The sequence below is a fragment of the Sinohyriopsis cumingii genome, chromosome 1 (assembly GCF_028554795.1).
Source record: "Sinohyriopsis cumingii isolate HCF-2022 chromosome 1, ASM2855479v2, whole genome shotgun sequence".
Taxonomy (NCBI): Eukaryota; Metazoa; Mollusca; class Bivalvia; order Unionida; family Unionidae; genus Sinohyriopsis; species Sinohyriopsis cumingii.
The window spans coordinates 121,897,945-121,970,033 of NC_142961.1; the positions used below are offsets into that span (position 1 = coordinate 121,897,945).

Genomic DNA, 72,089 nt, shown 5'->3' on the forward strand with positions numbered 1-72,089 from the left:
GTGAGAAGCAACAAGCTTTGTAAAATTCAACAAATACATATAATTTATTTCCCAAATGCAATGTAAAAATGAAAACAAAAAAGGTTTTACGGTACATAATTGCGAATTAAATTCCAAATAATCTTAGAATTGCAAACACAAATCCTAATGATGAAAGTTCTGAAGAAAAAAAAACTTTAGTGGACATCCAAATTAAATCCAGCGCTGAAAGCGTTGATATGCCTGTGGTGGCCCGTGTAGTAGTTGTTTACCAAAAGTATTTTGTTGGATCACAATAACACAATTAAAGAATTAAATCCTTATTTAAACTTTCACCCCAAATTCAAGTCTATATTTGCAAGCATGTTATTTTTATGGGTGAGGTTAGATAGGTATGTTGGACTAGAGTCCGTCAGTGAAACGTAGCACAGAGAACAAATTTTGTGTTTGATGCTGGATCGCATGGATAGACAGTGTCGGGTACAGAGCAGCGGGAAGGTGTGCTCTGATCGTGGTACTCTAAGCATGATCCGAGCAGCTGTGTTTTGAACTTTTTGAAGTTTCTGGAGTAGATATTGAGATGAACCAGACCGAATTGAGTTTAGTCCAGTCTTGAAAGCACTAATGAACACACAAGTGTTTTAGTGGCATCAGCTGAAAGATATTTGCAAATGGAGCTGATGCGCAGCCTTGCATATGTTCCTGACATATTGGTGCAATGTGAGAGTACTGTCCAGAGTAACAAATAGGTTCGTACTGACTGTGTGAATATAATGTTCGTTTTGCTGATATTTATTGTTTCAGGTAAAGGATGTGAATGAGAAAGTTTTTGTGTTGTGATCAGAATGGCATCAGTTGTATCATTCATTCATATATATATATATATATATATATATATATATATATATATATATATATATATATATATAGGAGAAATGTTGAAATTATATCATGTTATGTTAAATTCTTTAACGTCTATATGGTTGTTTCAATTAAAGCGTTATTCTTAAGTTATTCTTAAGGTATTGGCATATATCTGAGTATGGCATGTGGTACCCTTTGTTGAGAAAACACTCGTTGTAACTTTACATACGAATAAATCTAAAACGTTAATTAAGTTAATTTGTCAATTAATTAAATAACTTTTTCCGATACAAGTTTATGTCTATCATTAAAATTTCTATTCCTATGTGAGCGGCGTAACATTTTACCTTTCTTTGGTTAATTCCCTTTTTTGTGGACCTCATCGACTAGAGGCAAAGTTCAGTCGCCAAACTGCAGTATAATTTATGCTACTCACAAAAAGATGACCATTGTAAGTATATCTTTACTTAAATAACAGCGACTATGAAAGGACCCACTATACTTCTTACAAATTGACCAAATTTATTTATAATCATCTCACGTATGTTTTGTTTTAAACTTACATTGGTTTGCATGTGTACAAGGACATATACTTATGAACCATGCAATGGTCTTAAGTACACTCTGTATGTAGGAACAGCCATTTTTAAACTTCTGCGTGCAGAGAAATAATATCAGCGTTTGTTAATTTATTTAGTCTTAAAATACACATCGCCTATCACTTTGCTCTGTGGCTAGATTGCTTTAGTAGACATTGTAAGTTTTAGACTGGTTATTGGTCGGTAACATTTCTGAACATGGAACCAAAGGGTCTTATAGTTCACATACGCCATCTGGATGAGTAATGTATGGTGATGTCCGGTAGAGACGAGTCTTATAAGGTGGCTCAGTGGTTAGCGTGATGAACGTGACATAATGGGTTCGACTACTTCCACAGGACCAGCTTGTGTCGGCTATCCTGGCATGTCCTTTTGCAAGTCACGTTTATTCAACTGACTCGATACTAACTGATCTACTTATATTGAGGATCCGTAAAACACCAGACTTAACCAAGAAATAAATTATTGATACGCATAAAGGATCGTACTCGAGTAAAAGAAAATCTCTTCACGGTTATGTTTTTGCAGCGAACTGGCAATTTTAGAGATGAATATATTCTGTATAGGGGTTTTCAGGAACTTTGTCCTTTTTCGATTTTTCAATGGGTGTCTGTAATTTTGACCATTTCGGTGTCTATTGCTATTTGTCAATCGACACTCAGTCAAATATCATAAACAGTTTTGTTTCCTACCCATCGAAGGGCTCAGAAGATCTAAGGTCTATAGCGGGAAACCAGTTGCCGCTTTAATGGAATCCAGCAAGTACTCTTGAAAACTGTAAATATTGTGTATTTAGTATATTTTGCATTGAGTGTAAGAGTTTGTCTCTACTGCAAACTGACACACGTTTTCGTAATTGAAAGAATCTCAGTCAGCGGTGAATCTGGAAATACACGGGTATATGTTCATTAGAAATTAAAAGCATGTCTTGGGGCATTATTTCATCCATATTATTCTCCTGAAACATTAGTCTGTAGCAGTGTCACCATAGAAGCTGAAGCATGGATGTTTTTATTCTACCTGCCACTAACAGTTGAGATAAAAAAGCTTTTATTTTTATGTTTGTCAGGTTGTGAATAATGTATCTATATATATATATATATATATATATATATATATATATATATATATATATATATATATATATATATATATATATATATATGTATTTGCTTTGGTAATTATTTCATGGGTTAAACGAAGCTTTGATTTGCGTTTTCGCTGATATCCTCACCTAGACATTGTATGATATTCGACGATAACGAGATATGAATGGAACTAAAGGTAAAAGCGCTTTACTATCGTTGGAACTGAACTGTGTCACGCGTCTGACTTCAATGTTCTTCACGGTTAGAATTCGTGGCGACCCTTGTTATGGTCATATGAGGTCATTGCTTCGGCCAGAATCTGACTGAAGGATACTGTACACAAAAGCAAGATGGTAAACACATCTTAATACATGTATAAGATGTGGCTTGAAGACAGACATATTTGTTTTTATTCAGCAGTTTTTCAAAGTAGACCACTTCCAGCTTGACTAAGTTTCCATTGAAATGCACGTCTTTGGCCTGCGTGCTAAGATATATATTTTACTGAGTTTAAAAGTACATTTTTGGTCTAGTGTTTTACGTAAAGAAACAATTGTGTAGGTTATTTAGTGGAAAGCATGTTGGAATAATGTGCCTTACTCAAGGACACATAAAAATGGCTGGCCCAAGCGGATGAAATGGCAGCCTTTCGGTTGCGAGTCAGACAGGCTTACTATCCGGCTCCAGTCTGCATTAGTGGCCTCGTACGAGATGCAGAAATGTTTATCAGATCCATTATACATCTCCCTAAACAGCAGTGGGTTAGAGTAGATGAATGACGGTTTCGTGTTCATGTTGTATAGGTGAACATTTTAAAGAAGATTATGACAAACCTGAAATTAAAAAAGAAACAAAAATTACTTTTAAGTTGAGTGGTCATGGAACAAACTTTAATTTTAAGCTCAAACATTTCACAGCAAGATTTTTTAATGAAAAGAGTCAAAGAACTTAATACTTCTTAAATTTCACGTTCCTTATTGTTTTACCATTTTGTCGTTTTTTCCTAGTTGTCTTGCAAAACATTTAAAAAAATTAATTATCTCTGAGACAAATCTCGAATTTACTTTGACTAGTAATATAAATCAAGCTTATGATATTTGCTTTAACTGTAAAAGTAAATCTCGTTAATTTAAATTTTTTTATATAAATCATATCTATCTCAACATTAACGTCCTTGGTACTATATTGAGTTCAGCGATGAGAATACATCATTCCATACTAATGATAAGATATTACCACGATTTGCCATGCAACCCAACTTACTAAGTCATCAATCACACTGTGTCATCATTGCAAAACTTCCTTAAATTAAAAGGCAATTTTAATATATTTTGTTTCATCTTTAAGTAAGGTATATATATATATATATATATATATATATATATATATATATATATATATATATATATATATATATGTATATGTATATATATATATATATATATATATATATATATATATATATATATATATATATATATATATATATATATATATATGTGTGTGTGTGTGTGTGTGGTGTGTGTGTGTGTGTGTGTACATATGTATGTTTGTGCGTGCGTGCGCGTGTGTGTGTGTGTGTGTGTGTGTGGAGAGAGAGAGTGCGCTGCTTCGTCTACGAAATTACACCAAACGCTTTTGACTGCCCAAAGAAATGTAAGATAACCCCCGTTGTAGTGGCGAATGCGAATCTAGTAGGAGCAAAACCAACTGTGATGGGCTGGCACAAAAGCTTTTACAATTCGGCTCCTGGAATCAACCCCAATATCTCCGGGGTACAAAGCGAGTGCATTACATAAGTCAATACGGTTCAACAGTATATTACAGATAAGTAGATTCACCTGTCTATATGAGCAAAGCCATTCGGTCAATAACAAGGCTATATTTAATGTTAGCAAGCACAATGCCAAAAAACCTTGAACTTGTTTCAATGTATTTGTTTGAGTTTAAATATTCGCACTGCCTTTAAATAGGTGTATCCATGCGGAAAGCACACACTGTACAATGTAAAACCACCACAAATAAATCCATGTTCCTTATTAGTCGAGTCGCATCGTGTAGTGGTTGAAAGAAAAGTACATTCTGATCTTCCCAGTTATATTCTTCCTAGAATATTTTGCACTGTCTGCTTTAATACTGAGCAACTTTACACAAAAGAAAGAAAGAAGGAAAGATCTATTGTTGATCATGTAATGAGAAGTGGTTATCTGGATAAACCAATGAGTGAAAAAGGAATCAATTTATCTCTGCTTAGATATATTGCCAGGACTACACAGAGTATTGACATTTGATTCAAACCCAGTCCGAATAAAAGGTACTCTCTCTCTCTCTCTCTCTCTCATGCTCGTGAGCTTATAGCGTCGATCGCATATATAATTAACCTTCATCCGATATTACGATAAAGGTTGCTTAAACATTTGGACTCTCTTTCAATCACACACACACACACACACACACCCACACATATATAAACATACATACATACATACATACATACCAGCAGACACATGTATATTTGTATGTTTGCATGTAGGTGGGTAGGTAGGTAGATAGGAATATATGCATTTACGTGCAGAGCATGGGGGGTGGGGATTTGTCCAAACTACACCTCTAATGACACAGGTTGAGCTCATGTACATTTACATTATCTGCCGTTCACATAGCCAGAACAGTCCTACTGAGACTGAAAAAAGGTTATATGGGCGTAATTATTATATCGTTTTTTTAAAAATTAGGTTCGGGTGAAGGATCTCATGGAAATAGACATCATTCGAAGGTAATGACACGTATATATATACGTAGTAAAGAGAATGTGTTTGATACTGAAATTGAGATATTGGCGACAAATATCACTGGTCAACAGTGAAATCATTACTGACTTGAAAAGGCCCTAATCTGTAGTATTTTGGTGTGCCGAACACGAATATAACCGTGAAAAATTTGTATTGGCTCTCGTTTTGAAGATATTCATATACCTCATTTTCTATGTTTCACTGTGTAAATTTCTCCAGTAGGACTGCAGCAACATCCGGAATAATGATGTAACATTGCATAATACCATCATGCTCACATCATCCACAGTTGATTGCATCATTTTCTGATGCAATGCAATACTAATGCCATGCGGCTGCTGAAGTAAGTTGACGTCAGCAGTGTACTATACATGTGTAGGCCTATTATACTAATGCCAGGCGGCTGCTGAAGCTGACGTAAGCAGTGTACTATATAAAGCCCAATCAGATAGGTTCAGCATTTAAAATATTTTAGACGTTGTGCGAGACAGTTCAAGCTACTGTTACATAAAACTTATTATTTTATCCATTTACGTACAATAAAGAACAGTAATGCCTCGAAAGTGTGTTAATACCGCGGACAATTTTTGCTATATTTGTGGGGAAGTGACATTTGCCAACCAGAAGAAAAGTATCAATTCTCAAGTGAAGAAGGCATATCATCTTTACTTCGGATGCAAGGTTGGTGACCAAGACAAGCCTTGGGCTCCGCATATATGCTGTGCTACATGTACAACACAGCTTTCACAGTGGTTGAATTGCAAAAGGTCATCAATGCCGTTTGCAGTCCCAATGGTGTGGAGAGAGCCAAGCAACCACCTAAATGACTGTTACTTCTGCTTGGTTCCTCCTCTTTCCGGCGGAATAACGAAGCGAAAGAAGTCGAGAATAGTCTACCCAAACATTCCGTCTGCATTGAGACCAGTTCCACATGGTGAGGGACTTCCTATTCCAGAACCTCCAGCAGAATATTCTCTTGATTCATCTGACGAAGACAAAGGTGAGTCGACCTGTTCTTCTCCTGGTCCATCAGCATGCAGTGATCCAGATTTTCACTGTGGTGCATCATCAACCCCACACAGAATAACACAGGAAGAACTAAATGACCTGATTCGTGATTTGGACTTATCAAAGAACAAGGCAGAATTGCTAGGATCAAGACTCCAACAATGGAATCTTCTAGAAGAAGATGTCACAATTACTGCATATCGAAAGCGCCACCAGCAATTGGAGCCTTTCTTCAGAAAGGAAAGTAATCTGATATTCTGTTCCGATATTGAGGGCCTCATGAATGCTTTAAAAATCACTCATGACCCACAAGAATGGAGACTATTTGTGGACTCTTCGAAACTGAGTCTCAAGGCTGTGCTTTTGCACAATGGAAACATTCTTCCATCTATTCCAGTAGCGTATGCTGTCCACATGAAAGAGACATACGATAACTTAAGGCAGCTACTGAATTCCATTGAGTATAACAAGTACAGCTGGCACCTCTGTGGTGATTTGAAGGTAGTTGCCCTTTTAATGGGACTGCAGCAAGGATATACAAAATACATGTGTTTCTTATGCGAGTGGGATAGCCGAGCAAGGGAAATGCACTACATGAGGAAGGAATGGACTCACAGGCAGAATGTAGCCATTGGAGAGAAGAATATCCAACACCCAGCTCTGGTTGAGGCTCAGAAAATCTTGCTACCACCCCTTCACATCAAACTAGGTTTGATGAAGAACTTCGTGAAAGCCATTGACCGGACTTTGCCAGCATTCCGATACCTGCATGAAAAATTCCCTCGACTCAGCGAAGCAAAGATTAAAGAGGGAGTTTTTGTGGGTCCTCAGATTCGAGAGCTTTTCAAAGATGACCGGTTCAACAACTTGCTGGAAGGTGACGCGAAACAAGCATGGAATGCTTTTCGCCTAGTTTCTACAAACTTCCTCGGAAATGTTAGGGCAGAAAACTATAAGGAACTAGTAGAAGACATGTTGATGAAGTATAAGAAACTTGGCTGCAATATGTCTCTAAAGATTCACTTCCTTCATTCCCATTTAGATTTCTTTCCTAGCAACTGTGGTATTGTTAGTGATGAACACGGCGAACGTTTTCATCAAGATATCGCAACAATGGAACAAAGATACCAGGGAAAATGGTCCACTACAATGCTGGCTGACTACTGCTGGACACTCCTCAGAGATGCTCCCGAACAGCTGTACAAGAGACAGGTGAAGAAATCTAAGATGTAGTCAATGACTTGATTTTTTATAGGTAGGCTATTACAGTTGACCTTTTACTATTGGAATGCATTTCGTTATGTAAACATTAATTTCTTGCAGATTACAAAAAAACTAGAGCCAATTTTGCAATTTGACTGTCATATTCGTGTTCAGCACATAAAAATTGATAAGAATTGACTAATTTTATTTCAGTAACATGACTTTTGTAAAAATTTGTTGTCCAGTGTATCATAACCTAATCTTTTGACGAACGGTGAAAGCTTTATCCAAACCCATATGTATGTGTAAGACCAAATATTATGAAATTCAAAATGATTTTGAATGTGAAATATGTCACATAGTTGAAACGAATATGTAAATCCATCAGAAAACCGTTCATATGTTCGAACTATAGAGTCTGTATGAAAAATACAAGGATGTATTAACATTTTGTATGTTCGAACAGTATCATTTAAATGAGAAAACGCAGGCATGTATTACGTTTTATATATCCACTTTATTACCTCACGTGTCACAAGATCGTCACACTGGAGTGAAGTTGCATATCGCATCGTGTACACACACACACACACACACACACACATATATATATATATATATATATATATATATATATATATATATATATATACATATATACATATATATACATACACACACACATATATATATATATATACATACACACACACACACACATATATATATATATATATACAGACACACACACACATATATGTGTGTGTGTATGTGTGTGTGTAGCTTGCTAGTAGCGATTAACAAACCACGCAGTTTGTATAAATTATATATATATATATATATATATATATATATATATATATATATATATATATATATATATATATACATATGCAGGTTGAGTGATGGACTAATGATAACAAAATCGATGAAGCTTGCTTTTTAATGTAGAGATGCATCGATGCATACCAGTTAGGCTTTCAGGGGATAACTTTACAGCTAAAGATTAAGATAAACAACAACAACAACAACAACACAGTTAAGGACATAATGTACCAACATTATATTCTAGGAAAGATTTGCCAGAAATTGGTTACCCTATTTTTTCTTTCTATGAAACACTTTCTTTTTATATAGGCTTGAGGCAGCATGGGTCCAAAGAAGTATAAAAATAAAGGCAACAAAAGTGATGTTTCGTCTTCTAGACCAAGTCAGAAACTCGACCGTTCAGCTTTTGACCCGACCAAAAACACCCACATGTGGACGATGTGGCGGATCGCGGTCAACGAGAAGCTTTTGAAAGAGTCCAAATCCCGTGATGGTGATACCCAGCATTTCCCATCTCCTGCCTTGACTCAGCCGCCATTAGCGAAGTACATCCAGGTCAGCGATCCTGTTCAAGGACTGGCAAATTTAAAAATGCCCAACGACTACGAGAGGCTGCCATTCAATCAATTTATCTACTATGGCATTCCAAGGATTTCTATAAAGAATCAAGAATTCAAACAAGATTCAGAAATCAGGATCAGACACATACCAGAATTAGATAAAAGTCGTGAATAACTCTCAGTAGGCATTCCTTTTCATGAGGTTTTGTTTCTGACAGACCAATATTTCAATTTTATCACTATTTTTGTTCTTTTAAACTTAGGATGCTTATATTTTGAACCATGCTTCATTCAGTTCGCCCAGTCTTTTTAAGAATATTTGCTGATATAGGAATATAATGAATAATATAGCAATATTATAACAATATTATAACAACGCACACCGAGTTCTTTGGTACACTGCAGTAATTTCCGATTGTGTATTAGTAGCACATGGGAAGACATTCAGGCAGGATGCAAAATAATGGCAATAAACTTTTTGTTTAATAGTTATTCTGGCAACCTCAGAATGTTGATGGATTCTAAAAGGCAGAAAAAAACAAGGAAGTACGAAAAGATACATTTTGGTCAACTCTTTTAACGACAGAATGAGAAAAAGGGAGGATATTTTCGAGTCTCAGCTCGGCCAACGTGGGTATGTGAGAAAGCGCCACTAATTTCCCATGGGCAGGTGGTTCTTCGATGCATCTTCCCGGGTTTTTCCTCCATCATATAAACTGCCCGCCATGTGCTTAAAAATGACGTTCATCCCACACATCATTATATTTGATGGGATAATAAGTTAGCTGTATGCCTCTGTATTTAGACGTAATAATTTTGCTGATATATCAGGTTTTCACGAAGAAAAAATTTGTAAAATAAAACCAATCAAAATGGGAGCCCTAACACTCCCCGAGTTGATTTGCATCAGATTAACTATGTTAAACTAATTATCCAAGCAGACACATTTTGTTTCTTATTTAGCTGAATCCAACTGCACATGTTTTGAACCAAATTGAAAAACATTCGACAATTATTCTATTACATTTTTTTAGAACAATAGTCCAGATTAGTTAAACAGAACAACACTTATTAATAAGTTATCAAACGAAGGGCTTCAAATTAGATCTATACAGATCTTTGTGAAAAGATCAAAATATATTGGATTAGAAGAGTGACTTTCAATCAATCTAGTCAGCAAAAAAATCATATATTATTTTTTTCATACAAATGATATATACTTTTATATATTTTTACAATAAGCGCATTACACCAAGTTGACCTGCCCAATGATATAAAAATTGTTTTATGCAAATTTCTTTTAGGCTTGTCCAAAATTTAAATATAAGTATCGAAAAGAGAAAAGTTTTATTCGTGCCTTGGTTGTCTATGGTATAACATTTATTTTATCACTTTTTGTGATTTATTCGAGTATTATGGTTTAATACGTTCTGTAAAAAATATTTAAAAACCTAATAGTACAAATCGAAGAATATTTCGTACGTTCTTGTACTACTAATAGTGTGAAAATTCTAATAACGAATCAACAATAATGTTGCAATATATATATGACATCCTTCTAAAATCCAATTTAGTAGATTTGGAGAGCGCGATAAAAATATTGGGCTAAATATGATATTTTACAAAAACACGATTGTGTGAAGATGTATACCAAATCTTATGCAGAATTACTCTGGTTACAAAACTAATAATAATAAATACAATATAATGCTCTTTTTTGTAATTAAAATGCTCTTTTTGTAATAATGAAGATACAATACCAGTGCATATATTCTGCATTTGTAATATTATCAAATGAATTATGGAATAAAACTGGAAATGTATGCAGAACAAAACTTGGAATAGATCTAGACATAGTTGGAAAAAACGTTCTGTGTGTGAGATGTAAAAATATGTACGCCTGTAATTTTTTTAGTCTAAATGTATTGGGAAGAAACCCAGTATTCGTGAAATTAATTCTGAATTTATAATCTCGTACAATTCGTGCTTTTAAAATATGTACAATTTGAGACACATTTAGCATCTATCAGCTGGGTATTTATTTCTGTCAAACTTTTTGTCATGAATGTTATTTAAAAAGAGATCCTTGTTCTGTGCTCTTCATAAACACCGCTGAACGACACAAAATTATATACCTTTTCTTAATCAAAATAAAGAATTTTTTAAAAAAATCAACCAATCTTACCCATTTAATTCATTTAATTGTTTATTCATGATACGACAGCTCTTTGAAAACGTATAAGAATGTGTGTTCACTGACGTTCTACGCATAAATGGTCTCTGAACATCCACATTCCTACTTATACAGTAAAGTCCTGCTAATAGGCCAACTGTAGAAAAGCCGTATATTAAAAATGTCAACGAAACAAAGCAAAAACAAATTAAAAAAGAAAAAGAAATAAAAAGAAGAAAAGAACACAACAAAAACCTGCTATGACCATTACTAAGTCTGAAACATAACATAAATCTAGTATAACATAGTCCAAAACATGACATCAACCTATTATGACCCCTACAAAATCCAAAACATGACATCAATCTATTATGACCCCTACAAAATCCAAAACATAACATCAATCTATTATGAGCCCTACAAAGTCCAAAACATTACATCAATCTATTATGACCCCTACAAAGTCCAAAACATTACGCCAATCTATTATGACCCCTACAGAGTCCAAACCATTACACCAATCTATTATGACCCCTACAGAGTCCAAACCATTACACCAATCTATTATGACCCCTGCATAGTCCAAACCTTTACATCAATATATTATGACCCCTACATAGTCCAAAACATTACATCAATATATTATGACCCCTACAAAGTCCAAACATTTATTCCAATCTATTATGACCCTTCAAAGTCCAAAACATTCACATTGTTATTTGAACTGACCCATAAAACTAGTTTCAGACCTGAAGTTGCTCACCTGGTGTGAAGAGAACTGTGCGTGTGCTTCCGCACATTTATAGGGCTTGTTTCAAAATAGTTTTGAAATGTTTTGGACTAAATCATTTTGGGCAAAGTTGTAGAAACTAGCAGAAAATAAATATGTTGTTGCAGTGGCAGTATATCAAATATTTCTTCTGATTATGTAGTCTATGTACTCTATTAGAATGAATAGTTAATGCTGTGTTCATATAAAGTCATGTGGCCGAAATGCAAGGTATAATGACGAAAATAAAAATAAAAAAATGGGTACATAGTACACACACACACACACACACACACACAGTGGCTTGAGTAAAACTAGACAAATATGACAATGCATTATTCACCCAAAAACGTATATCAAATAGAAAGGTACATAGATAAGAAGAATGATTAGTAAAGGGCGGCATAGGCGCAATTAACATAAAGTGTTCTGCGCCGTTCGGAGTTCTGTCCGGAAGTAGTTTACCAAAGTTATATCCGGTATAGTTTATTTTGTATTACCGGTATTACTATATTTAAGATTATACAAGGATATAATAAAAATGAGCGACTGCCCAATTCAGAATGACAATGAGGAAACGTAATCTTTCTTGAAGAAGATTCCTTCCAAGGAAAAATGACGTTCTACTCTACGAAAAGAATTTCCATAAATTCAAACTAAGACTTTTTCTTCTTTTTAACTGGTTAATGTTGAAACCATTTCTGATTTTCTTGAGCGACAAGATTTTAAAATTAGCCACTTTGCGGCCATATTTTAAGATCGGCACCATTTTCATTTAGGACAAACTGTACAATATTTGAAGATATCAGAAAACTCCATGTTGATATGACTTTCCATTCAGGAGAATTAGTGACATGATGTACATATATATGTTCATTGTGGCAGCCATATCTGAGGTCATATACGACCAACTAGATATTCTAATTAGATTTCTGATAAAATGTCAACATAGGTGTGTATTTAGGAGGAGTAGAAATAATGCGATTTTCATTTTGTCTGCCATTGTGGACATATTATCCCTTACATCAGCACTATTTTCATTCTGGTGAAAACCTGATATTGATATGACTTTCCATCTAGGAAAAGCAGCGATAAGATTTTGAATATGACCATCGTGGCTGCTATATTTGATACAAGATCGGCACAATTTTTTGAAATTTAAGACCAACTTGATAACATAAAAAGTCTTCTGGTGAAAACCCGCACAGATATGACTTCCCGTTCAGGAGGGGCAGCAATAACATGATTTTCAAGATGACTGCCATGGTGGCATGGCAGTGTTATATGAAATCGCTCCCCCCCCCCCCTTTAATTATTATTTACGATTTCCAATGCATCATAAAAAACGTCTTCAGGTGAAACTTCGTGTTGATATAATCATCTATTAAGGGGGACTTATAAGAACAGGATTTTAAAGATTAGGAATAATTAAGCATCATAAAAATATATCTGGTAAATCTCGCATGTTGATATGTTGAAGAAAACTGCAGTGGCAAGTGGAGGATGACAAGTCATTGGATATATGAATTTTTCCCACTGTGTTACTCTGCCAGCCGGACCCTTGCCAATTCATCCTCTGGACTGAGTTTCCGCATTCTTAAAATTCCTTCTTTATTACTTGATTATTTGGTTGTAACTTGTCAGGGCAAAGAGTGGTATACGGAAACATATGTACAAAATATCAGCTGCTTACAGGAATGTTGATTGCATGGAATTTCGCAGCTTTCCTTCATTTAACCTTCAAGACTGAAACTGCTGGTTTTTTGGTATTAACCCAGTTCAAGTTGTAATGGAAATGTTTGTCAAAGAGAACAAAATTAAGTTTATGAAAGGAAGTGGTCAGCATATATGATAAAAATCGTTTAAATTAAAGAGTAAAAACTAGTTCTCTGTGCAAATATAATAAAACCGTGTATATGTTTGTCCTTATTGGTGATTATTTTTTTTATTATAGGAAATCAGTTCTGGGAAGATATTTCTCAAACCAAGTAATTTGCTAATTATTAGGCACATGCATTATTCATTTTGAACTGCATTCATGGTACAGGCGTCATTCATTTTGAACTGCATTCATGGTACAGGCGTCATTAATTTTGAGCTGTATTCATGGTACAGGCGTCATTTATTTTGAACTGTATTTATGGTACAGGCGTCATTCATTTTGAACTGCATTCATGGTGTTTTATTCTAGCAGACTTTATAGTAGGATGGATTGGTTTCGTAAAATGACTCCTTAATATATGAAATTCTTCGTATATTCTTACGTATAAATGTTTAATAATAACATATAGCAACAGTTCTGTGCATTAGGTGTTGGGTCCTGTTTTGTGGTATGTGGCATAAAATACAGATCTACGGCTTAGAATCACGTCCTGATAAATTATAACAATGTAAAGCTCGAAAAACCCTACATTTATGAAATGCGAATCTCGTGAATGTGTAGTCCTTGGTTTAATTATAGGAACATTATTGGTGGTATTAGCTTGTTTAGTGACTCCTCAAACGACAATGAACGTTATTTTAAGATACTTGTTATCGGGGAAAGTATGACCTAAAATCTCACGCAGTGGGTTCTATCATGTGTCGTACCCTCACACAGATTATATTCATACAGATCAGCTTACGTTTACAAAATATCACGATCTTTGATTTTTGTAAAGTTACAGGTAAGTTCACCGAGTGTAAAATACTCGTATAAAGGGTTTAGATTCCCTTGAAAAGAACCAGTACGTTCCCGATTATTACAATGTGTGACACAATTAAAAGATATGTCAACTCTTCAAAACCTACGAAACCAATACTCACTATTGAAAATTTATTGCAAGAAAGATGCCAGATTCCAAATTGTTGAAATGGTGAAATGTTTGTTAGAGATTTTCTCCTTGCCTAATACCGCAAACATTTGGAAGAGAATGTCCCATTCTCGGACAGAACGTTACACAGAACTGTTTCGATACAAATGATGAATAATGATTATAAAAATAAACTTATCGTTTACACTGTTTCTGAGTACTTTCATCAATAGATCTACCAGCCAAACAAATCCAAAGTTGACAGTAATGGATACTAGAAGTAAACAAAATCTTTGTTGGCTGATATTAGGTTTAGCTACGCATGGAGAAAACTAAGATTTCGTGTCAGTTATATGGCTAGCAAAATCTGTAGAACAATGACTAAAAGATCAATGCAGGCACGATTGCGCAGCTAACATCAATGCGTCATCAAAATGTCTTAATTACAGACTAGTTTGGATTTAGAAAAGACTTATAGCTTAATTAAGTTTAGAACTGCACAACCTATATCTTCTGCTGAAACCATAGATGTGAAAATTCATTGTTTGCTTGTTGTTATTACTTACCTTTTGGATATTGCTTGTAGTCATTACTTACCTTTTGGACATTGCTTGTAGTCATTGCTTGCCTTTTGGACATTGCTTGTAGTCATTGCTTGCCTTTTGGACATTGCTTGTAGTCATTGCTTGCCTTTTGGACATTGCTTTTTATTGACATGGATTTATTTTGTGTATCTACTTACCTAAATGGTATTATTTTCTGCACTTTGAAACTACAAGGCAAAACTACCGTTTATCATTTTCTTTCTTATCATTGCCATCAGTTATACCCGTGTTATTTTCTAAACCTTCTGAGCTGAATCAATATAAAGCTTGTGAAAGGTATATGTCATTAACAATTTCTATAATTCCTTCGTTAATATTTTTGATGCACTCGTTTGATGCTGTTATTAATTTTACTTTATTTCATCAGAAGTAATGTTACTGAGAAGCTCGTGCTTTCTTTCCCTTTGGCTTCACATATTTGTATGTGGATACATGTCTAGATTTACAGTAATCGTCAATTTAAGCGTACATTATTGTACGCGTGAATTTAAGAATAGCTGTGAAAACTAATGTCATTACAGTACGCGTGAATTTAAGAGTAGTTTCGAGCAACTAACGTCATTATAGTACGCGTGAATTTAATCGTAGTTGTGAACAACTAATTTCATTAGAGTACGCGTGAATTGAAGCGTAGCGGTGAACAACTAATGTCACTACAATATATGTGAATTTAAGTGTAGTTGACAGCAACTAATGTAAATACAGTAAGCATGAATTTAAGTGAAGCAACTGAAGTCATTATAGTACGCGTGAATACAAGTGTTGTTGAGGGCAACAAATGTTGATCCGTTAAAGTGAAATTATGTTGTTGTTGTTCTGGGTTTAACGCCATTTTTCAGCACAAGATATGCTATACATGGCGGCCAGTATGACTGGTGGAGGAAGAACCCTGGAAAACTCAGGGGGGAAGAACCACCGACCCACGAGAAGCTACTGGCAGCCTTTCCCACGTACCCACGCTAGCCGAGCCTTGGACTCGAACCCACGCAGACAGAGGTGAGATGGCAGTGATCGGTAACAGTGAGCGCTTTAGACTACTCGGCCACTCTGGGCCCCTGAAATTATGTAACGTCCGTCAGAACCTTTACTTATGCTATTGAAATGTCGATAACATAAAAATTACTGAATGTAATTCCTATGTTTTCATCTTGCCAATCTACCTATTAAGATTAAAAGTTTTTTTTTCTACAGATTTGAATTATCATACTTGCTCTCATTGTTAGGCACTCTATCCTAGGAAACTATATGTTTAGGACAACCAAAGAGATGACGTATCATACAAATCGTTCAGCGTTTCATTAAAACCAAACTGTCAATAAACCACGATCAGCATTGATGAAATCGTCTTCTGATTAAGTTTATGCATGGAGACATGCCATAAACTATAAAAATACAACTGTGAAAAATACATATTGGCTGCTTCAGTTTCAGACAGGTTTATGTCGTCAATAATGTTAAATTGAGATTCCGAAAGGGGACGTTTTTACCGTCTCGAAATATCTGTTTTCGTCCGTTTGAAAAAAGATATTTATTAACTTTGAGCCAGTATATGTAGTCCAAGTCTGTTTCAAATACAGTCAAGTGAAATGTGAATATCCTTTCTTTAATAAAACAAAATCCTATGCCACTAATATTCGAACACATTTCAAGTTTCTGCACCTAGGAAAAAATCTTGTATATTCACTACATTATGAGTGTCACTTTTGTTTCATTCCATCAGAAAATAATGTAACTTTGTACAAGGTTACAGAAGCCAGGATATAATGGTCTGCCCTTTGCCCCACAAACATCAGGTGACTGGCTTTGAATTTTCTTGGGGAGAATGCACGTGGATATTAAATGGTTGTGTTAGTGACCGTTACAGATGAATTCCTGCGAAAGAATGGACGCTCCGTGGGGTCATATGAGTTGGTTGAGCTTACGCTGGGTTAGGTAGTTTATCTTTTAAAATGAATATTAAATATTTGACAAATTAAGTGATTCTCCCCCGAAATGATGGAATTGTTTATAATAGCGAATTTTATATTTCTATCTAAGTTAAATTTAAATCGTCGTATGTCCTCTTTTCTCGTATAATTAATTTTACTTCTTAAATTTTGTATTAGATATTCCAGACTATTGAGGTTTTGGCAGAATGGCATTTCTTTTTCTTCTCATTCTATCCCATTGTCTGCTTAGCGTCATGATAAGGAGAGTCATACAACACGTTATCGTCTGGTCTTATCGCTACTCTTTTATCTCGAATGCAGAAGGTACAAGGAAAAGTAACATGACCAGCAACAAAAAAACCAACGTCTTAAGGACGTAGTATGGTAATACTGATGTCACCATTGCCTTCAATAAAGTATTCTGTAACACTTAGCAGTGAGAGCATGAATAAAATACAATAAAAAGTCCAAACCTTTTTTGTATTAACAGACTCTAAAGTAATGTACATCAAATATGGAGTTTATATACAGTGAAACCAAATTGAACATAAACTTTTTTCTGATTTACTGTTTGCATATAGAAGAAATTTGTATCAGTACTGAAAATCTGGAAAGTAGAGCCTAAAATAAAAGATTTGGAGACTGTACTGGTCATAACAGTACATGTAACATGTATGTTGGTAATAACAGTGAGAATAATGTAAATGACAAAAATCAGGATGATCCCCAACTGAACTGTTTAGAATATTGTAATAATGTATGTCTGTCTGTCTGTCTGTCTATATATGTGCTTACCTGGCTGTATTCAATTTAAATGATGAACACAACCATGGCAAATGCACCATAAAATGCTCGCCAGTCCCTGTTTATGACGTCAGTCCCCATTTATGACTTTTAGTATGCAAAGTTCCAGTACTTACACCATGCTCTGCTATCTTCTGTGCTCCCTCACATAAAGCAGAATGAGCTGATGTGTCAGTGACATGCTGTTCTACTATCCATCCAATATGGCTACATATTGTTTTATTTGAAACGTATAATTTTTACTATTGTACCGAAACACATATGGTTTCTCATTATACTGAATTGAAATGCGGTCAACAAATTGTTGGAAATTTTCTCTTCAGCAAATATGTCTTACATCTTTATAAACTGATAAAGTGGATACCTAATCTTGGTACTTTCACCTTATCATCTGTTCGTACCTAATTCTTTTGACTTATTTATATTTTCGATATTGTCGACCACCAGTAGCATTAAATAGAACGTTTTAATTCTTCGTTTAAGAAGGACCCGATAATACACAATATTAATCTGCATTTGTAACGAACCTACTGTATCAACCCAATTTACAATGTCATGAGCATACAACCAGAGCACCGGGCAGGATTTGTAGTTTCTAAGAAAAATTCTCCAGTAGGCCCGTATGAATTACAACAGGGATAGACAAACCCCAGCCAGCGGGCCGGATCCGGTTCGCGAACGTGTTCTGTCCTGCCCTCAGGGCAAATTAAAACAACCCAGAAATATGGCCAGTGGACAGTAATTATATTTAAAAAAATAGTGTTTGCGGCCCTCGAGTGGCCGTAGAAAATGCAATCTGGCCCTTGGCCGAAAAAGGTTGTGCACCCCTGAATTACAACAACAACAAAAATTATCTCCGGCGGTGGGCCACCTGACTGTTGTGGGTCCCCTGAATCTTGTTCTAGTTGTCCTATCCAATCCGCAACAGCGCAATAATGTCTGCTACTTCTTCTGTTATAAAGATACTATTTAACACTTTAGTCGGAAGTCTTATACTAGATCATTTATAAATAGATTTAATAGAGAAAGACTTCAATCGCAACCTTGTCTGGTGTCAGTATTACAGATGAAGAATTCTGTATAGTGTACCTTCATGTGACTGTAGATTCCTGTGAGTCGAAAACTGTAAACAGCATTTCACCGCTATCTTTGTTAGCTAAGCAAGTTAGTCATTTGACATCATTAATATTCAAAAGCTTTAGAAAAGTCAATTAAAAGACAATAAAACTACCGTGCCTTTTTACTTCGATATTTCTGAATCATTGCTTGAATCGAAAAAAAAAACCATTATGTATTGCTAAATAGCCTTTGCGGAATTCTACTTTTTTAATTTTATTATTAGTTTCACACCAGTGATTGATGCGTTAGCTTAAAACACTGGTAAAAAATTAGTTCAAGATATAAATGGAAGAAATACCCCTGTAAATGTTAGGGTTATCGCAAAAGCCTTTTTTATGCAATGAGAACATAATCTCCCCATTGTTTAGCGAAGTGCATGTGTCAGAAGCTTTGTTAAGCAATTTGACTATATAAGGAAATATGCTTGGAGTTTGTTTGTTTATTTGTTATTTTTTATTTATATTTTGGAGGGGGGGTAATCATTCCAGCATTTATTCCATCCGGTCCACTCAACTTTCCAGATTTTATGGTTTGGATACTTTTGAGAACTTCAGCTTTAGAGTTGGGACTTCAAATGTGGAGTTTGTTTCGGTCATACAGTCAAAACTGTGCTTACATTCTAAGTCATCACGGTACAGTAACAATCTAAAGTACCATCGATGACACGTGATCGTGTCGTTACTACATGCTTTGCGCGCCCGTGTTCGTTTAATCAGCTTCCAAAATGTCGAGACATCTAACCTTGAATCTGTTAATTCCTCTATCTTTCTACGTTTATAATTCTCTTTTTTTTTTCTTCATGCGAAATACATTATTGAATTCATTTCTACTTATTTTACTATTCTATCAATTTTTAATTGAACAAATAAACTTACATGCATAGAGTAAATATGTTTATTTGTTTTCGGGTTTTCTTCTCTTTTTTGTTGCATTTTTAAGAGATCATATCGTGTAAAGGTTGTTTTCTGTTACACTGTAATAACATATGCTATATAAATACAGTATACAGCTTCATCAATTCCACATGAGACGAAATTATTAAAACTAGCTCTTAATTCAGAAAATTCACATTAAAATTAATTTTTTAAAAAATTCTTCATTTTTCATTCCAGCTGTGCCTGTCAAAGATTCGACTGGTATACATGTTTCTTATGCCGACAGTTGGACTGAATATGACTAGTAAATTCTACTGATTCACTTAGAGAACCAATTTCGAAAATGTAAACAATTTTTAAGAGGCTGGTTCAAGCAATCATATAATCAACTACGCTGGCTCTATCATTTGCGATGCATGTGAAATTTCCCTCTTGATCTTGGTCCATTCTACCTTTTTGGATATCTATAGAGTATGTTTTACATATATCAATCAGTGAGATACCGAATGCATTACAAACAGAATCTTTCGATTTTGTTTTCAATTTCATGTGAATCATAGAAAACATTTTCTCTCAACATAAATCAGGAACAGTATTTTCTAAAATGAAAAAGTCATCACGACTACCAGTTTTAAATTGAGATACCGGTCAAAAAGAGAAAATCATCAGAATGGAAGTTACCATTTTCGACAGAACTCTTTCTTCAAATAAAATATCACAAATCTTTGTGGTGATAACTATACAAAACAAAGTATAAAGTCTTTATCTAAGTCTAATTTGTCTCACTGAAAGTGAAGAAAGACACAGTCCATTAGCTCTAAGTCAGTTCTTTTCAAAATGCTTTCTTCTACTACTTTGACTTCATATACAGTCACCCTTTCCTGATTATCTACCGAACATGTCACTCTCACGAGGAAATATTAAATTATTATGTAATGTTCGTTATCTTTAGACGGGTATTCGGAATATATAGCTGATAATACTAAAAATGTTCGCAGTGAATGCCGTAATACCGGTTTATATATATTTATATATATATATATATATAGAGAGAGAGAGAGAGAGAGAGAATATATAGAATAGGTTGTCAAGGCTGTAGATAAGGTTGTTGTATCTGGCCTTTTTCAAAGACGGGATGTGGACACGTCACAGGATAATGACATATTGGTAAATATTGGCTGATCGTTCAACCTACAATACATGTCAAATCACAACCCTTTTTGCTAGTGTCAAGTCAGCTACTATCCACTTTCTTTCATTCTGACCTGATTTACCTGAGAGACCCAGGCACATTAAGCCTATTGAAAAACATGTAGTGCTACTCCTGTACTCAGACCAAAATATACCAACGTGTGCTATCACTACCCAGCTACGCAATGCCAACTATAGCAACAGAAAAGCCATAGACGTGCAATGCTCGTAATGAGTGGGAAAGTACCCACATGCACAGAATGCATGATATGGTTAATGAATCAGATTCGATTCCAACATAACGCCCCGGAAAAGGGATACGTCGATAAATTGACAAACGTGATGTACCCAGGCCTGCACCTAGGGCAAGGCGAATGAGGCAGCCGCCTTGGGCCCCGCGCTAACTCGCAATGCAATTTTTGGTTTGGGGCCCCCGCGCTCATCGCTTGCTACCTTGGGCCCCGCACATACTAGGATCGGGCCTTAATGCACCGACCTGTAATTCAAAACATCAGGTATAACAAACAGTATGATTACAATGACGATAATTAATACATGTAACTCTATCAAAACTAGAAAATATTGTTGTTCGTGATATTCATTCTGATTGTCTTGCCATCCAAAGTATTAATTCTTACAGTACATGCCAAAACATTGAATGCGTCTTCCACTAACACGCAAATAAATACAAAATCCGTCCTCGATTCAACACCGACTGGGAAGACATATACTGTACACTCTTTGGCTTGAAAAGGAAATGTATGCTACTTGTCCACCCGATCCCTACATTGTTAAAGCCTTCAGGGCTAAATTTGTTAGCACTGTTAAAGCTCTCAGGCGTTAACAACGTATACTTTTATACTGTACAGTATACGTTATATGCCTTTAAGGCTTAACAATGTCAACTGCCACTGGAACTGTTCTTACGCATGTGCGTCATTTCCATCAAACATCCGGCGACATCGTATCGAACATCCACTGCAGGGCTCCAGCTGACATTCAGTAAATATTTTCCGCATGAGCGTTATTATTTCCTCGAACGTTTTTCTATAATTTCGTATTATTACACCCCAATTATTTATTTTTTACGATTGAGGGCATTGTGATAATCATTTTGAGATTTGGGTTTTTAAATTCAAACATAAACTAAATTTTAATTTGGTTCACATTTCCTTGAAATCTAATGAAAAAGGATTGACTGGCTTTGTGATTACCTTTCAAAGAGTGCGAAAGCATAACTCTTTGATTTAAATAAACTTAGTGTACGCGTTTATTTGCGGCTGTTGCAGATGTAAATATATAAAAATAGATATGGTTAAGGGGTAATTTCTTATAATAACAGCGAAGTTTAATCATGCATAAGCCACTTATTGTTTGTGTAAACTGCCTTGTCAGAGCAGAATATATATATAAAAAATAGCCAACTACTGTTGGAAATTAACACAGTAAATGGTAAGTAGGGAGAGTGTTGGTCGAGTGCCAAAGCTATCATTTGTAACACGAATTAATACAAACAGCTTAATCAAAATCTTCCAGGTAAACTTTATACTACAAAAAATCCCACTGGTTAGATTTATTTACTTCTTTCATGTGGAATTATTTTGATTTGGCTTTAATCTCTTATGGCCTGAAAAACAAAATAAAAATCACAAACGTGCCACTTCTTCTACCCCCCCCCCCCCCCCCCCCCCGATTTAATTGGCTATTAAAACGTCCTGAGCCTTCGGAACACGTTCGGGTCTTTCCGTCAATAATCGGTAAACAAAACCATTTCTGATGAAAAGCCACTAAGTATTCCGATTGATCCTCTAGTTAGCCGCCATTTGTTTATCTCTATAGTTTATATACATATATCTTTAAATACGTTGACTATTAAGCAACGGGTGGTGCGTAGTCAAACGACGGAAGTAATAGGACAGTTATACAAGTTTTCCATATTTAGAATCAAACAATGGTAAATTTATCAATGTTGTGTGATATGTTAGTCCGTTATTTTGTGTTCATGTATTTAATTTTCGTTTGTTGCTTATGTAGCTATAGGTACGGAAAGAAAATGTAGATCTTGTTTTATAAGGGTAGGTGGGTGACATCTTCCAACCCTGGACTAGCAGTTAGTTCTCCTTTTTTCTGACATTACTGGGTAACCACCAGTAAAGTCGGGAAAAAAGCTGATAACTATTTTTGGGTTTATCTCCTACTCTAGTCTAAAGTCTGACTACATCCCCGTTTGTTTGTACCCCCCTACCGATTTAAAAAACGAGAAAGTTTAATGTGATAAAAAGTGCACAGAACTAAGTCAATTGAATCATTGATTTATAATTTCTAACCTGACTGACCAGTATGGCAATAATGCTGGCATCCCCTGCACCATTTCATGTTTAACGGACTTTCCATACTAACACGGCGCCATAGTGTGACACTATAGGCTAGTTTATTTCGATCAGACAACATCATGACGTAGTTCATCCTGTTCGGCAACTGCTGAATAATTGCGTAAATTATATAACGCTGAGAGTTTGGAATTATATCTTTCTGCATATATGAACATAGAAATTAAACCGCTTGTTAAATCCACATGAAGAGCAAATTTGTAGTTGTCACTATTTTTCTTTGCTTGATTCGACATTGTAAATATCGGAAGCATGTATGTACATCTTTTGTTGTGTTGCACCCCTTTGCTGAAAATGGACTTGTCGAGAAACTGCAAATGGATCCGAGCATGTCCGTCTATTACACTGAAAACTTCGTTAAGCACGAAACGCGCATAAGATGACCGGTGTTAGGGCCACTCTAAGTCAGGTTAGAAAATATAAATCAATGAATGAACTGACTAAGCTCCTTGCACTTTTTATCACATTAAAGGTTTCCATTATTTAAATCGGTAGGGGGTACAAACAAACGGGTTTGTATTATCAGACTATAGTCCTACATGTAAGACATAGCACATGTTGATTTTGTTTAGGTGCTATGTCTTACTATCCAAATAAAGGCCTTGTATAGTGTGTTCCTATGTAATTGACATCAGAATGATTAGTCTAAAGTTTCAGGAAGTACTCACACATCTGGCAGCATATATTGACACTCTTCCACTAATTTATGTGTAATTAATATACTTACTGTGCTGTCTTTATCTTGGCAGAATGAAAATATGACACTAGCAAATGGTCGCCTTTTCATGTTCCGTTGACATACATTTGAATTTGTTGCAATGCTACGCTAGTCGAGGTATGCCGAAGTATGTTTAAGTAGGTTCATGTGGCTGATATGTTTCTTGAATGAAACGAAACATTGCTTTACAGTTGCAATAGGAATATTATATTTGTATTCGTTTTGTTAAAAACAATAATATTTCCACTTTATTTCGGCATTCCCGGCTTTAGTCGCTTTCCAGTCAACTGAAACGTAGGCCAACGAAACTTGAAAACATGTCCATTTCTTTTGTGAGAATTTGAATTTATTAGAGAAAATACATCAGAGTAAGTAAAGTCTGACTAAAACATTATTACCTTACTTTGTAGAAAAGCGGTGTCATTTTAGTTGCCAGTTGTGTGAGATATTCCTGAAAATTTAACTTTCGTTACGATGTTAGTCGACATCAAAACACACTACACAGCACTATTAGTTAGGTTGTAAGACCCTGACACCCAATATGTTAATATCAGCATCAGGTCTTACATGTAGGACTATAATCTAGTCCTACAATGTAAGACAGCATGTGTAACTTTTGTTTTAGTGCTATTGTCTTACTTCCCAAATAACGGGCTTGTATTGCGTGTTCCGATGTCTGTTGACATCAGAATGCGTAGTTAAAGTTTCAGGAATATCTCACACACTTGGTAGTTCATTTCAACACTCTTCCACAAATTGATATATAATTAATATACTCACTGTACTGTTTTCATTCTGGTGGAATCAAACTCTGACACTTACAAATGGTCGTATTTTCATGTTCTGTTGACATACATTTGAATTTCTTGAAATGCGATGGTAGTTGATGTATGCTAAAGTAGGTTCATGTGGGGGATATATTTCTTGAACAAAATGAAATTTTGCTTAAAGTGTCAATAGTCCTATATATTTTTATTTGTTTCCTTAAAGAATAATATTTCAACATAACCTGGTTTCGGCATTCCCAGCTTTCATTGCTTTCCAGCCAGCTTACATATAGACCAACAAAACTTGAAAGCATGTCCATTTCTTTTGTGAGAATTTGAATATATTAGAGAAAAAACAGAGTAAGTAAAGTCTGACATAAACATTTTACTTTACTTTGTAGAAAAGTGATATTATTTTAGTTGTCACTTGTGTGAGATATTCCCAAAAATTTGACTTTTGTTACAATGTTAGTCTACATCAAAACATGCTACACTGTCGTTAGTTAGGCTGTAAGACCCTGACGCACACAACATAAATATTAGTATCGAGGTATTACATGTAGGGCAATCTCCTACTCCACATGGACTCATTGTGTACAATGCACGTTTAAATAATACAAACACTGATGTCAGACTTTTATGCACACTTAAGGTTTCTGTCATCAGGATACCACCCGTGTTTTCATGACTCACGATATGTTGGCTGTTCTGTGCATAGCTTTGAAAAGATGTAATGTTTATATATCAGACTATGGAAATGGAACTTTGGACCATTTCTGTCAGCATTTCAGTCAAGTAATTGGTTAAGGTTTATAGCTGGTTTTACAAAATTCTACATAATGCCACTAAATTGCAAGACATATTAAGCAAACTAAACTGATATTTTAAAAACAAATCGGTAAAATAAGCTATTGTATTGAATAGAAACAACAAATGAATTGTATGTAATGTGTTTACAATGTCTCGTTTATGGGAAAGAATGCTAAAGAATTTAGAAACAGGTTGTACACCAGATAATTTCTTAAGAATCCCGTTCAGGTGGTAACGTGACAAGCTGGATAGCAGACAATAAAGTAGGCATGGGACAACTGCTTGCAAAATCAGATACATGGATTAACAAGCAGTATTGCTCTTTGATAAATATTTCCACTTTTTAAATAATGTGTTTATTTATATGATTTTAAAGTTAGGTTTTTCTGGACTACAGATTTTTGGGTTCATTTTCTGCCCAATAATTTCTGAATATATATATATAGTTAATGTTACAGTAATGGTTTAAGGCAGAAACGTTTTGAAAATGAATTGAAAAATAGTAAATTATGACCACAAGAAAATATATGTTTATGTATAGATGGAAAATGTGATGTCACACTAGCTTATCCTTATCCACTGTTTGAAAAACACAGCATTATGTGTGCAAGTATGGAGAGAATGTTTCATGAAGTAAGATTCACTTGACTTAAATCAGCATGGCAGTGTCTCAGTATTTTTCTCTAAATGAGGTTTGACCTAAAATTAAACTTCTTAAAAAATATTTATTAAAATGAAAACAATAATTGATCAGTTATTGGGTATTATGATTATTTTTGTATTGCTCATGTGCCAAAGCTGAACCTAGATTTACTGCCAGTCCCAGTATACTCCAGCTTTTATTTTTATTTTTATTATTTTAATTTTAAATAGCATTAACAGCTACAGATTGCCAACACCTATGTTATGTTTTGTCACTACCATTTTATTGCAACATTTTATATTTCTGCCAGCATGTACAGATTTGTTCCTCTCTTTTTGAACAGAATGACAAGAGACCAAGGACTGTTTTTACAGAAGGTCAGTTAAAGGGCCTTGAGTCTTCCTGGGACAGTGGTCTCTACAACACCAGAGACAAGGGCAGTGTCAGCCCTCTTGCTGACAATCTTGCTCTTACAGAGCAGCAAGTGAAGGTAGTAAAGTCATAAATCATTTAAATTTATATCCAGATTCTATTATTGATAAGTGATGTATTTTTCTTATTTTTTTTAATTAAGAAAATAACTTTTTGCTGTAGCTCAGATTCAGACTTGATAAACATCAGCCTTTTATCCTTTTCAGATCACTTTCCATATACTTTATGAAGCCAATGTGGATATGTCGCCTCTGTGCATGTATCCATTTTTTTTAGTCTGTTTCGTTTATGTACACATAAGAACTTGCTAAACATACAGTTGGGTCTTTTTTTTTTTCCTTTATGAGAGATGATGTGTTTGGAAAAGTTAGATGTGCACAATCATTTAAGAATTGGTCCATTTTTATTTAGTGGTATGTGCATATGCTAAATTTGTGTATTTCTTCATATATTTTCAGTCTCAAAACCATTTAGAGAGGCATAATTTGATTTGTCTGTAAGTCTATCTGTTTGTGTATAATCATTCTTTTTCAGGTTCCAAATTATTAAAGATATTTCAATTAAATCACAATGGCATTAGTGTGAATGATATTTTCATCTTGCACACATTCTATATTATAATTAACAGTGAGAAGATACTAAAACTTGTGTTTTTGGAATTCTAGGATTGGATCGGGAACAAACGAGCCAGGCTTAAACGTTTATCCAATGTTGCCCAAACTCTGAGTACTCCAAAAAACCCAACGATGAAAGGTCCGACTGCATACAACATATTTTGTAAAGGAAAAAGTCTTGGTGAGTAGTACACCAATTTTGCACACATTGCAATGTTAAATTGAGTGTTTGAATGTATTTGCATCTACAATCTATTCCTTTAATTATGAATAAATATTTATACATTGATGTATGTTGCTATTAACTATTGTCAGATATTTATATTTCATCATGTATCTCATACTTACATATAGTAATATATTTGTTGGTATCAAATAGTGTTTGGTTTCATTGTTGTTTTGGGCTTTAAAGCCATTTATCAGCTTAAGATAGACTATAAACTGTAGCCTGTATAAATAGTGGAGGAAGAACCTTGGAAAATCCCAGCAAGAACCACCGACCCTCAGTAAGCTACTGACACCTTTCTCACATAACAGCATTAGCCGAGACATTAACTCACACAGAGTTGTGACGGCAGCGATCAGTACTGGTGATCACTTCAGTCCACTTTGACACCCAGGGCCCCATTCGGTTGTAAAGGAACGTAAATATGTATTCATGTGCAAAAACCTCAAAAAGGTACTTAAGGAAAATGTCAATAGTGAGTAAAAAATGTACTAGTTAAAAGACATGTTTTTTTACGGTTTTGGGGGTCTGTTCAGAATCAGTTGATAATGAGGAAATTGTTCAAATATATAAAAATTCAACTTCTCATCCAAAAATGCATTAATGGATTTTCTCTCCCTCAGTAATAAAATTTGATGAATACAGAGCATTCAATCCTTTCGATCGCCTCTCGCACATTTTTCTTGTTCTTAAAGATCATTAATATTTCAGTGCAACTTCCATAATCATCTCTGCCCTTAGACAATAAACATAATTTCCAGACAGCTTCAGGTTTCACCCCTTTCAGTTTTTAAATATATTTTACCTTCCTTGCATTTCCAGGTACTTTATAGAGTGATGTTTGATCTATCACACAGATATTATGTAAAGAGATATTACATTGTACATTCAGTATTCTCATTATATATTTAACTAATTTTGGTAATTATCATTCTTTACAGTGGTAAAAGTACAACAAATGTGGGTAAATATACATTGAATATGCTGTAGTCTTGCTTACTTTGTATATCAAAGCATTTATTAAATCAAGGTGATGGTGTTGTATGCCTGTTATGTAGACATATCACTTATATGTATATAGTACAGCATTAAATTGGCAGAGTTCTGATAACATGGTGATGGCACTACTGTCCAGTAGTATCTTTACTACTTTGTATATGCATATCACTGCTAGTTGCTCATGAGGTATGCATGAAAGAAACTGCTTAGTTTATGCTTTCATCGTGTTTAAAATGGCTTTTCATTACCTGCAGACACTTGCTCTCCGAAAGTTGCACACTAACAGGTGATGAAGGCAACAAATTTTTTTTATCATGCCTGCCTGTCTTAACACATTGTAATCCACACACACACACCCCATGAAGTTTTTTTCTTCAAATTTTAGCTATTTTTTGGCATCCAAGAAAGCTTTCAAGAATGATCAGGTTTTATGTGATCTTATATCTTTGCTTTCTGATGCCTTTCCACCGCTCCGGTGGCCTAGTGGTTAGAGCATCCACCTCGGATGCGGGAGGTCGTGGGTTCGATCCTAGCCGAGTCATACCAAAGACTTACAAAAAAATGGTACTAACAGCTGTCTTGCTTGGTGCTCAGCATTAAGAGGTTAGTGTTGGGACATCATGCTACATGTCTGCGGCATGATGCCCCAGTGCTAGACATCACTATAAACTGCCACATTGCAGACATCGTAGCGATATGATTGAAAAATTGTTAAAGCTACGTTAAAAATCCAAATCACATCACAACACATCTGATGCCTTCTAAGATTCTTAAGGTTGGTACTATATAGCTGATGTACAGTTAAATCCACCCACCCACCCCACACATACACTGGTGCTGTAATATTATGTAAGTATTAATATTTTACTTTTGTCACTAATAAGTTTATACAGTGTACATGTTCAATTTTAGAACATTTAATATTTTTTATATATATTGTATCCAGTTTCTTTAGGTTTAGTTAAATTAGTGCCTTCTTATCAGGTAACGAATAAAATCTAAATCTTTCAGACTTTGTAATTGCAGCTTACACCATTCTTAAAACTTGTTAACAATTTTGAAATATATTTTCATGTCAGTTAGGTCCTGTTGATTAGCTTGTAGGTTAATGGCTGTCCATCCTTTAACCTAAAATTGTTAAGATAACATTGCATGTTTTTCATCAAAAAGGCCTTAGTTTCAAACTGAAATTTTAAAAACATTAATATTTTTATCATGTTCCTGATTTATTTTATCTGCTTAGGATGTTAGCTCAGTTAACATTAAAAACAAATGTTTATTCCAAGTGCTATCTGCAGATTCTTCTCAGAGAATGAAACTAGCGACATCATTTTTTTATTTCATAATTTCCTTTCAGTTGTAACTATTTTTAAAAGATATATCTGCACATTCATTTTCATATCAGTATATATCAAGGTTATCCTCAATTTTCAGACTATTCATCTTCAGGCAGGACATTTTGTCAATGGTCAACAGAATGGAAAAACATGAAAGAAGAGGAGAAGCAAAAGTATCAGGAGGAGGCCGTTTCTTGTAGAAACAATGTTGTACAAACTGCAGATAGGACAAAGCTGAAGAAGTATCATCTGAAATTGATAAGCCAGTCTGTGAGAATGAAAGAAATAATTTTATCACCCACTTAATCTTATTAATTTAATTTTACCCCATTTTCCAGCACCCAATCCCCAATTCAATAAATAATACCTTGTTCGGGAATATTGTCAATTTTAAAGTGAGTAGGCATTAATTATTTATGATATAACTTGCGTGATTTCTTTGACAGATGTGTTTGAAAAAGTACAGCACTTACCTCTAACGATAAACCAAGATGATTTCATTAAAAGTTTCATAGGTAATGTAACGATAATGTAGCACACACAAGTGGCATTTGCATGTTTACCTGATAATTACATAAGTCTGATATATACTTATTGTTTGGCGAACAATTAATTGGATAAAATAAGTGTGTTTAGTCTCCATAGTCGGCTTCTCAAATATTTTGATGCATGTCACCATTTCAAGTTGACAAGATAATTTTTAAGGAAATGTTAAATAAGTGTTGCTCCATCATTTGTGAGTATTCATATATCGTAAACATATTGTTGGTGTAGTCGTTGCGATCAGTCTGCTCATATCTAGGGGGGAAAAGACGAATTTGTTTAAAATATCCCATATTTTGTGATCTTCTGTTATTTTACTTGTAATATCAAGTTCAGTGCAAGATCATATTTGCAATGGTCAAGTTCTCCAGTTAGTTTGCCCTGGGACCCTTATCTAATTTGTAACTCTGAATTAATTTGCCACAACCTCCCGTTGCAACTATTTACTAAATGGAGGATTTCTATTCAACTGATGCCAAAATATTAAAAATAATACTGCATGAATTTGTCTGCTAATGTCCACTTCATTTATAGATATTAAAGTGCTGCTGCTGTGTTGTTTGTTTTTTGGTAGTAAGAACTTTGTTTATTGTCTGGTCTATATCACCTGTTAGAAAAATATATTTCTATCTTCTCTGAATCAAATTTTGTGTCAGCTGCTCATGTTTAATTGCTATGTAAAAATATGAACAAGTTTTAATTAATTCTTAAAGAACTTGATATGTACTTCAAAAAGTTAGTATCAAAGTTATTCAGTACTGCAGGTGACTAATGGCTCAAGTATAATTATCACAAATATAAATGCAAACAGAAGAAAGGAACAGTTGTCTATATTACAAGGGATTTTTGTTTTAAATCTTTAGTGTGATATTCTGGGCAGTCTGGAGATTCATGTTGGTGGGCTCTTTGTGGACACTGATGGCTGCACTGGTGTGTTTGGGAGTAACAGGGCCCATGGCTACTTTCTTCAGAGTGGCATCAGGGTGAGTTTGTTTTTATTATAGCAAACTCAGTAGGAAGCATCATTATGTTTTTAATGGTTGGCATATACATGTGTAACATTAATTTATGCGCACCAAGATTTTACTATTATCTCATTAGCATCATTTTTCTTGTGAAGTCTGAGGGGAGGTATAGGGATGAGTTTTCCCATGACATTGTTGCCATTAGCTATTTAAACTTGCCCCGAAGCCTTCGTCAGCATGACACAGTTGGATGTAGACTATGGAGATGTGTCATTTTCCACCAATGTATGATAAACACCATGCCATAACATAATAGGTGTTCCATGGAACCCCTGACCAGTGTAAGGACTAAATTAAATTGTCCGTTGTTTTTAGTTTTTTAATCTTTTAAAAAATGATCACTTGAAAATTGCACTTGCAATTAAATCATTACTCACTGTTACAGCGTCTGAAAGTAAGTTACACAGTGAAGCAGATCAAGACCACAGAAAAGCAGTCAGTTTGGTGAGAAAAACATTCAATGACTGTTGGGGTAAGGTTAATTCTTTTTAAGGCATTTAGCAGACTCATTTACTTAAGTGACATTCATGTACACATATTGAACATTTCAAAATATACATATTCAAAATGCACCTGTCAATTTGTTGCAATAACCCAGTTGATTTCAGACTTATTACAGATTTTAAATGAAAGGTGACTCACTAAATCACTAAGATAACCATTAGCCTAGATATGTAGATATGATGCTTGAAAATAGAGTTGTGAGAAAGTTGTATTTCTCAAAATGAAATTTATTATGTAATGCCAGTCCATCTGAAAGACAGAATTTGACATTTTTACCATGTATCCTGCATATGTACATCAATACTTTAAAATATAAATCAAACCCATAAAAATAGAAAAATTATTTGGAAAATATAACTGTCCATAAATGTAATTTTTTATATTTCTTAATATACATGCACTGGATTTGTCAGTTACTTCTGCTATCCCAAATGTGAATTCATATCATTACCTATTGCTTTAGTCCATATGCTGCATTTTGTTTATCTTCCACTAGTACTAGTTTAATAAACTCTACTGACTGCAGTCAGTATCTCAGTCTTTGTGTTTGCCATGAATTTGTTCTTCATTATTTTGTATTCTCCCTACAGAAAAAGCAACCGGAAAGCATCATGTGCCCTACATGTCAATTAAAGAGGGAAAATACAGATTGGAAGTTAAAAACCTACCCAGTGGTGTTAAGTTCAGGTACAAGAATCATTGACCATTACATGTGTGTGTGTGTGTGTCTTTGTTTAGATTTTTAACCTAGCTTTTAAAAAAATTAAGCTATATCGCTGTGATGTCTGCGGAGTGGTATCATGCCACAGACATGTAGCATGATGTCGCATGATGTCTCACCCAGTCACATTATCTTGACACCAGACTGACTAGTCCTAACACTAACCTGTTACTGCTGTGTGCCTAATGAAGCAGCTGTTATTACCATTTTTATAAATCTTTGGTATGACTCGGGGGGGGGGGGAGGTGTTGAACCTGCAACTTCCTGCATCCAATGTTGACACTCTAACCACTTAGGCCACTGGATCATTCTACCTTTACTTAATCAGGAACTCATTAAAGCTACTGGTTTACCCAGAAGGGGTCTTTGCTCATTTTTTTGTACACATAACATAATGCACAAGACATCATTATAAGCACATCAGAGAATTTGGAGCAGAGAGTACTATTTGTTGTTGTAGGGTTTAACACCATACATGGCGGCCAGTATTAATGGTGGAGGAAGAATCCGGGAAATCCCCAGAAAGAACCACCGGTCCTCGAGAAACTACTTGCAAGCTTTCTCACATGCCGACATTGGCCGAATCCGAGACTTGAATCCACGCAAACAGAGGTGAGATGGCAGCAATCTGTAACGGAGAGCGCTAGACCACTCGGCCATTCTGGGCCCTCACACTATTTTGTAAGCAATACTAAAATATAATCCTTGTGTCCACATTTTTCTTCTTTCATGTCAACTTGTATCTGCAACTTCTTTAAAACTGCAAAAAATGACAACTTGTTTAAAACATAGCTAATGTTTCTTTTTAAATTTCTGTCCAGTTAACATTAATTTGCTCAATGCTAATGTTTTTCTTTTAATACAGATCTTAATTTATATACTATCACTGTTGTAGTGATACCTGTACCTATGATTTGATGTTTGTTAGAATTTTTTATATTTCATTTCATAGTAGAAGTATATAAACAAATGTCAACTTGAAACTTTTTTTTTTTATCATTACAGGGATCCTAGTTGCATGGGATTGAAGACGCTAAAGAGCATTATGAGTGTCAAAGATATTGAGATCATTGTATTAAGGTGTCTGATCTTACTTTCTTCATTCTAGATCAAATTTTAACACATGGAAGAAAATGTTGCACTTAGAAGTGCTTCTGCATATTACAATTAAGAACTTAATTGTTCGAGCTTAAAACAGAAAATTTGATGCATTTAAGCAGATATGTTTTGACTGAAGTACAGTTTGTGTAATATTAATGGCTTTTTAAAGTAGATGATGTAATGCTAGAGTTCTTAAAATGGTTATGTTAATATTTGACAAGTTGTATACCACAATATTATATATATATATATATATATATATATATATATATCAAAAGACCAAGGTATATCTATAGTTTGCATTTTTCTCCATAGTCAACCAAGCAATGCTTCCGCACTTGGAAATGAAGGTATGTATATGTGATTACACTAATATTTTTAATGGATTGTATTTATTTTAAACATTTTTGCATGCTTATCAGTAACAAGTTTATTGTATGGACAAATGCTTCATTATGAGCTTGTGATTTTTTTCTTCTTGCAAACTTCATAAGCATGTATAAGTCACTGTCTTGCATCTGTACGTAATGCACCACATACATTCAGACTTAAGTTGCAACAGCTGGACAGGAGCAGTGAGAAAAGTAAGTGTGGACTCCACTGTTTTGTTACCTTTAAAACTTAAAGCATTTATTATGACGTAACATTCAGTAAATGCAATGCTTTTATTGGGGTCTTTAAATGTGATATTTTGTCCCTTTTTGTCTCAGCCTGTTGATAAACACATAAAATTTGACATAACCTTTACACACAGGAGTAATGCCATGTATTATGTATGTTGCCTCAAAATAATATATGGATGTGTTCCTCATTATAATGTCTATTCCATTTTGGCAGTCTTAATATTCAAACATTAATTTCTGCTTTGACGCGTCATAACTAATTTATTTAAATATTAAGTGATTTTTGGAACAATTACAAGTCAGTCTGCTAACTGTGATACATACCTTTAAAATTGCAGGTAGGCCATCTGAAACTGAAACTGAAACAGCTGGTCCTGAACAGTTGGAAAATGAAGCCATTATTCCTTCACAAAGTAAATTTATTAATGACTTGTGTTTCTGCAGCAATATATCAATACAGACTATGTTTTAAAATCAGAAACCAGTGTGTTTATTATGCAGTAACATTCATTAAATGCAAATGTAATTATTTTATTGGGTCTTTAAATGTGATATTTAGTCTAATTTTTTCAAAGCCTGTAGATAAAGAGATACAGTTTATGCTTAAGCTTCTTCACACAGGAGTAATGCCATGGCATGTGTATGCTACTACAAAATAATGTATGGATGTATTACTTGCTATAGTATCCATTACATGTTGTAACTCATTTTGTTGAATATTACATGCTTATTTGAACAGTTACAGGACTGACCCTCTGCTAACTAGTTGATACATACTTTAAAAATTACAGGTGGGACTACTGAAACAGTTCAACAGTCAGACAATGAAGCCATGATTCCATCATTAAGTAAAGGTATTAATGGCTTCTATAGTTCCTATTTTTGGAATAAGATATCGTTACAGAGTATGTTTTAAAACCAAAAGCCAATATGTTGAACCTTTAGAGTATCAGGATTTGTGTTGATACTTGGTATGTGTCCCAGAAGCGCATGTTAAATGTTGACATATCACTGTATTCATTTAACTTTTAATAGCAACCATGTATTGTTAGCCATCTTTTTGGTAACAGCACTGATAAGCTCTAACCATAACATTTGTAATCAGCTTCATCTCCTAAAAGTTTATCTTGCCTAACATTTTTCGTCTTTAAAATGTATGCAATTTTTTCTTCTTAGATAGTATACATCTTTTTGTATGACTGTTTCTCTGTCCTTTTTATGGTAATTATGCAGTAGTATTTGAACCCTCATAATTTATATTGCAATTAAAACAGAGAACTATGTTTACAAAACATAGTGTGGCAATTTTGAAATCAAGCTTTCACTAGGACTTGGTATAAGTGAATTTATAAATGAATATTAACCTTGAAGTAACACAGGCACAAATTTGAATTTCAGATGTTGTTGACATTTTGTTGGGTGCTGTTGGATCCAGCGAATTCCCAGAATCCAATGAAGTGTCAGTCGAGCCCTCGTCGTGTAAGATTATATAAATTTCTTTGTCCAATAAAATTGATTCATTACTTCATTCAGTGTTTTCCACATGGATTATCAGAATAGCTTGTGTTAAGCTCACAACACACTGCCCATGCAACAGCCTGTTGAGTTCTTGCACAATATGTGCAATCTTAGCCATTAGACTCTTCATTTAATGCACATGTGTCCTGTTCACATGCATACAACACAAAACCATCTGCCTTTAGATGTGATTAGCTGTGTAACTGATTGATTGACCTCAGTAAAGAAGTGGCATAAATTATTACACAAAATATGAGCAACTTAAAATAATTTTTACATCCACAACTTTTGTGTTATTTATGTATGACAGTCGCAATAACTTTCATAAATCTGCAGGTGTGCTAAATGGATTTTGATATATGTAATTATAGGAATCCATTGGAGTATATCTATGAATATTACTAAACCAATAACATCCCATATCTGTGCTCTGACAATTACTAAGTCTACTCAATTATTTACTGAATGCACACATTATTTTGTTTATTGTAGCTAAAATCTATGAGGTTCAGCAGATTTTGCAGCGAAGGAAAAGGGGCAGAAGAAAAGAAGTACTTATCAAATGGAAAAATTTTGATACGCCAACATGGGAACCAGAGAAAAATTTAGTTTCTTAGCTATAGAAGGCTTGCTACGGGCTGTTCCATTTAAACATACATGATACCCAGCGAAGGCAGGTTTTTTTTTAAATATTGGCCAGGGTAGTTCATTTTCACAAAGTTCATATTAAAATGACAAGAAAATTCGAAATTGCATCTATTAGTGAGTACTCCACTTTAAAAGCGCCTTCCCTGGTTACCATGTATGTTTTAATTGAACAGCACCTAAGCAGTTAAAATGCCAGTTTATATAGATATCTCATGGTCTTGTTTAACTTTTTTCCAAAACCACAATGTTGCCACTCAAAATAATTGAATCATGTGTGCAAGGTAAATTAACACTCAGACTGGATAAAGAATGTAAGAAAGAATTGAATAATACTGTTTAAAAAAAGTTCTAAATGTTTCGAGTGCATTGCAGGTAGGAATAGAATGAGTGTGGCAGTAACTTCAGTCCTGTTTCTTTAAGCATATTGAATACTGAGGCACAAATGGAATGACTGTATCAAAATGACAGTGCTAAAATAAACAGTAAACTAGTGAATTTTATTTATAAGATACGGGAGCAAGATTTCTCCATGATTATATATGAATGACAGGTTTGGCTATAATAGTCTGCTTACGCTTTCTCCTGGGGCAAGGCTTATCTAATTTGGAGTCTGAAGTTGCTAAACACAGTTTCTATTCTGTTGTTTTCAAACAGCAACTCGTGTTCAACAAAATTTTTTGGTATGAAATAAAAATCAGGAAACACAATAAAGGTAGAAGAGTCTGATGTGTCTTTTAAATAACACATAGATAAAGAGTCATACATTTTCTCCTGAGTCATTATTTTAGAAAATGGTGACAGAAAACTGATTTTATTAAGTATAGTCATGTTTACACTAATAATTCGTCTATATTTAATTGAATGATCATGTTTGCTTCACGTCACCAGTTCTCGTATCTTTCCTGGTCAGACTTTCAAGAAAGATAAACCATAATTGATTGAACTATTTGTACAGGTTTTGAATCATTTTAGTAAATATTTGTATGAATCTCAGACATGTTATTAGTCCAGACCTGCCAACTCGTACGATTTTGCAGTAACTCTTACGAAAATTACTCTTTAAATACAGACTTAAGCATACTAGCAAAATCTGTGGAAAAATTATCATTTCCAAAAAATCTATATTTGGTTCATATATGTTTAATTTGGATCTGGGTGTCAACTTAGAATTAGTAAAATTAGTCAGGAAACCAGACTAACTTTGTAGCAACACCCCAGATCCTTTAAATTGTACCTATTTCTTATGTGAAGCATCTGCATGATCAAACTGTTGATCATATAAAAAAATTTAATGGTGTCCAGGAAGTGATGTAATGTGTACAGATGTTGACTTTCTTAAGTGTTTTATATATGTTACACATGTTGTCATCATTACCAGGTATAACGTTTTGTGTCAAAGCCATTAAGTTAAGTATTTGTAATATGTTTGTGATCATTTGTACTGAAGAGTGAGTTTGTTGTGAAGTTTATATGTATCTTATAGATGTGTTTGCTATAGATGATTTTGTAGTGTAACCATTGGAGATGTTAATTTCATAAATCTTTACTTGTGGGGGCAGTAAGCAAATTTGTGATGTGCAAATTTTCCGTGAAATTTATGTGTATATTAAATATGCAAGTCTAATGTATTAGTTGTGTTTATAATGTAATATTGTGAGGTCTTAATTTAAATAAAAATTCACCTGTTCTAGACAGTAAACAAATTTAGAATGTTTATAATATTTGTGGTCATATTTTTGATGTGTGTGCAAGTTTATAATAAAGTGCATATATATATATATATATATATATATATATATATATATATATATATATATATATATATATACGTGTCTTTGGGCATAATGTACTTTAGATAAGATTGTACCAGCATTTTAGAAATAATTGCCATTACACTAGGAGTTTACAGTTTACTTATTTTTTTCCACTGTTAAAAAAGAAGGTATAGTCCTTAACAAAGCACTTTGACAGTAAATTATATGTTAGATGGACAGTTTAGAATTAAGTAAACTGTATCAGTAAATGTACATAAAATCTTGTTTACCATGAACATGTATTGCAACACTTGTTATTAAAAATGATGTTGAAATTGTTACTTGAAGATTTTTATACTGATTATATATCAATAAAATCCATCTATTTTAAATATGTTTCGTTTATTTTACACCACCATTTTCCACATCACCAGACTTTTTGAACAAGGGTTTAACCTTAAATTTCAGTTTATTTTGTCAGCTTTTGTTGCTCACTGGTTTTGGCAAAATACATGGGGTATTATTTTCTGATGGCACTGTTAGTATCAAAAGTGTTAAAAGTTTTGAAAGTTTGGGACATTATTATATGCATAAAGTTTGCAACATTATTATGATTCTGGAGGAGAGATTTCTGATCCAATCTTGATCAAACTTGTAATATGGGCTTATATCACTCAGCTATCAAATGAGTATTATCATGAAATAAATCCATGCTTTGAAATGAAGTGAGTATGCAACTCTGGAGTGGACATATCTGATCTAATTTTGGTTAAGCTTTCAATATAGACATACATAAATGAAGAGTTAATTAATGATCGAGGGTCATACTTATGAATGTGGTGATCTTTAATCTGATTGGCTGAGTTTGTAGCCATTTTTAGAGCCCAGCTTTTTCTTTTTCTATTGATAATGATAATAATATCCTTATAATTTTGCTTCATAAGATAACAGCATATTTGATATGAAGTCTCTTTAAGCGTATATGCATTTGGTCCCATTCTTCTACATTGTTGGATTTATAGTCAAGAAGGCTAATGGATACCATCATCGTGATAGATACTCAAATCACTATTGTTTTAAAAAATAGGTCATCATGACATGCTTTTCACGGGGCCCCGAGTGGTCTAAAGCGCTTTACGTTACGAATCACTGCCATCTCACCTGTCTGCATAGGTTCGAGTCTCGGATTCAGTCAATTTGGGTATGTGAGAAAGCTTGCCAGTAGCTTCTCGAAGGTTGGTGGTTCTTTCCGGTGTTTTCCCGGGTTCTTCCTCCACCATTAATACTGGCCGCCATGTATAGCCTATCGAGTGCTGAAAAATGGCGTTAAACCCTACAACAACTACAATTACATGCTTTTCACACTCCCGTGATACCTACCCCATTCATTGCATGAAGCAATACTTAATATATAACGCAACCGGACCGCTCCAGTGTCCCAGTGCTTAGAGCGTCCGTCTCGGTTGTGGGAGGTCGCGGGTTCAAACCCCGGATAATGTGAATGTGTGTGACGTGATGCCACATGTATACGTCATGATGCACCATTGCTAGTGATTACTATTAACTGCCACACTGCAGACATCGTATGTTTATGGCTCATATTATTAAAACTACGTTACAAACACACACATATAATACGTGATGTTAAATATTTTTGTTTGTTTTCGAACACTATTCTAAACATTAGCCAATCTGACAAGCATACACAAATAATTGTTTCGCCAGCCATTAATTTGCACATGATATGTTCATGTGCGACACTACGTGACTTTTTTCTAGCATGGGGCTGTTTAACCCATTCTATAAATTGGCTAGTAGTAGACTTTTTACTAGACGTTTTATTGGCATTTTGCTTATCTGCCCCTAACTCATCCGTGGATAGTTCAATCGTCTAAGGCGCTTGCCTTTACATATCACTCACACATCTCACTATCCGCGTAAGTTCCAAGTCTCAAATCAACAAACATGAGTATATGAGAAAACTTATCAGTAGCCAAGGCCGTGGACACGGCAGGACAAGTTCGACAAATTTCAGGGGGCCCACCGCCGAAGAGAACATTTACAAATAAGGGCCTACTGGATAAATTTCATAGGGCCCGCATACCCTGTTCGCGGCCCTGCCAATAACTTAATGTTGGTAGTTGGTTCTTCCCGGAGTTCTCTCTGGTTCTTCCTCCACCAGATATACTGACCGCAATGTATAACATGTCATGTGTAGAAAAATAGCATTATACCTCAATAAAACCAACAATAAACCCAGACCCGGCGATGGGATGTGAGGGGCCCCAGGCAGCAAGCAATGAGCGCTGGGCCCCAAGCAAAAAATTTGCATTCCTTGAAAGCACGTGGCCCAAGGCGGTTGGGTCGTTAGCCTTGCCCTAGGACCTGGCCAGAATAAACCCTTCCCTCAGTCCACACTCCCACCGAATACTTACATACCATAGATTCAGTGACGCATTGTCATTCTCGTCCTACAGCGGTAATAAAGATTTATTGCAGACATAACGGATTACATCCACAGAAAAATTATAAATATATAATGAATACAGTATTACGTAACTATATCAATGTATACCTAAACATTTTAGTCTACATGCGTCTAACATACCTACCTACATACAACATGATAGGCATATAAAAATATATATCATACATATACATGTATATCAGCATGATGCAGAACTCAGAATTGTACATGAAACATGCGATCACATATGTTCGTGTTTTATACACGCATGAGAAAACGTTTAATATCTTTAAGAATATAATAAGAGAAGTTTTTAAAATTTATTACACGGTTCTTCTTATTTGTACATATGGTAGCCGCGTTAATAAAGGACAACAGAACCAAAGATCAAGAAATGTAATTGCATATTAAATTTTTAATCTCATATTTATGCATGTACATGGTAAAAATAAAAACTCATTAACGTATTACTTTTAAGTAGACTTCATTCGTTATCGGACGTACATTAATTACATACACATAGAAGGGTTTGAAAAAGCATATGCCTGCGTATGAGAGGGAGGAGAAAGTTATTGTTAATAAGGACGTACTTTCTGCACCATCAATGGTGTTAACATACTTATGTTCCTTTATTACAAGAGTTATACAGACCGAAAGGGCGCGTGCTCGAATACTATCATTTGAACAGTCTGGGTCAGCTACCCTCTTAATACGTCCATGAGTAAGGTACTTGACTATAATAGCGTTGTCGCTAAATAACGTACTTACCGAGACCAGTTCAACCCAGAAGATATGTTCATATGAACATACATTAGTGATGTGAAAATAATAGTCACCACAATTTCTCAGCTTATCAGCTTAGGTCTTTAGCATCTATATCTGCTCTTTTCAATTTGTCAGCGTTTGACTTATTTTTTGATAGTTTATCATGGAATGGTACTTTTGAAGCCCGCTTGATATCAACATTGTTAAAAGCTCCTCTCTCACATGTACCATATATTTACTTGTTAAGGTCACGAACTTTTTGAAATAGTTCCTCGCTTACAAAGAATATTTTAGGTACACATATTTTACTTTCATATGTTTTCAGTCAAAGTCACACACACTGGGCCGGCCTAAGACGGATTGCACCGTTAAGGCACAATCAGGACCCGCTCTCACATCTGAAAGAGAGATATCTATAGAGACAGTAGTTTTAAAGCGACGGAAGAAAATTTAAGTACGATATCATATAAAACTTGTTTAAAAGTTTATTTCCAAATGCCGTGCTCACAGGGGGCCCGGGCAAACAGATCCAAATTGGCCCCGCGTTTGATAAGGCCGTTCCTGCTTACACAAGTAAAATAGCAAGTGAATATATGCCATATAAAATAAGGAATGAATTAAGATGAAGATTAAACAAGACAGATTTGAAGGTGATAGTATTCATACCATTAATACAATGTGCACACAGTAAAACATATCAGAGGATAATTTAAATACGATAGATTCCTCTTACATTTAATCATACATATTTTAAAGAGAAAAATTACTAGTTCTAAAAACATAACAAAGTCAAATCACTTGAATTAAATATCTTTGTTACTATTCTGATGGATGGATGGATGGATGGATGGATAAGATAAAATAAGATAAGATAAGATAAGATAAGATAAGATAAGATAAGATAGATAGATAGATAGATAGATTTAGCTAATACTAATAACTTTTCAAACGAGTTGTTTACAAATTACAAAACTCATGTCGGAACTGTGTTTACCCAGCATTTCGCTATGGATTAAGTTTTGCACAGTTTGCTAATGGTAAAGAAGATTATAACATATAACAATACATATCCTATTTTTAATTTTTAAAAAACCAAACAAAGTCTTTAGAGAATACGATAGAGAATAAACATAAATAACATCATTCGCTGATCGTGAGGTCTCAAAATGCATTTCGTTCGAATTAACAGAAACATATCTTTTTCTCAGTTTCCGTACCTACTCTTTTTTTGGCGTGCAGGTCAAATAATTTTTTTTCTGACAATAAGCAATTTTCTTCCCACAATCAAAAAACAAGTTCCTAATTTTCCGAATGCTACAAGTAGTCCGGATTTATTTCCTCCAAAGGTAACATCATTAGACATCATGCTAGATTAAGACGCTTACTATTTCTCCAAACAAATTTAAGCGTTTAATGAACATAGATTATATGATACAATAGTTTTGCTCATAGTTCTTGTTTAAGGCAAATAAAATCAGGCAAAAGAAGATTTATGTAATTTATATACACACTGATTAAATAACGCTCACTCACATAGCATCATTTTGTTGAGTAATAACAACTAGGTTTTATTTTATTCTTTAAATGAATAAAATTCTCTCATGCAACTATGATTAATTTTCAGTAACTGGACATACCGATCCGGAAACTTAAGTTCCAAGACTGCTAGTACTAGATCATACTATCTTACACTCTTACACATGTTCTTTCGTTAATCAGTTATTAGTGCATGCTTCTTGTATATACTCCTCCAAAACTACTATGATGATTGTCATAGAAAAACTTACAAGACACGTTCATCCAAAGTTACCGGCGGTTCTGAATGAAAATGTCTTGGACGTTTAACATTGCTCAGTTAGAAAAACTTACCACTACTACCCTTAAGATGACATATCGACATGGAGTTTACACTACAGGGGCTCGTATCGTTGCTTATACACGGTACTTGTCATACATATACTAGTATCGATTTAGTATATGTGTGACAGGTACAGTGTATAAACAACGATACGAGGCCATGAGATCTTCACTAAAAGATTCCAAATTTTATCTGTTGTTGTTGGATTTAACGCCATTCTTCAGCACACGATAGGCTATATGTGCCAGTATTACTGGTGGAGAAAGAACCCGGGAAAACCCAGGAAAGAACCGCCTAGTCTTGCCCTTACAGTTACATCTTATATGTGCCTTTTCATTTAGGAGCAACTAGATAACAATAAGGTGGCCTAGTGGTCTAAAGCACTCTGCAAGGCTTCCTGTAATGTATGGTTGGTTATAAATGAAAAGGATAATAATCAAATATATATGCAAGATGACTGGAACACTGAGCGGTTGAAATGAAAAAATGGTCTTATCTTGCTGGGTCTAAAATCCTTGTGACCAGTAGAGCATCAGCCCCTGTTTATGACTTCTGCTTCAGCATGAATCCAGAAATACAAGTATTATTACCTTTTTGGAGTTGTATTTGAAACACTCATCAAAGGTAAATATGAGTTGTAGGAATAAATGTGAGAAATCGTGTCACCATAGGCTCATTTCTCACAGATCTATAGCAATTCCTGAATTAAGTGCAAGGATTTATTGATACATAACATTATCTTTTTGTATGTGTACGTGTAGAGCATATTAATTTCACATAATTTTTTTACATTATTTGAATACTGTAAATTGCGCATGTACATTAATAGTGATTTTAGCAAATGACTATTTTGAGACTGTACTCAGTACAATGTTTTGCCAAAGAATGTTCAGTATGATTAATGAGTTTTATTCCATGCTATGTCGGATTTCAGACACGTATTTTATAATGTCTCCTTTATGTGTAAGTGTATGTGAACATTAATGAGTGTTTAATGCAGACACAATTTGTCCTAATAATACAATAACCTACTTGAATCCTATCTCTGACAAAAATAAAATACACGCATTGTGCACCATGTTCACATGTAATTATAAACTATGTTCCAGTTTTGCAAATCAGTTTCAAAATTGGGTCAGAAATGTTGTACTCATAATGGTTATTAACTTAAAACAACTATATTTGAAAATGTACATTACTGCAATTACAAGTATTTAGTAAAGTAGAAAGATTGCACGTGATAATTCTTTGAATTTGTTTGTTACAGGAATTTTAATGTTACTCCTGTGAATGAAATCTTGTGAGTGAATTTTACGTGATCACTATTATTTAATACAAGTTGTTGAAATTGTTATTACGGCATGTCATGAAAGAGTGAGAACATAATAAAATGTTGTTATAGGGCTTAATGCCATTTTTCAGTAAAAGTTAGGCTATAAATGATGGTCATTATAAATGGTGAAGGAAGAACTGGGGAAAACTCAAGAAAGATTCACAAATCCACCCAAAGCTACTGGCAAGCTTTCTCACATACACACATTGGCCAAACCCGAGACTTGAAACCATGCAGACAGAGGTGAGATGGCAGTGATCTGTAATGGTGAGCACTTTAGACCACTCGGCCATTCAGGAATAAGACATGTAAATTAAAATTTGGTTTCAAAACAGTGAAACAATACATCATCAGAAATTCACGTAATTTAAAATAATACATAACCATATGTTTGTGTTATATACAAAACAAAACACAGATATGTTTGACAATTTATTGTGAACAGCATAAAACCAAACATGACTTGCCTATTTCAATGATTAAACAGAAAATGTATTCCATGCAATATGGCCAAGTTAGTTAAATATGATAGTGTTACATTAGATATGCAACATGAATGTAGAGAACTCAAAGCAAGTAAAGTCGATGAAGGATGAACATTTTCCATATGCCTAGTTGTGTATGGTTTCATTTATTACAGTAACACTCAGAGACACTGCTTAAAGCAAAGTTAATGTGTGCTATTTACCATTATTCCCAAGTTCAAAGGGTGTTTTCTACTAATTCAAGGTAATTGTGTATACAAGTTTTATTTGCAGTTTCACTGACCACCTGTCCTCCAAATTGGTTACATTTCAATAACTGTATGATCAAAACAAGGCAACAAAATTTTTAAACTGCACTATATATACAGAAGAGGGGATTGAAGTGATTAGATACATGTACATGAAATGCATGGTTGCCAACACTAAACACCAAATATGATACAATCCTTCAATGGAATCAGGGTTAATGATCATATGTAAAACTTTTACACTGAGGTAAACTATTGATGCAGTAACCAATTATATATGATAACATCTGTCTCTGAATCAATCAAGACCAATAAATAGAACAGTAATCTTCAAATTTATGGTTCCTACCATGTCAGTAGATATTATATAAACAGAAATAATTTGCACAACTAAATTGAATTATATTCAAGGAAATGTTTGCCCTGCTAATGAATGAGTATGCAACAGTGATAAAAATATTACATAATAAGTGGTTGAAATTTAGTCTTCATCTTCTTTTGAAGCTTCAACTTCATCTTCTAATTCATCCTCATCAGCTTCTTCTAATTCATCCCCATCAGCTTCTTCTAATTCATCCTCATCAGCTTCTTCTAATTCATCCTCATCAGCTTCTTCTAGTTTTATTTCATCAGATGCCAAATGAAGAATAATTTCATCAATGTCTCCTCCCAAATATGTCTCAGTCAGTTGAACAGTTGTGTGGAAGTTCAAGGGAATATGTTCAATGTCAATTTTTCCTTTGAACATTTCTCTAAGGTATGCCATTTTTTTCTCAATATTAAGACCCTCAGACAAAAGAACTGACTGGTCTACTCTATTTACAGAATTGTGAAATACATTAAACACTGACTCATGCTGCTTCTGGTAATATTTAATTGTGCAATTCATCTCTGTTTTTATCATATCAATCTCTTCCTCACACCTATCAATGGTTTCAAGTAAATCAATCAAAACTCTTTTAACTTCATCAGAAATGTCTGGACCTGTTGTGCTAAGCTTTAAAGTATCAAAATCTAATTTCTCTGGGTTGGGTGCCTTTGGTCCCTCCTCCAAATTGTACTCTGTAAGCATTCGCTTCAATGTGGCATTAACTTTTTTCAACAGTTTTCCTACCCTGATTGCCACAGCTTGTCCACCTGAAAGAAAATAAAACAAGAGCTGAATCACATTTCTTTATGAAAAATCCAACTTGTTTTATGAACAAGATATGTTGTTGTTGTAGGGTTTAACACCATTTTTCAGCACGCGATAGGCTATACATGGCGGCCAGTATTAATGGTGGAGGAAAACCCCGGAAAGAACCACCGACCCACGAGAAGCTACTGGAAAGCTTTCTCACATACCCACATTAGCCGAATCCGAGACTCGAACCCACGCAGACAGAGGTGAGATGGCAGTGATCCGTAACAGAGGTGCTTCAGACCACTCAGCTACTCGGGGCCCCTATCAACAAGATATAACTGGATACTTAATAAGATGTAACGGGATCAGGAATACAATGTAACTGAACAGACAGTTCTATTGTGAATGGTCAGTCTTCTGTAACAAAACTTTCAACTGGATCTGAAATTTGAAATGTCTAAATTCATAATGTAATCTGATAAAATATGATGTCTTTGTTGAAAAGGCATTACCTGCCTATTGCTTTACCTTTGGTAGAGCCATGTAGAATATAATCCTACCCAAATCGGGGTTCATTCCACATTTGCTAACCAATATGATAATTATTTAATTATTCCAATCCTGTTTTCAATGAAAATTAGTCCAAATGTTTCTTGTTTACCAATACTTACGAGCATATTTCTTCATCATTTCCAACAAGAAAGACCTTTCTGCCATCAATTTTTGCATTTTTTCGATCATGGTATACAATTTTTTCTGCTTTGCAGAATCTATATTTTTTCTGAAGGCTTCTATTTCCAATGACCACCTTTGTGTCTTAAAGGCTGTCTCATACCGTTTCAGATCCCGTTCTGTCCTGAAATGAATACACACACTTACACTATTCATTGTGTAAGATATGGCAATGTATTCCAAAACTTCATAATCACAAGATTTAGTAAATTTGAAGATTAGGTGGAACCAAAAAATCATGATAATTTATAGGTCATTTATTCAAATAAAAGTTCACTAACAAATCAACTACTATAAATGAAGTTACATTAATGAATGCTTTAAAAACATTACCATCCTTGCACAATTTATCCAGAATCATGTAGAGTACAATCTTGGTTACGGCCAAGATTTGAGGGCCATAGGAAAAAGTATCCAGTAGGCCCCTATTTGTAAATTTTCTTTGGTGGTGGGCCTCCTGAACATTGGGCCTCTGGATTTTTTCCCTAGTTGTCCTACTGTGCCCGTGTTCATGGGTAGAATGAAACAATCTTTCTTGAAGATCCATTTTCAAAAGAGGGAAAGAAAGTCAGTGATGAAAAGAAAATCAGGACTAAACTAATATCTATTAAAATTAATAAAGTCGTGTTTAATGCTAATTATTTTGTCACCATTGTGACACTGAGAAATCAGGATTAGAAAGTAAAATGTGAAAATAACTAACTTTTCTGCATGTTTGTAAAGCCACACTATTAAAACTTAATGTACATGCACCAATTTCATTCCAAAAATATACTGCATTCCATCCATGTGGTACACTGACAAGGGTGATAATAAACAGTCAAAAGAGAAAAAGAAGTTACCTAGATATTTTCTTCTTCATATTTTCCTTCACCTCTGGGTCTACAACTGCAAGCAATGCTTGACTGAAAAGAGGCATTATGCAAAATATACTCTGTTTATAGACATATCTGCACAATTCATTTGAGTAAATCTAAATAATGTATTTAAAGTAAATATATGTAATAAAAGTCATTTAAGATGTTAAAATACCACCAAGATAATAATCTGAATTTCAACAATTACAGTGAGGCATAATGAAATACACTGACAATGAGTAAAATTAAAGAGAAGACCCCCCCCATATTTAAATTACACCAAACTTCTATTTCTTATGAATTCTGCAAAAATCTGAGACAAATTTTTAATGCAAGTTCTTTCTCAGTTGTGGCAAAAGGCTACTTGTTGGGTAAATTAATATTATTTTTCACATAGCTGACCTTGGCAGGAAATATAAATATTACCTGAATTGGAAGTACTTCTTTAAGTTAACTGCATAGGTCTCTGATGGAGTGAACTGATTCTGAAAATAAATAATTAGGACAAAATTATTAAAATATTCAGTAAGGTATTCTTATGCCTTGATTTAAAAAACACAAATATAAATTATTTACTTTCTTTGGCCAAAGATGTAAAGTCAGTTAACATATTTGATATACTGAAGCTGTTGTTTTTTTTACATAGTAATGGACATATTAGTTTAAAATATGAAAGTTCTACTTTTTTAAACTAAGAACTGCAAAATCAATATAAACCTTATATGGGTCAAAGTACATATGCACAAAGTGAATGGATGTCTACAACATCAATCTTACACTGCCACTATGGCTGATGCAATGAACAAAATAACAGATCTCAATTATTATTATTATAACAGTGATGCAATCTTTGTTTTATGAAGACATATAATATACAGGAAAATTATTCTTTTCTGATGAACTTAAACCACAGTTTACTTATCATAACAAAAGGAGACTGACATAATATAAGTAAACAATAAGTGTGCAGGATAAAAAGCATAACAATAATGAATTAGACTGTCTTGCAACTTTGTTAAAATTGCTGTTAAAAACATCAGAATATGAAGCAGTAATTGGTAGTCCCACTAATCATTATAGTGTATAACAGATCTGCCTTTTTAAGACTATACAAGTGAAAATACTGAATGGTTGGTGATCCTTCTTAGCTATTGTGAGGAAATACCATAAAAAATATTAAGAGAATTGCATGGGCATACCTTGTTCCCATTTCTAATAGTGCTGGTAGTGGCATGCAGCTGTTTCTCTGTTGCTGACCACTGTCTGACATCATGAGCAGAAACTCCTAAAATTGAAAAATGAGTTCATACTTGACTATAGAAATGTTTAAATATTGAAGAAACAAAATATAAAGAAACTATTTGTTGAGTGTCATATTCAAAAATATTTTTAAAAAATATAACAAATATTTTAAAAGTCAAGAAGATGTTATAAAAAAACATGCTAACATATTAGAATTTTTCATTCTGGGTAGTAAACCATCAACACACAAACTAAAGATATTATTACCTGATATTGTTCCAAGTGTTTCCTGCAGCATCTGGGAGCTTTTTCGTCTCAAGTCGTCTGCTCTGTGAAGCTTGTCTGAGAGTGCTTTACCTGCAACAAGATAGCTAAAGAGCTCATGAAAAAAAACAAATTATTATGATGACTGGAAGAAAAAGCAAACATTATTGTTGTAGAAATTGCCCATTTAAGTTGTCACATGTATAGTGATCAAAATAATACCTTGGTTTCATGACGGTTGATCTAAAATTCAAAAGTCTCCATAAATCAGAGGAACCACAAAAAGATACTATCACTACTTTATTGTCTTACAAAAGTTGAATACTTTAAGATATACTTTGATATCTCATTATGTAAACAATGAAAGAATGTTTTGAATACCTTGTTTGCGTGTCACTTTCTGTCCATAATGAATGAGTCCATCCACAAGGAGGTCAATTCTATTTTCTGGAGTCATTTCTTTAGAAATGTTGGAAAATTTTCCCAAAAATGACCAGAGACGTTCAACACATTCTCCATCGGACAGTCCCAAGCCAGTGGTTCTTCGTGGATTGTACAAAATCTGAAATAAAATGATGAACTGATTTTGGCAACTCTGTATTACATAGTCAAGCTTCACAAGTTTAACAACATTAAAAAATACACAAGTATTGTTCAGTTAACAAGTTTTGGGTATTATAATGCAGTGTTTTATACAGGAATTTATTATTCATTTATAAAAATATAATATGCAATAGAAATTTAAATTATAGGAAAGTATGCAAACCTGACATGACATCTTGTGACCATAACAGTGAAATGCTGGAATTGAAAGTTTCACTGCATCTAGAAGATCCATCCGCTGATTTTTCTAAAACAAATATATAAAGACATAAAGAAACTGAAATGTTCTTAGCATAAGTAGTGGCAAAGAGACAACAACGAGTTGTATACTTTTGCCATAAGAATAATACACTTTTAGAGATGCATATGAAAGAAAGGTTCAATAGCGCATATTTTCTTAATGATGCGGGTTTGATTCCCACAATCAGATCAAATGAATCAGCTAACTTGCTTTGTCCATTTGCTTTACTCTACCTTCTTCTGCATCATATCAACTTCAAGTGTTTCAGTGCAGTAAAATACAAAATCCATATAAATAAAAAATCTGAAGCATCTACATAAGTATGCATGATATTAAACAAGATTTAATATTTCTAAAATAAATAAAGATACTGCTAAATTTGTGCTTTATTGCTTTGGAGTGTCTAAATATATAGATATGAAACATGACTATTCTTTGAAGATATGTCTTAAAATGACTTCAATTTATGGAATCTCTGAATGTTTTAAAAAGCCAATGAAATAAAGCCAATATTATCAATTTAATTAAAGGTTTATTGTTAGCAAATTTCCATATTTAAGAAAATAGTTGCCCCTTTAATGAGATTTATATTGCATAAGCTTAAATTCAATTTTGCAATCATAACATGAGCAATACACCTTATGTTTTTAAAGTATTAACTCTCATAAATGAGGAAATGTGTTATATTGTTTAAATCCATAAAACAGCAAAGTTGTATAGGAGAAATATTCTAATGAAACAGGATGGTCAATACCTTCAGGTGGCTTTCTAACACACAAGCTATATCATACATGACATGTAGATCAACATTCTTGTTTTCTGCTACTACCTTTTCCAAAAGGGAAACAGAGTATCCAATTCTGTAAATAAAAGAATATAGATATACTGGGATTCTAAAATCTACTGGTTTTTTATTTCAAAAGTATGAGGTATGGTTTTAAGATGGGCCAAAAATCAGTAACTCAGAATGAGTTCATATGCATAAGTACTCCTGTGTCACGAATTGTAATAGAAAATCATTTAGGGTTGGTGGAATACTCTCAAGCGCTCTTGTCAAGAAGAAAATGTTCAATGAGGCCATACAAGTTTAGAACATTTATTGATATTTAGTATAGTGATCCCATATTGTGATTTGAGATTTAACTTGTCAGCAGAATTTCAAATTTGTCTCCACAATGTATTATTCATCTCCTATATGTTTCCTTCAAAGACATTTCATCAATTTGAAACATTACATATAACAAAAAGAAGTTTGGAAAAGAGGGTATAAATAAAAGGAACTGAAATTCTTAAAAATGTATCCATGTAGACAAATTGAAGATGATCTTCATATAGTATCAGGTGCAATTCCTGTTTATCTATGTACAAAATAATTCATAATTATCAACTTTAGCGTAGTTTTTTTCCATTATTATTATTATTGAAAAAAGAACAATGGCATGAAAGCAACAATGTACCTATCTCTATGCTTTTCATGTGATATTCCTCTATGAGCACAGAGCATGCTTTTCTAATTAAAAACATCTTTATTGACCACTCAAACTAATACAGAAAGGGGCCATCCATTTAGTATGTATGCATGGGTGTGTGTGACCCAAATGTAAACACTTGCATATGGGGGGGGGGGTATCTACTGATAATGTATGTACGCATAGATAATGGTGTGTGTGTGTGTGAAGCCTTCATAATAATTCATCTAATGCATAACCTGTTCGATTGGATTCAGTCGGCATTTGAATTTTAGCAGACAATAGACAAACTGTTTAAAGTTATGCAGCTTATTTCTTTGATGCAGCCAGACATTCAACATCGCTGGATTATCTGTTTTATTAAACAGGTATTATTAATCCTTTATAGTTTCTGCATGGATGAAATATAGACCGTTCTATAGAATTCGGGGGTGGGGGAGAGGAGGGGGATGGGGCGTCAAGCGTATGTATGCAGGGTGGTGGTGTAAAAAAGTATGCATGTGTACAGGGAGGGGGGAAGGGTAGAGCTTTGCCAGATTTTTGCGTACATACTAAATGGATGTACCCAAACTCGATAATTAAAAGTTGTTACAGTAACTTCTGTGCTCAATTAGCACATTTCTTATTTTCTGAGTGATTCAAATACTGTATAAAGTATTAAGTTACTGTCAACCTTACTCTATGAAAATAAAACTCTTGATATCCCAGAATGCATATTTTTTATATTCCATATGAGGAAATCCCAAAAAGAAACATTTCATGCCAAACATTAAATTTACAAACATTACCTTTCACCATGTTTAAGGTTGAAGAAAAGGTACGGGAACTCATGGCGGCATGCTGATCCAAAGACTGCTGTAACGTCAAGTTTTTTGTTCTTGACTTTAGATCTAAGTGCATTTCCTGCTTGAAATTCATTACAGTCCTGCAATACAGTAAGGACTTGCATTTATAAGATCAATGTATGCACATAAGAATTCATACCAAGGCCTTCCACTCATTATAATCAAATTAAAGTGGAAAAAGCACATCTTAGTTCTACTTTGATTGTTTACAACATGTTTGCAACTTTATAGCAAAATAAACTTGAATAATTTCCCAAAGCAAATTCTCCAAAATTTCTGTATGACAAATTGCAGATTTTTCTCCATTTTTTTCTTCTCTTCATTACAAAATTAAGAACTGATTTTTTTGGGTTCTTCAAATATCAAACCAATTATATTGCTTATATGATACTTACTACTTCATTTTTGGTTAAGCCACTTGAATAATTTTCAACAAATTTATCCACTTCCATCTGGTTCAAAAAGAAATTTCCTTCATGCTTGGGTTTGGAAGTGGTGTATCCAGATGCAAGCCTCCTCACCAGCTGGAAATCGGCATCAAATGACACTATCTTCTTGGGATTCTAAAATATTGCCCAAAATAATATCAAAATATTTTTTAAATTCATCCTGTGTACATTTGTTATCTTGCTTGCAAGAATGTTGTGAAAATGAAAAACTCTAGAACTTTTAACATTAGTTATCCTGATCTTCAATGTGATGATTTAAAAATACAACATAGTGTTTAAAAATTGCAATTAAGTTGTAATCAAAACATCCATCTAGTAGAATTAACAGTGAACTTAATCTCAGCCCTCAATGACATTAAGAATGATTGGTGCCTTTCTTATTCTAAATGTATATAAAATTTGGTTGGCAGAATATAACTTTCACTATTGCATTAAGAAGAAAACTTGTAAGGAGGAGTCCATTTAGAATTCATGATAAAAAATGGCCAATTTCTATCCACCTTCCCATATTTAATGGTGTACTTTTTCCTACCCTGTGAGTACACTTTGCCTTATACTTGATCACACCCACTTAATATGCAAGTGCAATGCACTGAATGGAATACTACCCTCTTACAATAAAAAATTATTTACTGCACATATTTATAACTTTTTTCCTTGATGCTTTTCATTTTTAAAATCAGTAATGGGGTGTAAACAAATTGGAAGGTGTGCCAATACTATAGGCTATTTGTTGCTGGCTAAGACATATAAGTTTTATTCATAGCTATAATATAGTTTATGTCATTAGGCACATATGTACTAAATGGTCTTAACACATGCCCCCAATGCACACACATGCAAATTTCAAACCCACCTACCCCCTTTGTGCACCATTACTAAACGAACATCCCCTAAATGTTCAATAAGGATATTTCTGAGATCAAGAGGTATAACACCCAACACTACCAAGTATAATGTATAAACAACAATATTCTGCTAGAGGGAACCAAAACATAAGGAGTTTACATGTTCAAAAGTTCTATTTCATTAGTAACACCGAAAGGACATGCATTAATCTCCTGGTTCATTATTTCTCACAGCATTGGACTCGTATGTTATATTTGACAAACAAAGTTTAATACTGACAAGAAAATTAAGAAAAAAGGTTGAAATATTTATCAACATTTATAATTCATTTTCTATATGAAAAGGAAGATAAATAAATGTACTTGAAAGCATGCTGGACACTGAGTCCCTGTACCAAGATCTTCACACAGATGCTTAGGGTGGCGAAGTCTGTGTTGGAAATTTCGATACTGGATCAGGCACTCTTTCATCAAAATTTTGTACACATTGTTCACCTGGAAGAGAGAAAATTATATTAAAATTGAAACCAGATTTATTTTCACTTCTGATTCTATTAATAAAATCTGCCTGCTTAAAACAGGTTTCCTTGCAACATGCTATATTACAACAATTTTTCTCATGACAGTGATTGAACACAGCTACACAATGTAGAAATTATGTATAAGACTTAGCACAACACAACAAAGTATGAAACACATGGATGCAAAACAGAACAATTGCAATGAAGAAATCACTGTAAACTCAATCTAAAATTAATTATCAGAACATTTTTTACATGTCCAACTTAACAATATATACAATAATAAAATGAACCTTATACACAGTTTTGAAAAGCAAATTAAAAAAAGCCAACATTAACAAACTCCACTTATCCAAATGTCTCTGTGTCCATACAACATGTGGAAACAAATATCAACTAGTACTCTTCAGTGATACACTGCAGCATTAAAACTTCAACGTAATTAGAATTAAACACATTACTTCAAATCCAGCAATTAAGCATTTCTTATTAAAAATAGTGTCTGCAAGAGTTTAAGATTTCTCCAGGACATGCATTTGACTAAATGTATATACATTTAAGAAAATATTTCAATCTACCTCTTAAAATTTAAAATGTAAGCATCTACCTCTGACTCAATCAGGCCTTGCTGATGTTTAGAGTGCTTAGCTTTCAAAGCTTCACAAAATCCTTTCGCAGACACCTGGCACTCCAACATAAGTGCTGTCAACCACTCAAGAAGGCCTATGTGGAAAGCAAGTACTGGCTTCTTTGGTGATGATGGCCACAGGTAGCTTCTCAGCATGGTCTCAGCTGGAAGTTCACAACTGCAAAATTTCATGACTCGCTTATGTTGTCTGCCTGGAAGCAAATGCATGTAGAATATTCAGTCTTTAGTTCCAATGATATGAACATATTTACAGTCATTTGTTGATAAATTCAACTTACAATAGCAGGTAATACAGACAACTGTATCATTTCATAGAATGCATTGGAACAATTGTTCCTATTCATTGTTTCTTGGAGATCAAGGATATATTGTATGTCTTCCCAATGTTAACATTTGAACAAAAATCAATATATTTCTTCCTTAAACCACATGTAAGTCATTAACAAACTGATCTTCATGGGCAGAACCCTATTTCATTTTCAGTCACAGTGAACTTTAACAATGACATGGTGATCCTGAAAATGATAGGCTTCCTCCATAGTCAAAAGTGAAAGCCAGCCAAAACATGGTACATGGCAGAGTTATTGGTGTGAAATGATATAGGGAACATATATACAGACATCATTACAAAATAGTTTGCACCTTGGGCACACAGTGAAAAATTTTCACAGCATCTTTTTAAATGAATTTTCTATCATACAAAATTGAGAGGGATATAAAAACAAAGAAAAAGCAACCAAGCTATAACTCACCCATTAGTCTAATGCTAAAATGGTCAATGCAGAAGTGTACTGAAAGTGAACTTTCTGCATATCTTGCACTGTAATCCACCAGTATTGTATATCATTTAATCCACTAAATTTTATTCCAGTTTAGTTATGTATTCGGGGGAGGGGGTAGAGAATGCATAAATATCAGAATTCTTAATTTCACAAGTGACCTATTTCATTCAGTTGTAACATATGCATTCTATCAGCTGGATTCAAGTTTTGTGCAGATATTTTCAAACAATTAAATGACTTTTCAGGAACAATATGAACTGTATTGAAATTGAAGGATTTTATTTATAAAGGCTACTGCCCAAATACAGGATATTTCAAGTCCAATATACCTCGCTGTATGGGTGGTCTGTATAATGTGTACTTAACCTCCTAACATGATAAAAAATGTTAGCACTGAACAAAATCTTAGGATTAAATTCACTGGTGAATATCGGATCAATTGCCCCCACACTGCAGAAACTGACGGCTTCTTTCTAAAATCACAAAGGTTTCAAACATTTAACTATTTATATATTAACATCTTATGACATATTACCTTTGTCGTCTATTATGACAATGTCTTGGTGATAGCTGGATACGCAAGTATGATTGTCTGGTCGTGTCCATACTGGTGTATCCACGTGAACATATATGAAGGTACCATTCTGGGAAAAGAGAAATCAGTGATTACAGTCTTATTCGAAAAACAAATCTGAAAATGTGAAAGTGAAAATAAAAACAAGTTGTATGACCTGTCAGCACAATAAAGTTGAATAAATTAGCTCTTTTGTTGACATAATCTGAAAAGTGAAATTGCTTCAATTACCTTCCCACAATCTCTGTTATAGGAAAGAAAAAACCTTGGATGAAAACTAGATTTACAGCCTGAAGTTTAGGTGCCTAAGAAATCGAGTACAAAGTTGGTCCAAGCAGAACTGGACCTTACTGTATTTTCAAAGCAAATTTTCTGCCAATAAATACACAAAATTGTACTTTACTGATTGTTTTCTTCTTCATTAAGTTATCAGCATGACTATTTCAATACCACCATTGTTCAGATTATACCTTCTCCATCCTTATAAATTTTCTTAACCAAAGATTTTCAAAAGGTAAGATTATATAAGCATATACAAACTTTACTTTAAAAAAACACAAATGCTTATTATCAAGGCTTTACAGTATTTTAACAGATTTTTGATAAACAAAGAATAAACCTTTTAAGCAAGATGTATGTTGTATAATCTATTTTCCTTTATCGTTATACCTTAAATGCTTCAAACGTGTGAAGATGAGGCAGGCTGTGGAAAATACCTATGCAAGCCTGACAATATAGTGCTGATGTACCACAATCCATGCAACGAAAACTTTGGTCAACAGTCTGAGCACATGAGATGCAGGTGTGGCTAGGAGGCATAAAGGTCACTTCCATTCCAATATTCAAAAGTTGATCCTGGATTGCAGTCCAGTTTTCCACTCTTTTGGACTTCTGCTTCTGGTATGTGGTCAACTGGGCACATGGATCGAAAAATAAAGAAAAGAATGTAAGTTAACTAGCAATGTGGACATGTTGATAAATTCTTGCTTAGCATACTACCATGAAACCACAATCAATGATAGATAGACAAATGTGTAAAACATCATCCAACCAATGTTACATATTGCGGGTACATTTGAAAACAAACCTATGTGAACAACACTACCAAAATAGATCAAAACTGCAATTATTGCTTAAAAAGTGAAAAATATGTTGAAATATGCATTTAAAGTCAAAATAAATTTCCCAAACCATTAGGCAGGACGGGTTGCTGTTTGCATGTCAGAGTATAATAAAAAATGAGTGCACACTCTGTGTGAGAAAGGGTATCTGCTACTGACACATACACACACACACACACATATAAGTTACTTTATTATATTTATTAAGTTATGACTCTGAGGCTAATGTCTTGGTGGTGAGGGCTGTGGGGAGATTATAGAGATTGACCCCAGGGTAACAATGCATGGCCAAGGTCCAAGGTGTTCTAGTATGATATGTGCTGACACCTTGGTCACTTTATCACAATGATCACACATGCCAACTGTCAAATGTTTCTAAAAGCACAAATACTATTAGCCCATGGATGAATAAAATTTCAGAAAGTGTGCATACAATAAAAACATAACTGTTATTGACCCAGCTTGAAGGGTCTAATATAGAGAATTTACACTACATAACACATGTACAACCATGAAGGTCTATATCACAATATCCCAGCACTTAATCTATGAAAGGGAGGGCATACAATTAATTTAAACATGCAGGTGCAAACAAACAGGTTAAGAAAAACTGTGTTTAAAGCTTACCCATCCTCTCTGACATTAAACTGCTTTTGTCTTTTACATGAACAAATGAATGGCTATTTACACCCTTTTTTTACAGCCATATCCTTTTAATTTATGTTTGTGGAACAAATGACATTGAATAGCACATAGAAACAAGTTTCCCTGTACCTTATGTTAAACCTCCATGACAGAAAAAGCTCCATTAACTCAGTGCAGCCAAACAGTTTCAACATTATAACTCACCTTCAAATTCTTTATTTCCTACATCAAATGATGTATGCATGCCTGCTTGTACTGGCACATTATGATTACCTGCTAAAGGCACACCATGCGAAATACTTGCAACTGAGTTGTCACTGGCAAATTTATTTGAAAGCCTTTCATATCTGACCCTCATAGAGCCACCTCTCAGAGAGATATATCTTCTCTTGGCTGGTTTTCTGCCCTTTGTCAAAACCATTATACTACAAAAAAATGATAATGGCAACAACATTAATAACAATTAATCTACAATTAGAGTGGTTAAAAGCCACCAGAAAAACATTTAAGAAATCAGTCCAAACATGATGGATAAATGACCAAGTAACTCCTTAACTACTCCACAAGGGTGTAAAAAAACTTACATATTATAATAGAGGATACTACAGGCTAATGGCAATTTCAAAATGTGTAATATTTGAACTGAATTCCCCAATAGTGGTAATATGAATTTAAGCTATGTGAATAAACATCAAGGTCCAAAAATTATGATAACATGTGCGATATGGCCAATCATATTACACGTTTTTGTGGTATGAGTGTTTTGACAGCATAACATGTAGGCTATTAAGTGCTTAGGCAACTGAAGTAAAGTGTCTTCAAGGACACACAACATGTAACTGACCCAAGCTGATGTGATGGTAGGGTTTGAACCTGTACTCTTCTGATCTCAAGTCTGGCACATTCACTATTAAGTCACTTTTAATGACGGCTGCCTTGGTGGCCATACTGGATGCAAAATTTACATTTTAATTTAGGAGAAACTATGCATCATTTAAATAGCTTCTAGTGAAAACTCGTTACTGACATGAGTTGTGTCCTTATTGGATGTCAGAGCAGTACTATTTTCATTTAGAAAATGGGATGCATGTGTAGAAAGTTTTATGGCAATCTGACGTATTTTAGGACATGCATCAATGGCATGTTTGTGCAAATGGATGGACATACACTGTATTTTGGAAGAGAGATGAAAGAAGAACAGACCATCTCATAAGACCTTCTGGTCTTTGACCAGCAGAGCCAACCACTCCTCAATTATCTTGTAAGTCGATTAGCCCATGGCTAAAGTAATTTTTTGTTCCATGTTCTGATGCTGGTATATTTTAATGCAGTGTCATCAACTCAAAGTTCACCAAATAATGTCATAAAAATGTTTTCACTAATCATCATCGAGACTGAAAAAGTCTTTGAAACTGCATTAATACTTTCAAAATGAAATAAAATATACCCATACAAATCTTTAATAACAGCTCGAATATTAGACAGCAAATCAGCTAGTGAACATGTTATGAAAATGTGACACACAGTGGGTGACAAAATGAGTGACACTGTTTAGAATACTGTGCTACATTTTAAAAGTTTTATGTGGAGCTGTCTTTACCACCTTTATTTAGGTGGTTCTTTCTTAACATAAATTGTATATATTTTGTAAAAAGGTGCCTGTAAAGTATATTTCATAAGTAAGTATGCAGCCTGTACTTAAAAATCTCTTTTAATATTATATCTTTCTCACCGATTATATGCACTTCTACAAAAACAAGTTATGCAAGCTGCCCAACTGTTCGGAAGCACCAAAAAATTACATTCAATGCCATATTCTGCATAAATGACATAAATCTAATTATTTTTTTTAATTTACAAGTGATCTATTTATTATAATACCATTAGGATTCGTATCCAATTTTTATTTTTGTTGATGCTTATAGCTTCTATAGGACAAAATCGTTATAATAAAAAACTATGCTTAAAATAATTATATATGAACGATTATTGAAATGCTAAATGACGTTTGTTTCATCTTCCCAATAAACTTGTGCTTCCTATGTGCTAATGAAGTTGCCCTGGAATATAACTTTTTTTGGTAGCAACGGACGTGAAGTGCGTCTAAAAAAGAGATGCACAACAAGAACTTAACGGAATAAAGGGTCGCTTGGTTGAAAGCATGCGATTAAGAGTACTAGAAAATATATCATTCTTATTTGTTATCCATAGTTTGCAAAAATAAATAAATGTTTTTAAAGGAAATGAGATGTATCACTATGGACTCTTTACATTTCTGAAAAGTAAAAGTTCTTAAGTGCGTCAAAAGCGATGACTACGATAATGATGTCTTCAGCACACTGATGTACAGAATAATAGTTTTAATCCTACTTGGTTAAAAACTATCCCATTTTGTTCTTGTATTTAGAACCCTATTTACAAATGTAAATTTACTGACAGTTTCAATTTCGTTTGGAACGTACCCGTTTATTCATCTAGGCCTATAGCAAAGTTTTATCACTGACCGGATGTTTGATAGAAATGACGCACATGCGTAAGAACAGTTCCAGTGGCAGTTGACAATGTTAAGCCTTAAAGGCATATAACGTATACTGTACAGTATAAAAGTATACGTTGTTAACGCCTGAGAGCTTTAACAGTGCTAACAAATTTAGCCCTGAAGGCTTTAACAATGTAGGGATCGGGTGAAGAAACGTACAGAGGGACCGATTTCGAAATATCCACCGTAGAATCAATAATGGATCAAATTAAGTTTGAAGATGTAAATTTGATGAACTGATTTTTATACTTTTATGTGAACACAATATGCTTCCCAACCTCGGTACCGTATATGTCATGGGTAATGACAAACAATATTCTATCTGCAAAGTCAAATTCACGCTCAAGTCAATGTTACTTGCTTCTTTCTTATTGGCCGTAACAGTTGTTATTAAATGTTGTATTTTCAATTTTTCGTATCCTTTTACATTTAAACTTAGTTTCATTCGTTTGACTTCAACGTCACTTTAACATGCACATATAGGTATTTTTCTTACCATATCTTGAACGTTAAAGCCTTTATACAGTAAGATGAAACTTAATACTGAGCGTAATGACCTGACATGGTTTCATATATCACTTTCAGAGTTTAATCTTGAAGGTAAATGTATTGCATGCCATCTTCTTTGTTAATGTCAATGGTCAAGGTCAAAGCACGAAAATGTCTAAACTGTAACTGTTGTCCTGTTTAATTACAATATTGTTCTTCAAGCCTTTCAACTTCAAGCTTATGTATTAAGTTATCTGTCCCCTTTTATTTTGGTTCCACCATCGAGGTCAAGGTTACAAACTATGAGCAGACATTCTTCAGGTTAATACTTATTGACGCATATACAAGGGATGTTTTTGTGTTATTTTGGAAATTTTGAGCATGTAGAACTTTTTATTAGATTTTGTATACCCGTTTTGGGGGATGAGGTTATAGTGGCATTATGTAATTAACGCTTACAGGAGAAGACCATGCATAAATGCTGCTTTTCTAAAGAGTTCTAAACTATGGCTTTCTAAAAGTTCAACATTACACAAACTTTATATCAAACAATGAAAATCTGAGCAATACTGGCAGAAAGTGAAAAGTCTTTTAAGTGACTTGAACCTCGCAAAAAGTGAGGCATTGTCATATATCCTGAATCCCGGTCGACATGGAACAATCATAGTATTCAACATTTTCAAACATAGGTCCTAGTAAATTACTTTTAGTGTGTGAAATGACTTCAATTCAGGATGCACCCCTAATGTAGAGTACGTTGTAATAGTTGAAGAGGTAAATAGTTCAAGGAAAAGAACGGCATCAAAATATCGTAAGTGGGAAAAGGTTTTATCTAACATGTATTCTTCCTGAGCTCATCGTCAGCATCGTTGTGAAGGTGCTTGCTGCACAATTCAAAGACATTTTGAAACATCGAATGAATTACATTTTGATATAAATATTATAAATTATGTCAATTTTGACGTCTATCCCCACTGCGAAAAAGGTGTCCAAAAGGGTCCTTATTCCATAAACTTTTAAAACCTTTGCTTCTTTTCAAAATTCTTCGAGAAAAACAATGAAGAAAGGATCGATCACAAGGGGACAATACCATAAAGCAAGTAAATGATTTCCTGCTTCCTTTTGTGTATTTCAAACAAAATTGACTGGAGAGTTACACATATCGATAAATTAGAGCTGGACCTAATACCAATGTTTCCTGTGCGAATATTTGTTGAATGTGTTCCTGTAGAGTTTGAATATTTGCCAATGTTAATAACGGTATCAAATTCATTTTCAATTCTTTGTCTGCGTTATAATGTATTGACACTCACCATTCCAACACAAGCCGCATTGAAAACACTGTGAGCAAAGTCATCTAAATCTAATTACATGGCACTGTTGGGGTCTTAAGCATACACGATTTACGAATTCAAGCGAAAACTCGAATAAATCTTGGTGTTATTCTCCGTGTTTATCTTCCAGTGAACATAAGCGCTCTTTTTGTGCTAAACACAGACCGTAAAGGACAGAAAACTCGATTACCGCTTCAGCTCAATGCGGTGACTATTTCGAATATTTCTCTTGGAAGCGATCTGTTCACAATCAAAATCACACACGGACCTGTGGTCAAGGTAACTGAATTAAATTTCGATGCGTTGACTGTATGTCCCCGGAATTTGTTATACTAGTACATGCTTGTCATTTTAGCAGGGACTAACTTTTTACCGACTATAAAATGCCCAAATGGGATTTTCTGCTATGCCATAAGAAATTAATATTGAGACTAACTGCAACCCCTATACAGGTACTGATGTCATCTTATACGTAGGATGAACATTACAATAATTTATAAATGCCCTTGTGCCTTCCGTAGACAGCATAATGTAACCTCTACCAGAGCCATGTATATGGGAGCTACATGTAAAACCCGTTATAACGCGATGCTTGGGGTCCAAAGAATAATGATACAAACGGAATTGGGTTAACATTTTTGTGTGAAAATCTTCCCCACAGAAACTGTGCATTGAAATTTTAATATCAGTTATAACTGACTTATTGATCATATAATCTGATATAGATACGATTAATCTGTTTTTTTTTCCGAGAGCATGTATTTAGGATGTTAAGAAGAGAGGTCATCTCACATTTTAAAAAATCGTAGTCATGAAGTTATCGCGTTATAAACGGAATCGTGCTATAATGGGTTTTACAGTAGTTCTCTTCGCAAACAAGTTTGGGAATAGACAAGTTGGTTTCCTGGTTACAAATATTCCCGTAGTAAACGGTGATGTTATTTTCAAACAGGTCTAGAAAGGACAAAGTGTAACGTTCTCTGCACAAATTGCGAAACAAAGTGATAACAGCAGTTTTGTCCCAAAGCAGAGCAAAAACAGAGAGTAGCAAACCTCTATTGTGACATCAAACTCTTGACCCATACAACTTAAGGGTCCAACCTTATTCTTCGGTGTGTGTATGTTTTGGGAGGTGACTAGGATTTTTCGGTGTGTTGAAGGAAGGGGGGGGGGCTGGGATTTTCTTACAAGCCGGAATATTTTGCCTCTTTTAGCTCAATATAATTTTGTATCACCTAATATAATGGACATAATATGTTCATTTTCTATAAATCAATGAGGGTATTCTTTCAAGCTCTCTGCAGGACAAAATTATATAATCAAAAAATCACAATACCACCCACCCCTCAAAATTAAATCGTAAAGCTTTCCCTAAATGAGTGTTTTCCAAATTCATATCAGCAAGTCCATGTAGACATTATTAATACAAAAGCTGATATCTACACTACTAACTTTTAAGAAAATAAAAAGAATGTGTCAGATTTTTAAGCATATTGGTAATTCCACAGCTATGTAATGCCCTCAGACTTCAATAAAAGACCAAATGCTGAAATATACGGATTTAACTTTCCAAGGTACAATGATTTACTATAGCTGCTCTAGGCAGAAAAAAATGTCAGACAAGAGTTAACAAATATTTAGGAACTCTGGTTCTTGATATGTTATGGCTCAGTTGACCTTGAATTGACCCCAATTCACTCCATATTCTTCATTAACTTGAATTTTACGCGTTATCTTTTCAAGAGCGCAATGACTAGAAATGGCACCGATGGGAATAAATCTGACTATTCAGAACAGAAATGGCAATGATGGGAATAATATAACTATTCGAATAGAAATGGCAATGATGGAAATAATATTACTATTCAGAACTGAAATGTCAATGATGGAAATAATATGACTATTCAGAATAGAAATGGCAATGATGGGAATAATATGACTATTCAGAATAGAAATGGCAATGAAGAGAATAATATGACTATTCAGAATAGAAATGGCAATTATGGGAATAATACGACTATTCAGAAATTTTACCTTGTGAGATGAAGTTTGAATTTCAGTTGATGTATCAGGTTTTAAAGTTTTTCTCTTGTGAGCTACTTATTTCAGCGTTGTATAGCTTATATTTCGTTTTCTATATTTCTTGTATAAAATGCTGCCAAACTTGCTAAGTAAAGAAACGAATATTCGAAAACCAATTTTCTGTTCGAATATTTACCAAAACGTACTATAATTCGACTGTCACATATTCATTTCAGTTCCAGTATAAGTATTTCTATGTCAGTCACCATTTTAGAATTTTGAAAACAAAATGGTGATTTAATACAACGTTATTATTATTATTATTATTATTATTTAAACTAAAGTAACAACAACATATTGTTACACTAATCTCATACTCACAAAAGAAAATTCGTGTATTAATTGATTTTGTTAAAAGTCCTAAGTTTTTGGCATTTACTTCCAAATTATTCCATCGACAAAACAAAACAAATAATACGGTCATCTTGGAACAAACAAGTCACAGTAGAGTAACAATGCACTGATCCGTTTGAGTGACGATGCAAAGCACTCTACAAGAACAGGGTCGCATTGATTGACACAGGGGCATACTGATTTAAACATTGTCGTATTGGATTACACAGGGTCGCGTTGATTTACATAGGGTCTCGTTGGTTTTCTTTTAACATTATCTATTTGCTGAAATCATCATTTCAAAGTACATAAAATAAAAAAGATAGAGGACTGAGTAAGAAGCAGAATCTCATTTCGAACTCTCCTCATTAACAATAACATTTTTTATAATGTGACTGATGCGATTAATGAAAGCATAGTAATGAAGATATTGAAATACGCTAATGAGGCATTATTAAAAGAATATTGTACACAACATATTGTATTAATGTCAGATAAGCATATTTTCACATTCTTTCCACCAATTTATTGTTGTTGTTGTCAATTACCGAAAAACTGTTGGGACTTCTAATTAACGATATACGCGCATTAATTTAGATATCCATCCATCCATCCGTGTGTCATTTACAGTCAGTTTTGTGTTAGATAATTACCTGTCTTAACGCAGACACGTTTTCACTGCTTACTACTCTATCATGGTAACAAATAGTTCTCTGTTAAGATTTATGTGTCTTTCTTTATCATTACACCATGTATGTTGGGCATATGATTTCAAATGAGCACATCATCAGTTACATACTGTAATTAATTCTAGATGACATGAGTGCATATTGTTTTAGTTACAAATCGCTATACATAGTTAATCAAGTGTGACTAGAACAAGCAGCGTTTAGTTAAATCTTCCATAGCCTTGTCCACTATGGTTTAAATAAAAGAATACAATGGTGTTAAGACATATGTGTCTGTACTTTAATGTACATTAAAGGATTGTTTCATGATTATTTTTAGATGATTTTGACTGTTCTTTTCTGGTTAGATTCTAGAAACTAAAAATAAGTAAATTATTTAAGTGGCAGTTGATCAAATAAGGTTACCCATTTGTAATTACCAAGCTCTAATCTAGGTAATCATATGAGCTGAAATTAACTTTGCTGTTTTCTATTTGTAATTACCATGCTATAATCTAGGTACTCGTATGAGCTGAAATTAACTGTGCTGTAAAGTTCACTATTTGTAATTACCATGCTCTAATCTAGGGACTCGTTTGAGCTGAAATTTACTGTGCTGTAAAGTTTACTATTTGTAATTACCATGCTCTAATCTAGGGACTCGTATGAGCTGAAATTTACTGTGTTGTAAAGTTTACTATTTGTAATTACCATGTTCTAATCTAGGGACTCGTATGAGCTGAAATTTACTGTGCTGTAAAGTTTACTATTTGTAATTACCATGCTCTAATCTAGGGACTCGTATGAGCTGAAATTTACTGTGCTGTAAAGTTTACTATTTGTAATTACCATGCTCTAATCTAGGGACTCGTTTGAGCTGAATATAAATGTGCTGTAAAGTTCATTTCAGGACTCAAGTTACTAATTCAGCTTCCTTAGTAAACCTATGGAAAAAGCGCGATATTAAAACTGTAATAACTTTACATTTTGAATGATCATGATCTCTATTTGTCTCAGTATGGTCCCATTCTTGACGCAAGCTTCTGAACGGAGAAATGTATATGTCCCGCGGCATTTGTTTTATCTACATGTATTTGTAGCATGTGTTGCCATTCTGCATTTAAAATACCAGGTACGTATTACACTAATGAGTGATCAAAAGACAAGTATGTAAACGGACTGAAATTCCATCAATAAAACATGGTTTTTACTTTTATTTCAGTTTCAAAACGGATAAGCTTTCAAAATATTACTTCTCATTATTACCCAATCATGGACATACATACATACATACATACATACATACATACATACAGGGATACGTGCATGCATGCATGCATGCATCCATCCATCCATCCATACATACACACACACATACATACATACATACATACATATTGTAATTCATCTTCAACTATTTCTATACTGGTTCCCATTCTTCCATATAATAATACCGCGAGTCCTAAGTCAAAAATAAAAATTACAGTACTGAATATTAAAATATGTTTTAAATAGATGTAAACCAAGAATATGAATGGTGCATTTCAGACAACCTTTAAGTATTTGAACTTCTTTCCTGAAAATCAGAGTAAATATATTAAAACCAACCTGTGTAATCAAGAGGTATCTTGTTTGATATTGCCATTCATCTTTCTTCAATTTAAGATGGATATATATTATCATCCTTGTCTTAGCATGCACTAAATAAGTAAACTGTTGTGCAACAATCTCTAGGTGCATGTATTAATTCGGAAAGAAGATTTAAATGACAAAAGTTAAAACCCTAGAACACATATAATTTAAAGCAAACATAATGTAGGCATACGACAATTAAAACACAAAATACAAAGTTCCAAAACTTTTACTGAAAGAAATTGGTGGGAGACAAATCACGAGGGGTCATCACCATTAAGCATGGTGGTAGAGACCCAAGTTTTCATATCTGAAGCATAATGTTTTAAACACAACTAGGAGATATCACATATACAACCATAATTACTTTATAAATGACAAATTATAAATCTTTGTCTACTTCCCTGTATAGATATGACCCAATGTGCAAAACATCCCACCAAGCTTCATCAAAATCTACACACTCTGCAAGCCACACCCAACACCGCAGTTTCATGGCAACAATTACTAGATATAACTTGTTAACAACAGTAGAACAACCAGCGATACTATATACCTTACAACTTCACACAGTTAGAATAAAAAAGAATTGCAGTTATTGACAATTTTGCAAATACAAAATTGAAACGATAACTACATATACCTGTCATTATGATACTGATATTGGACATGCAGTAAGAATTTAAACTCTACCAAGAACAAAGCGGCAAAATCTATAAGACAACATAATACCTGTAACAAGTACTAATGAACTCTCAGGACTGCAGACAACACAATGCATGGGTCTGCCTCCAGAGAGTCGTTTATATAGAGTTCCCTGTCTGGAATATGCCAAAATTTGTCCAAAATGGGTATAGAGACGAAGACAACTAACGTAGCCTTAGGTAACAGACACGATAGCGTCCCAGGCCTACAGGTAGGTAAAAAGATACACTGTCCTGACACAGAGCACATGCTCACTTACTCAACATATCGCATGTTAGCTGTACAGAAGGAAGTTGGTTCGCTGACTTTATAAAGCTAACTGACCTAAAATATCCATGGACATAAAGACTAGAAAGAAAAGAGCTCATTTTCCCACTGAAAGCAAGAAAACGTTAACCGAAACAATTAACTAAGACATTTCATTTTGCCAAGGACTTGTTCATATATTTGATCTTGGGGTTACACCAATAATTTGATCGTAGGCTCCACGTGCAGGCCCTGACCTTCTTGCTTACTTAGCTGTGTGATTTTATCATCACCAGTTACACATTTCATTGCATAAACAAACATCATAAAAGACGTAATTCATAATATTCATTGCTAATTTACTTATATTTTGTTACCAATTCCAAATTCTCGTTAGACGCAGGAAGGGTGTGGGGGTGGCTGTCTTAAAGCATACACACCTGATGCTACGCAGTCTTTTTCATATTTACAATTGTTTCTTTTTCTGAATAACGGCAAGTGTTCAATATATCAAGACTGGTGTAAGATTGAGCAATCTACCTAAACAATTTTGACCAGTATTCAATATGTCGAGGATGGCGTAAGATACAACAGTCACGCAAAAATCCTAAATCCAGTGTTCAGTATGTCGAGACTGGTGTAAGGTTCAACAGGTTCGTTAGACATCCTATGGCCAGTGTTCAGTATATTTAGGCAAGTGTTATGTTTAACTTTAAGGATTTAGCATCATTTTTCATTACATGGCGAGCAATATATGATAGTATATTTTGTGCAGAAAAAAACCCGGAAAACCCACTGGGGCTCGTATCGTTGCTTACAATTTAACTGTCAGTCATCCATATAGTGTTTTAAAAAATAAAATTGTATGCTATATGTATAACACAAAGACAATGAACCCATTCAAGAGTGCTCTCAAAACTCACTTATTTCGACTGCAAGAACAAACTTAAAGACCTAATAATGTTTCCTACATTAAATATTCTCAGCATATTTTTTTATGTTTTCTAATTTCATGGTGTTTGTTTTTGTAATCATATCATTACATATGTTTTATATATATATCTTATAGGTGTTGTCTAATGTTGTAAAGCGCTTAGAGCTTCTAAAGATTAGGCGCTATACAAAGTCATCATCATGATTATCATTATTATTATTATTATTATTATTATTATTATTATTATAACTAATAGTTAAATTGTAAGCAACGATACGAGCCTCTGTGGGAAAACCCTGGAAAGAACCATCGATTTACGGGAAGCTACTGGTCAACATTTTCCTATACTAACGTTGGCTTAGTCCGAGACTCGAAACCACGTAGAGAGGTGTGATGTTGATGATATGTAACGGCAAGCGATTTACACCACCCAACCACTCGGGACCCATCGATCGAGGCTGTTGTAAGTTTAAGTAGTCTCACCTGACAACCTATAGCTAGTATTCATTATGTCCAGGCTGATGTAAGATTCAGCAGTCTCGCCTGACCACCTTTGGTCGATGTTCAATTCAGATTATACAATACCCACCGAGTAAGAATCCGTTTAGTGCCAATTTCGTTTGTTCATTTGTTATTCCGGCCATTATTCTTTTCCTAACTTCTCATACACATTCAACTCCATCCTAGCACCGTCAAATCGTAAAGAAGTCAGATAATTTAAAATTGTTTGATAAAACAATTACCCAACCGAAACACGATTTTTGTTGCAATTATGCTGTGATGTAAAGCGTTTAAATGACTTTACTAAAGTTTACGGTGGTAGGCTCTTACTCCGACTGTTTACGAAGTACAGGCCATAGGCAATGGATTCACGAGTATTTCTCACTTTATTAGGTTTTCAAACAAGCTTTTAGTTGGAAGCGTCATGATTACAACGTATCCAACCATTAAACCAATATATGAACTGGGTACAGTATAATCGGGTATAAAATACCACTGTAATACATAACCATTCTCTGTAGAGCACACAAATGTTTTTGCTCCTGAAACCAGTTGTTGTTGTTGTTGTAGGGTTTAACGCCATTTTTCAGCACAAGATAGGCTATACATGGCGGCCAGTATTAATGGTGGAGGAAGAACCCGGAAAAAAACCGAAAAGAACCACCGACCCACGAGAAGCTACTGGCAAGCTTTCTCAGATAACCAATTTAGCCGAATCCGAGACTTGAACCGACGCAGACAAGGGTGAGATGGCAGTGATCCGTAACGGTGAACTCGGGGCCCTCCTGAAACCAGATACAACTCTCGAATACTAATATAGCGACCCGTATCCTCGTGTGCGCTAATGTATCCTCTGTGCTACTTGTTTCCTGAACAGGTGAAATAAGATAAGGATAATTGTGTGGGTGTAATCCAAAGGAATTTAAGACGATGACCTTATTAACAACTGGTTAAAAAAGACATCTATCTTATCCCGCCATGCTTGAACAATAATAGAATATTTAAAAAGAAATATTACTCAGACTGGCTGAATTACCAAGTACATCAATAGTAATTAAAAAAAAAATATAAAAAAATTTTCAAAAATATATAAAAAATACGCATATGGGTAGTATGTTCACTCATGTCAGTTGTCAAAGGAAAATAACAGAACCTGAAGGGAAAAAATGCATACACTGTCAGATCGAATTCCTTTTACTTGATGGAAATACAGAAGTCATTCCTTAAAACTGATTTTGAAACTTCATCCTCAGAGGCTGCATAGTTCCCCCCCCCCCCGTACACTTACATGTTGATCCATGCTATAATTAGAGTATGGAAGCATTCTAATATTTGATAGATTTTTAAATTAGCCTTGATAAATATCTGTTGTTTTTTTTCTCTAAGAATTTTACTCAGGTATTCTATTATTGTCATACTCTCATGGCACAACTGTAAATGCCCGTAGTTAAATAATATCATTATATAATATACCATTTTTTAAAGCCATTCTGTTAAATCCCATAGACTGGTAATATCTGTATATACGATACGCTTGTTTAAACGTCTTTCTGTTTGGTAATATATATGCATTTATTTTCCTAAGTACAAAAATAATAACTTCACCAAAATTAAATCATGTATTCATTTAAGCTAAATGAAAAGTGGAATAAATAGGTTAGCAAAAATAAAAGTCTTTAACACTGAAGTGAAAGTACTGTTCACTTAATTGAAAGTAGTTTCCCTTCATTTAAAGAATTTCAGTGAGCAACCATTTTTAGTTAAAATTCTTTGTCACTGTAACATTGTTTGAAAAATTTTTAAAATCTTGAAGCAATCTACTTATATATGACAGTGTTTGATATCTATCAGCGAGTATATGTGGATTCATTTCGAGTCCCGGACTCTGCCAATGTGGACGTGTGAGAAAGCCTGCCGGTAGCTTCTCATGGGTCGGTGGTAGTTTCCTGAGTTTT

At 34.2% G+C, this 72,089-nt stretch overlaps 2 protein-coding genes and 1 long non-coding RNA gene across 5 annotated transcripts; 2 read left to right on the forward strand and 1 right to left on the reverse strand.

The window, feature by feature from the left end:
* The first annotated feature begins 4,404 nt into the window (after positions 1-4,404).
* Positions 4,405-11,096, forward strand: LOC149807768 (uncharacterized). The gene is made up of 2 exons (XR_016423427.1): positions 4,405-4,844; positions 8,671-11,096. It is a non-coding gene; the product is annotated as an uncharacterized LOC149807768 (long non-coding RNA).
* A 17,657-nt stretch (positions 11,097-28,753) lies between these two features.
* Positions 28,754-38,942, forward strand: LOC149807769 (uncharacterized). 3 transcript variants are annotated; one of them, XM_089970360.1, is made up of 10 exons: positions 28,757-30,383; positions 31,520-31,639; positions 32,067-32,153; positions 32,776-32,872; positions 33,912-33,986; positions 34,323-34,357; positions 34,969-35,043; positions 35,422-35,484; positions 36,029-36,109; positions 36,641-38,942. In XM_089970360.1, the coding sequence occupies exons 4-10, from the start codon at positions 32,808-32,810 to the stop codon at positions 36,763-36,765; spliced, it is 519 nt and encodes a 172-aa protein (XP_089826486.1). In that variant the 5' UTR covers positions 28,757-30,383; positions 31,520-31,639; positions 32,067-32,153; positions 32,776-32,807; the 3' UTR covers positions 36,766-38,942. The 3 variants fall into 3 exon arrangements, with proteins under 3 accessions (XP_089826494.1, XP_089826486.1, XP_089826477.1); XM_089970351.1 differs by having other exon boundaries at positions 28,757-31,639; XM_089970368.1 differs by lacking the exon at positions 35,422-35,484 and having other exon boundaries at positions 28,754-31,639.
* Positions 38,943-45,392: 6,450 nt separating this feature from the next.
* Positions 45,393-61,353, reverse strand: LOC149807770 (uncharacterized). The gene is made up of 17 exons (XM_089970380.1): positions 61,134-61,353; positions 58,945-59,096; positions 57,575-57,817; positions 56,867-56,975; positions 55,508-55,740; positions 54,743-54,874; positions 53,478-53,645; positions 53,026-53,162; positions 51,523-51,628; positions 50,691-50,774; positions 50,306-50,486; positions 49,928-50,017; positions 49,618-49,703; positions 48,845-48,903; positions 48,404-48,466; positions 47,501-47,685; positions 45,393-46,843 (listed from the first exon to the last, which is right to left on the reverse strand). Exons 3-17 carry the CDS (start codon positions 57,737-57,739, stop codon positions 46,188-46,190), a joined length of 2,454 nt encoding a protein of 817 aa, XP_089826506.1. The 5' UTR covers positions 57,740-57,817; positions 58,945-59,096; positions 61,134-61,353; the 3' UTR covers positions 45,393-46,187.
* Positions 61,354-72,089: the final 10,736 nt, after the last annotated feature.

What these genes read in the sequence shown, in the direction of transcription:
- LOC149807770 (XM_089970380.1), bottom strand. Translation starts at nt 57,739, where the DNA reads ATGGAAGTGACCTTTATGCCTCCTAGCCACACCTGCATCTCATGTGCT. An exon ending in GAAAGTGACACGCAAACAAG is followed by an intron (nt 50,018 to 50,305) that starts GTATTCAAAACA and finishes ATCTTGTTGCAG; the next exon opens with GTAAAGCACTCTCAGACAAG. An exon ending in ATGAAGAAGAAAATATCTAG is followed by an intron (nt 47,686 to 48,403) that starts GTAACTTCTTTT and finishes TATTCATTTCAG; the next exon opens with GACAGAACGGGATCTGAAAC.
- LOC149807769 (XM_089970351.1), top strand. Translation starts at nt 32,808, where the DNA reads ATGTCAATTAAAGAGGGAAAATACAGATTGGAAGTTAAAAACCTACCC. An exon ending in CCCAGTGGTGTTAAGTTCAG is followed by an intron (nt 32,873 to 33,911) that starts GTACAAGAATCA and finishes TTATCATTACAG; the next exon opens with GGATCCTAGTTGCATGGGAT. An exon ending in AGCCATTATTCCTTCACAAA is followed by an intron (nt 35,044 to 35,421) that starts GTAAATTTATTA and finishes TAAAAATTACAG; the next exon opens with GTGGGACTACTGAAACAGTT.